Source organism: Magnolia sinica, chromosome 12, assembly GCF_029962835.1.
Source record: "Magnolia sinica isolate HGM2019 chromosome 12, MsV1, whole genome shotgun sequence".
In the NCBI taxonomy this organism is placed as follows: domain Eukaryota; kingdom Viridiplantae; phylum Streptophyta; class Magnoliopsida; order Magnoliales; family Magnoliaceae; genus Magnolia; species Magnolia sinica.
Window position 1 is genome coordinate 73441926 of NC_080584.1, and position 72089 is coordinate 73514014.

The window sequence follows — 72089 nt, forward strand, 5'->3', positions numbered from 1 at the left end:
ATGTCTCAAATCTGGATAGAGTCTGTTTCAACACTAAGGTCATTGGCTCGAGTGCCCATATCAGGTGTGTGAAAAAAAAAAAAAAGTGGTTTGAACAACAGTTTAGGCACGTGCCCCCACATAGTTCAGAAATCATGATATCAGCTAGCATCTTCATTTAAATGTTGGGCATCCTAGATCAACAGCCTGGATGATAAGGGAAGCCTGGCCCACTTGCACGAGTCTAAAAGCATACAAACTTGGGAGTTTGAATCAGATGTCCGTAGAAGTTTCCTCAGGCAACTAAATATCCAATGAACTTGTGGCTTAAAGTACACCTTGCATGACCATGATGTTTGCTTATCAGCTAGGGTAAAGGGGATCCATCCCCATCAAAAAACTTTTATGGACGACTGCTTCCCTACTGATGCTGCCACAATGCTCAGTGGGCCCCACTATGAAGTATGAGTTTTATTAACACTGTCTACCCAGTTTTCAAGATCATTTCAGGGCTTGATCTAAAAAAATTAATGAGGTAGATCAAAATCTAAGGTGGACCACACCACAAGAAAACATTAATGATTGAATATCCACCGTTAAAAACTTCCTGGGGCCGACTCTTATGTTTATTTGACATCCAATCATCTCGATCAAAAACTTTTGTGGCCCCAAGAAAGTTTTAATAGTGGACGTTCCGATCAACAATGTTTCTTGTGATGTGTTCCAGTTGATAGTTGGATCTAACTTTTGTTTGGCCTCATATTATAAAATGATCTAGAAAAATGTATGGACAGCATGGATGAAACACATGCAACGTAGTAGAGCCCATGGAAAACCGACCACTAGCCATTTGTCGGTGGCAATGTGACTCGCCAATCAGAATCAACTTTGAACGCGCGGAACTTTTTTGGACCCATATAATTTATGATTTACATCCACACACCATCCATTAATTTTTACAGATCATTCTATAGCATAAGCTCAAGAACGCGGCACATCCAAAACTCAAGTGGACCACTTCACATAAGTGAGGACTAAATGATCGACCACTGTTGAAATCTTCTTAAAATCCACTGTGAGGTTTATTTGTTATTTAACCTTCATAATATCACGCAAGCCACTTGGATGAAGGGAAAACACAAATATCAGCTTGATTAGATCCACCGTGGCCCTAAGAAGTTTTCAACAGTAACCATCTAATTCTCATTGTTTCCTTTAGTGTTGCTCGCTTGAGCCTTATATCAGCCTCATTTTTATTTTTATTTTTTATCATGACCTAAAATGATATAGAAAAATGAATGGGCCTCACACATAGGAGCTTAAAGCTTGGAAGACTCGAGATGGCTTAAAGTTCACGTTGCATGACCGTGATGTTTCCACCGTGCGCTCATCAGTGAGGGTAAAGGAGGAGCCTTCGGTATCCAAACTCTTTTATTATTATTTCGTAAAAGAAAAGGTGTCTACCAACGTGAAACAAACCAGTCTGTGTTGAAGGGACGGAAAAATTCAATGTCATTACTTCTCATTTGTCCACATCCTCTTCGGTGACACCATATCACAAAAATATATATACATATATATAAAATGCCATTTTGTCTCTCGCGAATAGGTTGTGTGCTTCCTAACCAAATTTTTATTGACATGGTTTGGCTAGCAACCCGGCCATGGTGCTCAGTGGGGCCCACAATGAAGTCTAAGTTTTATCAACACTGTCCATCCATTTTGCAAATCATTTTAGGGATTAATCCCAAAAATGAGGTAGATCTAAATCTCATGTGGACACACCATAGGAAAAGAGTAATGATTGACTATACATGATTAAAAACTTCACAGGGCCCAGCGTAATGTTTATATGACATCCAATCTATTGATTAGGTGTTTGGTCATACAGACCTTGGTGAAGGTTAAAAACAAATATCAGTTTTATTGCAAAGATTTGTATTCTCCAATTCAAAGCATATCAGCAAAGTATAAGGATATGTCAGATGATGATTGAAAGAAATTGAACCGAAAGGCGATGAGGTTTATTAGACAATAGTTGAACGATTACGTATTCCATCATGTGTCTACGGAGGCCTTAGCCGCTAGCTTATGGCTGAAATTGCAAGGGTTGTATAAGAGGAAGACAACCGTTAATAAGTTTTTTCTAATAAAATGATTTGTGAATCTTAAGTTCAAAGATGGTAGTTCTGTGGCTAAGCACATAAATGAGGTTAGCAATATATTGAACCAGCTCTCCGCTATGAAGATGGTCCTAGACGATGAATTATAAGCTTTGCTATTGCATAGCTTATTGCCTGATAATTGGAAGACATTGGTGGTGTCTCTGAGTAACTCTACAGTAGACGGAAAGGTGTCCATGGAACAGGTAACTAGTTGTTTTTTCAATAAGGAGACAAGGAGAAAGTCTCAGGGGTCTACTCAGCAAGAGTCCCTTGTGACACAAGATCAGGGGAGAGAAAAGAACAAAAAGGACAAGAAGGCCTGAGATAAATCAAGAAGTAAGTCGAGTACTAGGAAAGATATTGAATGTTGGAATTATGGCAAGAAAGGTCACTACAAGCATAAATGTCATAAGAAGAAGAATGACAAGAAAGGAAAAGAAAATGAGAAAGAAGATGAATCAGATTCCATTGTGGTCGCTTCAGATGACGACGTTGTAGTTATTCTTTTAGCAGATCATGATGTTTGTCTCATGGCTATGAGTGAGGACACCGACTGTGTGATAGACTCGGGAGCCTCATTTCATGCGACTGCACGCAAGGATTTCTTCACAAGCTACAAGTCAGGTGACTTTGGGACCGTGAAGATGGAAAATTCTGACATATCAAAGATTATAGGGGTCGGTGATATTTGTGTGAAGATCGATATGGGCTGCACATTGGTTCTCAGGGATGTAAGGCACATTCCAGACCTTCGCCTCAACTTGATGTCGACGGGAAGGTTGGATGATAATGATTATGAAAGCTAATTGTTGGTGGGCGCTGGAAGCTCATCAAGGGTTCATTGATCATAACCAAAGAAAAGAAGTGATGTACCCTTTATAAGGTAAATGTCAGTGTGTGCAAGGGTAGGTTGAATGCAGTGGAAGATTCAGCTACTGACATATGACATAGTCGTCTAGGCCACATGAGTGAAAAATGGCTTCGGCTTCTAGCAAAGAAGTGGCTCCTTTCAGACATGACAAATATACCTTTCAAAACCTGTATTGATTGTTTATTAAGGAAACAGCATAGAGTTTCATTTGTTAAATCTGTTTTTCATGTTAATAAAATGTATGCATTAGATTTGGTTTATTTTGATGTTTGTGGTCCTATGAGGATAAAAACCTTAGGTGGGGCATTGTATTTTGTCACTTTTATATATGATGCATCTAGGAGAGTTTGGGTATATACTTTGAAATCCAAAGACGAAGGCTTTAGTGTGTTTAAAATGTTTCATGCTATGGTCGAAAGAGATACAGGTAGATCATTAAAGTGCATCCGCACTGACAATGGTGGTGAATATATTGGTGACTTCCATGAGTATTATAAGTCCCTGAGTATACGACATGAATAGACGATTTGCAAGACCCCTCAACATAATGATGTGGCTGAGCGAATGAATCGCACCATTATAGAGAGAATCAGATGCATATTATCCCATGCGAAGTTGCCCAAGATATTCTGGGGAGAAGCAATGCACACGACAGTATATTTCATAGACAGGTCTCTATCAGTCCCGTTGAATGAAGAAGTACCTGAGAAGGTGTTGACTGAACAAGATCTATTGTACAGTCATCTCAGGGTGTTTGAATGCAGGGCATCTATTCACGTACCAAAGGATGAGAGGTCCAAGCTCGATATGAAGATCAGGCAAGGTGTGTTCTTGGGGTACGGTGATGAAAAGTTTAACTACAGATTATGGGATTCAACTGAAAAGAAGCTCGTCGGGAGAAGAGATGTGATTTTCTTTGAAGATCAGTGTATATAAGACATTTGTAAGCCAGAGAAGTTACAACCTAGTTCAAGTGAGCTAGAAGACATGGATCTGATTATTCCTCTTGTGGTGCCTGATGAAGGGGGAGTACAGAAAGGTGCAGAGGATGACGGAGTTCTTACAGAAGATGGACCCGGGGAGCAGCCCCCACTTGATCCACCTATTAAGCCACAGGTGAGGAGGTCATCTAGGGACAAACATCCGTCCAAGAGGTACTCGCCGCATAAGTACATTATGCTCAGTGATGGGGTAGAGTCAGAAGACTATTCTGAGGTTCTAGCTGACGAGCATAAGGGGGAGTGGTTGAAAGTTATGCAAGAGGAGATGGAATCCTTTCATAAGAACCACACCTACGATATGATGAAATTGCCTAAGAGTAAGAAAGCTTTGAGCAACAAGTGGGTGTTCAGAAAGAAGGTTGAGCAGAAGAATTCATAAACGAGGTTCATACCCAGACTTATGGTAAAAGGGTTTGGTCAGAGGAAAGATATAGACTTCGAGAAGATATTTTCACCAGTGGTGAAGATGACATCCATGCAGGTGTTGCTTGGGTTAGTGGCTGGCATGGATTTAGAGATAGAGTAGTTAGATGTCAAAACTGCATTTCTCCATGATGACCAAGGCATTGCTCAAGGGTAAGTTTGAGGTTTGTAGAAACCTGACTGGCTTAAAAATGTCGGATTTCTCCTGAGTCGGAAATGAGGAGATTTGATGAGATTTCCTTCTCATGGCTCGACCTGGCTCGACCGGTCTAAGGTGGTGGTCGACCAGTCGAGGCCTGGCTCGACTCGAAGTCCAGCAACTAATTGTGTTAATTCTTTCATGCTGCTCGACCAGTCGAGGGCCCAACCCGACTAGTCAAGGGTTACACAGATTCAGTCCGGATTTGGTGCGCACTGCATAAATTTGAGGCGATTTCGCAAGAGGTACAAAAGGGAGTTACCTAAACTATAAATAAGGGTCTTAGGATTATTTTAAGGTAATGCAAGAGAGTTTATTAAAGTTTTACAAGGGTTTGCTAAAGGGTTTAGGGCTATCAAAGGGTGAGAGAATGAGAAAAAGAGAGAGAGAAAGCTTGTGGAAGGGAGATTCTGCTCGTAGAGGTAATCTACCTCGTAGTCGACGTCTCAACACTTTTACGTCCTCGTAATTAGTGAGATTTCTCTGTTTTCTTTATTCTCTTATTATTTATCCACTCCTGCGGGAGTGAAGAAGGTTTGATCTATGCGGTATGTGCTTGTGATCGGTTGTAATATTCTACTTCATAGTGAATTATTGTTCTGAACGAGGTCCCATAGTTTTTACCTCTTTAAGGGTTTTCCATGTAAAAATTTCTTGTGTCGTGTGATTTGGGCTTTGATTTATTTCATTGTATTATTATCTCATAATTCTGGTGCATTCAGGAGGCTAGATCCTAAGGTTTTGTGCAACGACCCCCATTATATAGTTAAAAAAGAAAATTCCATATACAAACACTTGGAGAGACAAAATTAACGCTTTTAAAAAGTGCAGTTATTTTTACGGGTATCATTGATATAATAAGACCATCCTACCAATGAGAAGTGTAATTTTACTAGTACCTTTTTTCATTGCAGTAATTCAATTAAAACATGGCACAGATACACGTGTTCACCCCCAATTTTTTTTATTTTTTATTTTTTATTTTATTATTTAAATAAAAAAAAAAAAAACCACATATTCGTGCATACATGTGGATACTCGTGGAGCTTGAGTGGTATAAGATCTTTTCTTTTCTTTTTTCCATGGGCTTCCTTAGAGATGCACTTTTTCTTTAAGCAATGAATTAATGTGTCCTCCAAGAGTTGGTGGCCGTTGATTTTGGTCATAACTGTACATAATTTTCACCATACGTGCACTGTTGAGTGAGGCTTCCTTGAAAGATGGAGAGAATGAGCTTGAGGAGATGAATTCCTTGTTGAGCTTCTTCCATTCCATGGAAATCATTAGCATGACATGTTCTCGCGCAATAGATGGAGATGTGATGCCATGCTCTTTTATGATGCATTCCACGTACGAGCCATTTTTTCCTTCTTGATTCTCATCCTATGGAGAGAGAGAGAGAGAGAGAGAGAGACGAATGGGTAAAAAATGGGTACGAGAGACTTATAAGGACATGTACTACACTCATTTCCCACCAATGATGTTCAATTCATCCATCATGTGCGTCCAAAAAACCCATTCAAAACAGTTGTATGGGATGTCCACTGTTGAAAACCTTATACATTTGGTGGGGATACTATTTAATATGCCATCTAATCCAGTCGTAAGTCACCCCATCAGGCTGAATTGACACCTAAAAATTTTTAATCGTTTCAAAAGTTAGGGCCACGCCACATGATTTCGGATAGTGTGACCCGCCAGAATTTTGGTTGACTTGGGTTTTTTACAGCCAAGAAGAATAAGAGGGGGAGCACATCATGGACATATTGTAATCTTACAAAAACATCAAGGTGGGACCCACACGCTAAGCTTATACCTGCACATGGAATCAGATGGTACATCTACAATGTTTGTGCAGTAAGCTTATTCTACATATGATGTATGCATGACATCTACTTCATGTATCATGTAAGCCCTCTTATCTTGTCTAGGGAGGAAAAAAATCTTACCCAAAATTTAGGTGGGGCACAGCAATTAAATCATGAAAAATTCAGTAGAAGGGACACACTCCGAAATGTTACGGTGGGCGGCTCCTCACCAATGGTGTGACCCACCTGTGTTTTGGATCGACCTGATGTGGGGACACGGCATGAAATTTAAAGGCACACCTTCTGACTGTGAGCCCTGAATCACGCCGGGCCACTGGCTTTCAGTAGTAGTAGAATAAGCTTATTCTGCAAGCATACAGAGGAACATGCCTCTGGAGAACTACAGTGGCCTTTATGTCACAAAAGCCAATATAGCAGCATGCGTTAGATCCTGTCCACTCATCAAGTAGCAGGCACCGCAACCATGCCCTGGTCCAAAAACCGGGTCAGAGAACTTACTGTCAGATGTCCAGGCATGCACAAGGAAAATAGACGGTTAAAATTTATGTCTAATAAGCCAACTATCCATATTCAACGAACGTGCACGGCCCATCTGATGAATCAACCAAAACCATTTTGCATGCCTTACAGTCAATGACCTGGATCTCACTGATGCACTACCATATGCCTAGGTGTCACAAAGCACATATGTAGATTTAAAATCTATGAAATGACAGCCACTGATGTTTGTAACTTGGCACTACCCAAATCGTCCCAGAGCCTTAGAATTGCTGCTGGAATGGATATGAGAATACCATCCACGCGTTCTTTACTCTCCTTTGTGATCCCATGGCCCAGGAGAAAAAATGCGTGGACCAAGACAATATGTACTCCTGTGCTAATCACTCCATTTCTCAAGTACTCATCGGCCTTTGGCATCTGTCCTGAGGCGAACCATTTTGCTTCTACCGGGAATGCCTTGCACAAGTCAGCCCACTGCATTCTGACGGATAGATGAAAGTTTCCAGGGCCTAGAAAACTTTGTATTTGTAAAAGAATAAGGAATAGAGATGGGCTAACACAGGCTACCCTACAAGTGTGGGCCCCACATCATTGATATTGGACTAAATCAATGACTAAAGCCTTCTTAATATATAATCAATATAAAATGATCATTTCCATAGTCCTTGATTGGAAGGTTGTCCAAAGGCGACTTAGATGGATGGCCATAAGATATGACAGCTTATATAATTTTGGCACCTTCATAAAAGTTGAAAATGGAAGGTGAACAGCAACAAGTAAACAATTATAAGGAGGGATAATCTCATCTCTTCCAATATCCCTTCCTTATCTTATTGAATTTGAAATTTAAAATTCATTTTTAAATTCAAATTTTAATTTGTGTAAAAATAATAATAATAATTAATGCCAAACTATACTTCCAAAAATTAATGGGGTAAAGGATTTTGGGGGAAACTTGTGTGCTCCCATCCACTAGTGATTGTCCAAAGGTGAACATCATGGGCCCTTTTCTAACATAAGATCATCCAATCAAAGTGACTTAGGCAATCAAAGGTGATCCTCGGCATGGTCCAAATCACCTTCACTCTTATAATAAATAAGGACCACCCATTTTCTTAGCCACCAATTGGAACATTGGTATTATTCTATCAAAGTACTTGCAATCAATACCCATATAAGTTTAAATGGAAGGTGAACAAACCTCTAGATTCCTGGTCACTGATGGGATGGGTAGGGTACACAAAGAACAAGTGCTAGTGAAAATATCAGTATGTTATATTCAATCTTGTTTGCCCCCACACTCATAGTAGAAAAAATAAATGGTTAGCAGCACATTTGGAACATCCGTGGGGTGGCCAATACGGCCACGATCTGTTTAGCAAGATGATTTATCCACGCCTATAAGCCGTCTATCTTCACAATTTTGGAGCCTATGGTGAGAGATAGTAGAAGGGTAGGCATTGGCCTAAAGCTAGGCTTCCACTCCTCCCTCTCGAATGCCGATGAGTGGGGGAAAGATATGGATCTTTCACCGTAATGACATTTCGATTTCTGTTATTGAGGTTACTAACCAAATGATCACAGTAGATATTTCTGTTGCTAATTAGGTGATTTCCCCTCGGATTTCATTTGTTTATGGTAAATGCTCACGTGGTAACAGGCGGCCGCTATGGAATTCCTTGGCTGCCCTCGCTTCAGCCTCTACTGGCCCGTAGATAGTGGGAGGAGACTTCAATGTAGTCCTTAACTCCTCGGAAAGGATCGGTTACAGGAACCCGGACCCAGAAAGCTCTCGGGAATTCAGGGCAGCTATCAATATTGTGGGGCTGATTGACGCTGGTTTTATAGGCAACTCTTACACCTGGTGTAATAACCATGCTAGTGCTTCTCAAGCCTGGGCCAGGCTCGATAGAGTCCTCTGTAATGACATCTAGCTACAATCTTTCCCAGGCTTCTTCGTCAAGCACCTCCCCAGAGTCAACTCAGATCATGCCCCTTTTCTTATGTCAACTCCTAGAGCTGCTCCGTCTGTCCCCAAACCTTTTCGCTTCCAACGGATGTGGCTGCTTTGTAACTCTTTCCCTAAAGTCGTTGAAGATGCTTGGGCTGGGGTTCTGTCTCCGCTTCCAATTGAGAATCTTTTGCTTAAGCTAAAAAGGGTGAGATGTCAGCTGAAAGTCTGGAATAGAGATGTCTATGGTAATGTCTTTCAAAATGTTGTTAAAGCGGAGCAAGAGCTTTGTAGGTTGGAATCTATCGCCCAAGGAGATTTGTCGGTCTTAGCGGTAGACATTGTCAAGGCTAAGCTCAAGCTATCTAACATGGAGCTGGCGGAAGAAATATTTTGGAAGCAGAAGTTCAGAATCTCCTGGCTTGAGGAGGGGGATAGAAACACAAAGTTTTTTCACCTTTCGGCTACGAAGAAGACGCGCAGACTAGGCATGCAGGAGATCCTTTTGACTGATGGTAGATCATTTCCGATCAGCCCGCCATTCAGCGTGAGGCCATGAGATTTCTGGAAGAGCTTCTGATGGCTGAAGGGTCTTCTTCGTCCCCTCGGAGCTTCTAACTCTCATCCCTTCCCTGGTGTCGGAAGACGATAACTCGATGCTTCTTCGTAGCCCCTCTCTGGAGGAAGTTAGAGCAGCAGTCCTCAAGATGCCTAAAGATGGTGTCCCTGGCCCGGATGGGCTATCTGCGGCTTTTTCCATGGGGTGTTGGTCCATCATCGGGAACGACGTCCACGCAGTGATAGTAGAATTTTTTGGAGGGGGGGCCTTACCTAGGGCCTTCACTTCCACGCTTGTTTGTCTTGTGCCCAAGAAGCCGGGGGCCAAATCCTTCACAGACTATAGATTGATAAACTTATGTAATGTTATTTATAAGATTTTTGCTAATGTCTTAGCTTCTAGGCTGTCATCCCTCTTGCCCAAGTTGATCTCCTTGGAGCAAGGGGCCTTTGTCAGAGGCTGCTATATTGCTGAGAATATAGCGATGGCCCAAGAGATTTTTCGAGACATCGAGAGAAAGGTCAGGGGAGGTAATATTGTTGTTAAACTTGACATGAAAAAAGCATATGACCGGGTTGAGTGGCATTTTCTGAAGCTTGTCCTTTTTAAGTTTGGTTTCAACTCAGGCTGGGTTCAACTGATGGAGACCTGTTGGTGCAACACTTGGTTTTCGATTTTGGTTAATGGGGTGAGTTGTGGGTTCTTCAAATCTACTCGTGGGCTCCGCCAGGGCGACCCCTTATCCCCAGCCTTTTCATCATTTCCTCCGTGGTGTTCAGCAAGGGTCTCGCCTACCTCTCTTCCTCGGGCCTATGCACCCCATTTAAGGTCAAAAGAGATTGCCAGTAGGTATCTCATCTTCTATACGCTGATGACACGATCCTTTTTCTCAATGGGGCCAAGAAATCTCTACTTGAAGTCAAGAGCTTCCTCTCCACATATTAGTCCACGTCAGGCCAAAAAATAAATTTGAGAAAGAGCTCTTTCTATTACTCAGCCAAGTTGTCCCAGTCCAGAGTCAGAAGTATCTCTGCCATCCTGGGGATTTCAAGAGCCGCTTCTACTCCAACTTATCTGGGGGGGTCCCAATTATCAAAGGAAAAGTCAAATGTAGCGCCTTCTTCCCTCTAATCGACAAGTGAACAGCGAGAATCAATGGCTGGAAAGCCCGCATCCTCTCCCAAGCTGAGTATCTCGCCTTAATATCCCATGTCCTTAGCGGGATCCCGATTCACACGTTGGCAGCTTCGCCAATTCCAAAAAAAGTTCTTTCTGTGGTTGAGAAGATGTTTGCTAATTTTTTTTTGGAGTTGCAAAGACAGGAGGCAGATGCTTCATTGGAAGAAATGGAGAGTTATCACCAGGACCAAGTCGGAGGGTGGCCTCGGCATCAGGAGATTAAGTGAGGTGATGCGCTCCCTTCACCTCAAGCTGGCTTGGGGCATCAAATACGAGTGGAAGGACAGCCTTTGGGGCTGCTTTATTTGCTCCAAATACATGTTGGATTCCTCTGTCGTTCCCTCTCCCTGCAGGTTTGCTCACGGCTCCCCCTCTAGAGGATTTTGCTGCGGCTATTCCCCATTTTGGATAATCATGTTTAGGTGTCAATTGGCAGCGGCTCCAGCAGTATGTGGAACAGTAACTGGACTGGCCTAGGTCCTTTGAGCTCCCTGCCCTCCATGACTACTTCAAGCCCTTTGAACAGATCCATTGTTGATTTCCTAGACTCCAACGGGCTGAAACGTGACACCCTAAACCCACTCCCTACCTGGTTGTGTGAATTCATAGTGCAAGGAGGTTTCTGCATTACTGATGGTGAAGATAGATCGGTTTGGCCGTTGGACCCCTCTTGAAAATTTTCGGTTAAAACTGCTTGGATCGTCACTTGTGACAGAGCCCCTTCTCTCCCCTGGCCAAAATTCATTTGGCACCATCTCATTCCGCCTAAGCTCTCCCTTCTGGTGTGGAAGCTTCTCAATCGCTCCTTGCCCATCGACGACCTCATCCAGAAGAAAGGGGTCTGCCTAGCCTCTAAATGTTCTTGCTGCCCGGACGGTGATCCGAACAGCCCCAACTCTGAGTCCTCTTCTTACCTCTTCATGGACGGTGCACTGGCTTCTCAACTTTGGTCTCAAGTGGCAGCCCTATTCGGGATTCCCATGTTTAGCCAATCTTCCATCCAAGACCGTCTTAATTGGTGGTGGCTCAAGCCTCTGCTGCGCTCCATCAGCTCTTTGTGCTTTTGGCTAGCCCTTGTCTTCTTGCTTTGCGAGATCTGGAAAGCCAGAAATGAAGCACGCTACGACAGCAGGCAGACCTCCTCTTCTGTCCTACTCTCCAGAGTGAAATGGTGGCTCTACATGCTATTTTCGAAGTTTGCAAATCCGTTGTCTCCAGCCGCTCAGGGCAGTACAACTGCCTCTCTCCCGATCCGATCTCCTCATCCCACTAGCGGTGCGTCAGTTATCAGATGGTCCAGGCCTAGCGACAGTTTCCTAAAGTTAAACATAGATGGCTCTGCCTTGTCTAATAAGGGTCCGGCTAGTGGGGGTGGGATCTATCATGATTAACAGGGGAATGTGGTCTTTGCCTTTGCTAACGGATATGGCAGTGCTTCCAACAACCTGGCAGAATTAAGGGTTGTCCATGACGGAGTCTCTATCTGCATCGAGAAGGGGTTGCACAACATTATTCTCGAATCGGACTATTTCTGGGTCGTGAATTAATGTCTTCAGGCAAGATACTCCCCGTCTTGGAAGTGGGCGTATTGGCTATCCAGGATTTTTTCCCTCCTCCTCAGAGGCTCCTTTCATATCGTCCACGCTTTCCAGGAAGCGAATCGTCCTGCCGACAGTTTGGCCAAGTAGTAGTAGCTCTCAAACCAACAAGTTCTTTCCTTCCCTCGCCTCCTTGCCTCGTGTCACGAGGGGCCTCATTCTCCTTGACAAGGTAGGCTTCGGGACCATCAGAGCGCATTCCTAGCAGCAGCTTGCCTCGCCCCAGGTCTTTTTTGGCTGCCTTCTGGTCCTTTTGGAGCCTCTTTCTTTGTCTTAGTTCTCATCTTTCTTTATAACACGATAGGAGCAGTCCGGAATCTTTTTGTTGGGACCCTCCAGAAATCTTGTATATTTCTCATATCAATGGAAATTGAGTTGGTTAAAAAAAAAAAAACAAACAAACAAACAAAAAACAAAAAAAAACAAAAAACAAAAAAAAAAACAAAAACAAAAAAAAAAAAAAAAAAAAAAAAGAGAAAAAGAAAGGTAAATTATTAGCACATAAGTGGGATCTTCATGAAAGTCGTTGTATATGGTAATTTACCGTTTTTCTCAATGAATGAATGGGATTCCAACCATGTTCCTTGAGTACCAGAAAACTGATATCATTGGTGATGTTGTAGAGGGCCATGAAGCATATCTGCATGTACCTTGGAAGCCGATCTACAGCTTAGACTTCCCACCTGTAAAAATGGTTAAACATAATTAAGATTACAAGGAAAAAAAAACTATATAAAAATACCAAAATACACAATTTAATTTGTTACGAGGAAGAAGAAATAGAATGTTCAGCACCTATCGATTGCCTCAGTGAAGAGGGTGAGTTCATCGAGCGTCCCATAAATATCGTAAATGTCATCGATTATATAGATAAGTGAAATGGGTTTTGTGAGCTCGATCCTATACTTTGAGAAATGAGGATTTTAGAGGATCGCCAAGGGCCACATGTACCATTTCATCGGTTAGTCCTCGCGAAACTTAGCTTTTGTGCCAGGCCTAGGTCTCTCCACCACCTAAAATGGCAAAGGAAAGCATCAGATTAGATTGTATAGCTCATAATAAAAAATACACAATTGATTCGATAAATGTAGCTTAATGGCTTACTTCGAAACCTCTCTGAACTCCCTTTGGTGCAATGATTGGACAGCATTGAAATCCAACTTTGCAAGTTCGTGTAAGAATCCAGTGGACCCATTCTCTCTGTTGGGTTTGTATCCCAACTACTTGCCGATGTGTAGCTGCAGCCACCGTAGAATAAAAAACTGAAAAGAGAAAGATATGAACTGCTGTTGTATTTTCTTATGAATAGAAAACGAATTACATTGCTGCCTTTATAGGCTTTCTTATACTATGAAATTACTAATTTATCCCTGTCTAGATTCATCCTAGGGGCATCTAAAGAAAGAAAAAATCCAAAGGAAAAATCTACTGTTTATCTTCTCCAACTAATATTCTAAACTTAGAAAAATCTCACAGCTAAAAAAATCTTACAGCTAGCATGCACAGCTAGTACACGCACCCTTCACACGGTTTTAGATTTGCAAAATCCTCCACCATATCCAACACTCCCCTTCAAACCAAAACCGGCTTCATTCCGAGCATCATTCTTAGTCGTTTGAATGCATCTGTCGGCAATGCCTTTGTGAACTTATCCGCCACCTGTTCCGTAGTATGACAATACTCTAATTTCATCGTTTTCTGCTTCACATGATCTCTCAGAAAATGGTATCGGGTATCAATGTGTTTGCTTCTTCCATGCTGCACCGGATTTTTGGCTAGCTCGATTGCCGACTTGTTATCCACATATATGACTGTGGATTCTTCCTGCAGATGTTTCAGCTCCTTTAGCAGATTTCTCAACCAAATTCCTTCACAGACGGTGGACGATGCTGCCATGTACTCTGCTTCACATGTGGACAGGGTGACCACACTCTGCTTCTTCGAATTTCATGTGAATGCTGTCGACCCAAGATAGAAAACATAGCCTGTGGTGCTTTTTCTTTCATCTTGATCACCACCCCAATCACTATCAGAGTATCCATACAACATTGCATCATCATTGTACGGATAAAAAAGACCAAACTCAATAGTCCCTTTGATATACCTCAATACTCGTTTTGCAGCTAGCCAGTGTGACTCTTTTGGGGCTTCCATATACCGGCTTAGAAGCCCAACACTGTAGACTATATCTGGCCTAGTGATTGTGAGGTACCTTAAGCTTCCGATTAGCCTCTTGAATAGGGTTGAGTCGACATTTCTTCCTTCTCCATCTTTCGTGAGCTTCAGGCCTGTTGTAACAGGTGTATTTACGGCTTTATAGTCGACCATCTGAAACTTCTCAAGAAGTTCCTTTGTGTACTTCTTCTGGGATATGTGAATGCCGCCGACTTGTTGCTTCACCTCAATGCCCAAGAAGAAAGACACCAATCCACCATTAGTCATCTCGAACTCTTTGAACATAGCCTGCTTGAATTCTTCAAACATCGCCTGACTGCTCCCAGTGAACAGCAGATCATGAACATATAAACAAGCGATAAGCATATCACCACGGGCATTCTTCTTTGTGTAGACAGCATGCTCATATGGACATTTGACGAAACCATTTTCTTGAAGATAACTGTCAATCCGTGCATTCCAAGCACGAGGAGCTTGCTTCAACCCATATAGGGCTTTCTTCAGCCGATACACCTTGTGTTCCTCCCCTTGCATGACAAAGCCTTCAGGCTGGTCAACGTATACTTCTTCTTCAAGTACCCCATTTAAGAATGCAGATTTCACATCCAGTTGGTAAATCATCTAACTGTGATGAGCTGCAAGGGAGATTATCATTCTTACAGTGTCAAGGCGAGCAACTGGGGCGAAAACTTCTTCATAGTCTACGCCATATTTCTATTTGTAACCTTTTGCTACGAGCCTTGCTTTATATCGTTCGATCTTACCATCAGCATTCCGCTTGATTTTGTACACCCATTTGAGACCAATGGTCTTCTGGCTTTTGGGGAGTGAGGTCAACACCCATGTTCGATTCTTCTCGATGGCATGAATCTCTTCTTCCATAGCCTTTCTCCAACATTCTTCATTCACAGCCTCCTCGAATGTGAGAGGCTCATAGTCCGCATACAGGCAGAGTAAATTTACTTCCTCAGTTTCTGCATAGACGTCGTTGAGGATTCTCATTTTAATAGGAGCCAAGGGTGAAGAAGAATCGGATGAAGATGTGCTGGATGAATTCTTATTTGATGAAGTACTTCCAGGAGAGATGGAGCGTACTCCTGAACTTCGGCGATTCGAAGAGGGTGATGTCTACTCTTGAATCTCAGGTCTCTCTTCTTCGTATTCTTCGACCTCGACCTGCTTTTCTTTAGCCGAGTTTCCCTCATTCCATTTTCATGCTTCTTCCTCACAAAATACCACATCTCTACTCACCACCAGCTTATTGGTTAGTGGGTTGTAGAGCTTGTATGCCTTTGACTCTTCGCTGTAACCGATGAAGATGCATTTCTCGCCACGATCATCAAGTTTTTTCCTTCTCACTTCTGGAACTTGAGCGTAGGCGACACACCCAAAGATCTTAAGGTGCGCCATGCTCGGCTTGTATCCACTCTATGCTTCTTGCGGTGTCTTGAATCTAACACTTTTGGTCGGACACCTATTAAGCAGATAGGCAGTACATGCAACTGCCTCTGCCCAAAAATTCTTTGGCAGACTTTTCTCCTTTAGCATGGTCCTCGTCATGTCGAGGATGGTGCGGTTCTTCCGTTCTGCAATTCCATTTTGTTGTGGCGTGTATGCTGCAGTGTGTTGTTGCTTAATGCCATGTTCCCTGCAATATTCTCGAAAAACATTTGAGGTGTACTCCCCACCTCTGTCAGATCGGAGAGTTTTGATTTTAAGACCACTTTCTTTTTCAACAAGGGCCTTAAAATTTTTAAAAATAGTAAAAGCAGCAGACTTCTCTTTAATTACATACACCCACAATTTTCTACTGAAATCGTCAATGAAGGTAATAAAGTATTTATTACCTCCAAGAGAGATTGGCTCTAATGGTCCACAGATGTCAGTGTAAACCAACTGCAACGGTTCTCTTGCTCTTCGGGATACTCCACTCGGAAAGGAGTTTCTTTGTTGTTTCCCAAGTGTGCATGTCTCACACACATGTTCTGGAGCTTCAATGGTAGGCAGGCCATGCACCATGCTTGATGAGGACAGAAGTTTCAAGCCACTGAAGTTTAGATGGCCAAAGCGAAGATGCCACGTCCAGGAATTATTCTTTGCTTTCCCATAAAAACACTTCTCAAGCATTGTGTTTATATGGAGAGGAAACATACGATTCTTCGCCATCTGGACTTTTACAATCAAACGTCCATGGATATCTCTTATGGAAAGAGAAGAGTTCTCCATATGTATGACATACCCTTTTTCGAGGAGTTGTCTGAGACTCAGTATGTTACTTTTCATGTTGGGCACGTAGTACACATTAGAGATATAGTTTGGAACAATATTCTTCTGAAAGATTTTGATTTTGCCTTTACCTTTCACTGGCGTTTTTGATGTGTCTCCAAACGTTACATCGCCATGAACTCCTTCTGTGAGTTCCACAAAGAGTTTCTTGTCGCTGCACATGTGATTACTTGCACCCGTGTCGAGATACCATACATCCTGCTAATCACTACTTTTCTCTTGTGCAAGGAGAAGTGTGGAGCTTTCTTGTTCATGGCCTGATGCTTCAGCATAGTTGGATAACTCGTCTTGAGTTACCGGCTTGCTCCAGCAATCAGATGCATAGTGGCCAAGCTTGTTGCAATTATAGCATTGGATGTTCTTTGAACTTCCCCGTCCACGCATAGATCTACCTCTACCATTTTCTCTTCCACGGAAATTGGTATTCTTCTGTTGGTTTTGGCCATGACTTTGTTGGTATCCGCGCCCTCTGCCTCTTACGCGATTGTTAGTAAAACGTCCACCACGTTGTGAACTTCCATGTCCACCATTGTTATCATTCATAGTCAATCTTGACTCCAAAGCTTGTTCCATCGGCATGGAACTGGCATTCTTCTGCATTCGTTGCTCATGAACTTGCAATGATCCCATCAACTCCTCAATGGAGAGTTTCTCAATATCTTTTGATTCTTCAATTGCCACAACCACATGCTCAAACTTGGTTGTGAGGGATCGAAGTATCTTTTTAATAACTCGGACATCTTCAATCTTTTCACCATTTCTTTTCAAATTATTGACAGTTACAAGAAAACGCGAAAAATAATCAGTAACATTCTCACCTTCCTTCATGTGAGTCGCTTCAAACTCGGCTCTTAATGTTTGAAGGCAAACCCGCTTCACTCGATCTACACCCTTGAAGTTGGTGCCAAGGGTATCCCATGCTTGCTTGCTTGATGTTGCTTCGGCAATCTTTTCGAAGGTGGATTCATCCAACCCTTGATAGAGGAGAAATAAAGCCTTATTGTCTCTCTTCCTTTGATTTTTGAGCGCAGTCTTTTCTTCGTTGGTGAAGGCGGTTTCTTCTTCCATAGTAGGTTCTTCATACCCATCGGTGATGATCTCCCATAGTTCTTGCGACCCGAACAATGCATTCATTTGGATGCACCATTTTTCATAGTTGTCCTTTGACAACTTAGGAACTTGCGGCTAGATTGTGCTAGCCATCTTTTTCTATTTCTTTTTTTTTTAAAGGATGGACTAGAAGAAGAGATTTTGTTTTTTTTTTTTTTTTTTGTGCTGAAATCTGATTTTTTGAAATTTTTTTTTTCAATCTCTGATTTTTTTGAAACAGATTGTTTGCTGCAATCTGATTTTTGAAAAAACAGATTTTTCGAAATCTGATTTTTTTTTTAAAACAAATTTTTCTGCTCTGCTGCAATCTGATTTTTGAAAACAGATTTTTTTTGAAATCTGATTTTTTAAAAAACAGATTTGCAAACCTCCTTCTCACGGCTTTTGAAAAACAGGTGTTGAAAAAACAGCTTTAGGATCTGATTTTGAAAACAGATTTTTTTGAAAAACCAGGGAGTGCAACGGGCAGCAAGACCTCTTTCTCACGGCTGCAATTTGATTTTTGGAAACAGGGAGTACAGTAGGACCTGCCTTTTGCTGATGAGGGCCAATGATCGAATGCTGCTCTGATACCACTTTGTTGGGTTTGTATCCCAACTACTTGCCAATGTGTGGCTGCAGCCACCGTAGAATAAAAAACTGAAAAGAGAAAGATATGAACTGCTGCTGTATTTTCTTATGAATAGAAAACGAATTACATTGCTGCCTTTATAGGCTTTCTTATACTATGAAATTTCTAATTTATCCCTGTCTAGATTCATCCTAGGGGCATCTAAAGAAAGAAAAAATCCAAAGGAAAAATCTACTATTTATCTTCTCCAACTAATATTCTAAACTTAGAAAAATCTCACAGCTAAAAAAATCTTACAGCTAGCATGCACAGCTAGCACACGCACCCTTCACATGGTTTTGGATTTGCAAAATCCTCCACCGTATCCAACACTCTCCATGTCGATGATTGAGGTAATTTTTGGTATTGAACCTTGGCAAGCTCATGTGGATGGGATTCTGTAAGGTGTGGCCCACGACTCCCGCAAGACCTGGTTCCATTGAGGTCATCGCAGCCTTGAGCTGTTTGCTAGTGAAATCAGAAGCTTGGTCGAGGATGTTTTCTCCTTCCATTCCGAGACATGAAGCTTCATATAAACCCAACATTCCTCTTATATCTTTGCTTAATTGTGGTTTAAATCTCCCTTCACAATCTCTAAACTTGTTGAATATGTCTGTTCCATGCATGCATTAGGGTCAGCAAATTCTGTGTGGGGAGATTCTATTTGGATGTCTAATCAAATCGAATTGCAATTGTTCAAATAAATAAAGAGAAAATTACCAGAGTGGTGTTAGTCCATGCAACATTCACAATAAGGTGCATGCGTTTGTAGTGGAATTTGAAATTTACATTCATATTTCCACTATAATGAATTGAACAATTGCAATTTGGTTCAATTAAGCATCCAAACACATCGCAACATAAAAATGACAATATCAGAATGTGACTCACCTGGTGACACATAGTATCCATGTTGTCGCAACAAGCGGAAGCAAAGCGTAGTGTCATACAAGCCATTGTTGGCGTGACCAATACCGGCTCCACCAAGGTTCATATACAGGTGACTAAGAATTTCTTCAATTTCTTGTTGGAAGTGGTAATCGATGCCGAGGCATTGTAAGCCGTCGATCATCATCATACATTGTAATGGATCATATAGACCGTGGAGCATATGCCGGACTTCCTTGAGTTTCTCCATTCGTTCAAGGTGAAAGTAGTCCTACATAAGAAAAACATGGTAGAACATGAATGGTAAGTTATATTTTTCTTTGAAAAACAAAACAAAACCATTTGGAAGAGTAGTAATCTTCTTGCCATGTTAGCATCAAATGGTTTGGAACACGGCATGGAGACCAGGTTGTGCTCTTCGGCGATGATCGGATGGTGGCCAGCAGAGACATATGGTATCATGTTTTTCTTTGTTCTAAGCTCATGGCATTTGTGTTGAGTGATGGGAGCGATGGGGGATCCATGAGAGAAGGCCATGGAGATAGTTAAAATCCTACTTTATCAAGCACTTTTCTATAAAAGGAGGGAGATATTTGATTTTGTAGAAGCTGTAAGCTCCTTTATGTAGAGAAAATCAACCACAGATGGTGGGCCACAACCAATGGGTATGTGACGAATTTTGCCCGAAAAAACAAAGAAAAGAAAGGCATTCAGGTAGTCCGCGGACTATTAAAGTGTGGAAAAATAATCCTCTTTGTGGGTAATGTGAGTATGTATCCGGATTATCGGACGCATTCGAGAGATGGGTCCCACCGTAAATAGGCCATGGACAAAGTGAGAGTTGTCACACTGCATCCTAGCCCATGCGCGGATAGAAGGCTAGTGTTTTACATTTAAGTTTGTCTTTTTAAAGATTATGGTTATCTTTATCGGATGAAGAAATAGTAGTGTGCATGGCCAATCCATACTGGTTCCTACCTTTTGAAATTATTCTCCCATTAATCCACACAATCCAACTGGTGGACTAAGATTTTTGCTTTGCTAGTCCTGAGGACCACCAGAACTTTTTCCACAGTCTGGTATAACATAAGAGCAAGGAAGGAGACTTCCGGTCGAGTCAGACCGAGTTAGGACTGACCCAACTCTATCCGGCTTTGAAATAGACCCGGAGTCTTGCATGCCTGACCAGATCCGAATCCATGGTCTGGCCTTGCCTAGTCCGGACTGAGTCCGACCAGTAGCTGCTCAACATTTTTGGAGGCCTTAGGCAAGTCATAAAAATGAGGCTTAGAATTTAATTTTTTGAGAACTTAATTAGCAATAAAGCAGGTAGTTGTGGTCCTAGGTTTTAGAAGAAGAATTTATTGGGAAGGATGCTAATATTTTGAAAAGATATGATAGAGTTAGACTGCTATTATTGATAGTGCTAGTTTCTAGGATTTGTTTTTTATTTTCAATTTCCAATTTATAAACTAATTTTTAGATGTTTCTATTATGTAGGCCTTTTAATAAGTTTTATTTTAAAAATTTTAAGCTTTTTTTCTTCTTCTTAATTTTAATTTTGCTATAATATAGGATCTTCGTAATTAAGAAATTTTAATTTTGCTATAATATAGAACCTTCATAATTAGGGGGGCTTAGGCAATTGCCTCATCTACCTACCCCTTTGAGCTACCCCTGGGTCCGACCCGGTGAGAGGTAATGACTCTAGTTGAGTCAGCACTAAGTTAGGTTAGGGGCAGCATGGATCCAAGGGTATCAATCACAATATATATATATATATATATATATATATATATATATATAGTCATGCATACCTTTGCACACGTGTCATGGGCATCTAATCCGAATGGTCCATATGATGCAGAATCCCATGAAACATCAAGAGGTAAATTTTCACCCTGATATAAAATTCTGGTGGACCAGAGTAAAGAAAATACAAATCAAGGGAATAACTTGTTTACATCTTTCATGGTCCAACAAAGGTTTGGATCAAAGTAAAAGATTGGGCCTAGGGAGTCATATGGACCATTCAGATTTTAGAGTCACATCATATATATATATATATATATATATATATATATATATATATATATATATATATATATATATATATATATATATAACACATCGAGTCGAGTTTGAGCGAGTCGGACGTGTCGAGTCATCCCATGCCCAGTTCTAGAAGTACATATTTGGGGCTGGGCAGTTCCACACATGTGTTTAAGTTTGAACCAGTTGTACCAGTCAAGTCGTCCTATGCCCTGCTCTAGAAGAAGTATATATTTGTGGTCGGGCACTTCCGCACATGTGCGTAATCATCAGAACTAGGCATCCTGTGGGCCTAGTATTTGATTGGTCCCTGCACAATTTCACTATAATTGGATTATTTCATCCATCTAATAAATGAGCCTTTACAACTCTATTAATGGACTACCTGGGTACTTACACGTGTGTAGTTAATAAACTGATTTTTGTACCATGGCCCACTTGCCTGTCTATAGCTAGGAAAGAACAAGGACTTCGAGAGGCCACCATGATATATGGGTTTTATCCACACCCTTCATCCATCTTTGGCAAATCATTTTAGGATACAAACTCAAAAATTGAGTCAGTTCCAATGCACAAGTGGATCACACAGTGGGGATTAAAACCTACCAGTAGGCCCTAGGAAGGTTTCAATAGTGGTTGTAATTATCTATGCTATTTCCCGTGGTGTGGTCCACTACAGCAACGCTCCAGAATCAGCTAAAAGCAATCTAGCAGTTAGATGGTTACGATCTTCTAATCTCTGAATTCCTTATGCACGATTATCATTTACATGTTGGGCCTCCTGGATCAACGACCTGAACGAGGAAGCATGGCCCACACTCATGAGCCTAGAAGAATGAAAACCTGGGACGCGGATTAGCCACTCACGGCTTCGGTAGATATCTTGCTACTGAAGTTATGACGTAACTAAGTTCTATAAGCCCCGCTTGGATGTATGTGTTGTATCCGTACTATCCTTCCATACACCCAGATCCATAGCTTAAGTGGAAGACTGAGTGAAAGATACCTCACAAGATACCTCGCTTCAACAGTGAGGTCGTAGGGCTTGTTTGACTTTTATTGTTTCACCTGGAAAGGTAAATACCTTAAAAATGGATGATTATTACCGTTTCACCTGTTGCAATATTCAACGGAATTTCAGTCTTGGAAACCAGTTCAAAGAAAGTAGTTTAAATTTTTGGACCCCATTTTGATGTATATGATATATTTGTTTCGTCCATCCATTTTATCACAACGTTTTGAGATATGAGATAAAAATGAGGTAGATCCAACACTCAAATGGCCCATACCCAAAGAAGCAGTGGCCCCAAGAAGTTTTTAATGGTAAGTATTTGATTCACATTTTTCTATGGCGTGGTCCACTTGAGCTTTGGATATGTCATATTTTTTGGCTTATATCATAAATTCATCTGACATAATGGATGAACGGTGTAGATATATGATATGCATCATGGTGGGACCTACAAATATTTTACAGTATTTGTCGTTTTTACACCGAAAAAGTAGGCCGTCAAATCAATTATGGTGAAGAGTAGTGCGGCAATTACGGAGGAAAATATTTATTACCATTCATGGGGGCATTTCCCAAGGAATTGGAAAATCAAACACGCCCTTTCGCCCATGGTATTGGTATTGGTATTGGGAAGGATTAGGTGGGATGGGATTTAAAAAGTGTAATTATTACATATGTAATTGTTCTTGTTACCATCACTACAAGAAAAATGACCTTTACCGGCGGCCGAAACCGCCCCTAAAAGTCTAAAAACCCGCTGGTATAATAATTACCGGCGGTCGGGCACGTGCCACTAAAAAAAGGGCTATGCTGTATCTTTTACCGGCGGTCTCTAATTTTTAGCGGCGTTCTTAACAGCCGCCGCCATAGTCCAGTTTAGCGGCGTTTACTATACTTTAGCTGCCGCTAAAAGCTATAAAAGCGCCCATAAAAGCTATAAAAGCGCCGCTAAAAACTCCACAAAGCGTCGGTAAAAATTGTATAACCGCCGGTTAAAAGCGATAAAAAACGCCGCTAAAAACTATAAAAACACTGTTGAAGTGATAAGAAACGTATGTAAATTTTGTTAGAAACGCCACTAAAGGTACTAAAAATGCCAAAAAAAATGTAACAAGTGCTGCTATAAGATTAGAGAAATGCCGCTAAAAAAAACACCACTAAAGTACCGATAATAGATATTACTCTTGCTTCTTTACTAATCCTTTCACACAAATTCCTGTTGATTCTGACTAATCCTTTCCTATAATTGCTGTCCTTTCACACAAATTCCTGTTGATTCTAACTGATCCTCTCCTATAGTTGCTGTCCTACAATCAAATCTCCATCAATCTAACTATCAAATTTCTATCTGCATAACTATCAAAAACCTATGATTGAATGACGAGAATTTGAATTACCCAATAATCTAACATTCATGAAGACAACAATTAGCACAATATCAACAAAACAATTAATGGTCTATTTAAAGTTTTTAAAACAAACTATAAATGTCTTCCTTTCCTAGCCACATCTTCTGGCAAATGTCTACAACACCAACCTCACTGGCCATGATCACGTGTCCACTATGTGTGATGTAGGCCCTTTTCTTGCAATGAGCCTAAATTCCTCCCTGAGAAGTTTCCCTGCATTGGGCTGAGAAGCATATAGCTGATTCGGTAAGTGGCACAACATTGAGATTATACTGCTTGGAGCTGTAGAGTGCTGCAGAACCAAGCCCTCTATTTGTTGAAGACTTGAACCTTTATAAACAATCAAGGCCTATGATAAACAAGAAAATAAAAGGACAATCAGCTTCACAAGTCACCTCTATAGTTGGGAAAGTGTCACAGTAAAAAAAAAAAAATTGTCATTGTATCAATTGGAACTTTTCTTCTCTTTTCTTTCTTTTTTCATTTCCTTTTTTCTTAATGATTTGCTTTCAATCGGAACTTCAATCACATTAATAAATTGTCATTGTATCAAACTATATGGTGCTACAAGGCTTACAAGCACCACAATACAACCCCTACTCAATTGTTTGCTGGCAGGTATTGCATATCATAAGCAACAAAGGAAACAAAAATTAGCCTTGTAAAAGAAAACCAGTAAGAAAAGCACACCAAGTATGAAAAAGTTTAGAAAGAAAAAGCAAACAAAAGTCATCACCTGATATTCTTGAAGTGGATTTCGTTGCAAGTTAGGCATGTACAAGAAGCATCCAAAACCTGAAGAAATAAGAAAACTCAACAGTCAGAATGTAGATGATAAATATGATTGATTCAGTTCATTCATATTCGTAAGATTCCATTAATTTACCTTAGGGCCCGTTTGGCCGGTCGGATTGGAAGGGATTGGAAGTTAAATCCCGGGATTGGCCGAGCGTGCTAAACGGAGTCGGTAATCTGATCCCAATCCCATGGATCTTAAGACAATCCACTGACAACACCATCATTACCTTTAAATCCCATCAAATCCACCCTAATCCGTTCAAATTTGCCTGGGACATGTTCGGTTCGTGGGATTGGAAGGGATGGGAAGGTTTAATCCCCAGATTGGCTAGGCGTGCCAAATTGACTGGATATAGCAATCCAGGGATATAGCAATCCCATGGATCTCAAGACAATCCACTGACAACACCATCATTACCTAGAAATCCATATCATCCATCCTAATACCATTCAATCCCTTCCAATCCACCCGGCCAAACGGGCCCTTAGATACTCTAACAAGACCATGATAGAGGTGGTAATAATGGACAATATAGATTTTTCACTCACACAAGATAAGGTCCTAGATAGGAATTTTGGCAACCAAGAAAAAAAAGATCCTTGAAGCAGACCCTAAGAAGCTGGGACAAGATACTTCTCTTCTACCAAGTCTATCCAACAAAGAAAAATAAACAAGGAGCAACCCGTAGTTTCTAAATACTAAGTAAATTCCTAGCATTTCAATAGCAAAAGGGAACGAACCAAAATCGCAACTTGCTATGAGAAACTAATGAAAAACAAACAAAAAACAACAATAAGGCCACTGAATCCTAGCTTTTTGTAACATAAGATGCCTTAAAATGTAACTGAAAGGAAAACAAACACAATCTAATTCTCAGGCAATATCCGACCAAAACTTAGATATAACTAACTCTGCATGGTCCTGCAACCCCATTTAGAAAAAAAATAAAAAATCGCAAAGAGAGATGAAATGCCGACCTTCTGCTTATTGAGCCTTTCATTCTCTTCTTCCAGACGTGAAACCTTGTTCTCCAACTTGTTCATGTATGCCTGCCACAATGAGGAATAAATTCTCAGTCTTAAAAAAAACAGAAAATGGAAGTAACTGATGTGCAAAATGCAAAGTGCACTACATTTTTTAATGGGTGCATGGTTGTATGATGAAATCCATGTTTTTATGTGTGTATATGCATGCATGAATGGATGGAGTATGGATGGATGGATGTATGCTTGCACGGATAGATGGATGAGGTGTGTTTATGAATGTGTGTATGCACGCATCATGATGGATGGATGGATCCACGATTTTCTCCATGTTTCCCTGAGTCAACGATATGTGCTTTTAGGCCCCATTAAGGGAAAATTTATTATTCCTAAATATGCAAACATGCATCTTAATATTTAGTTAGAACAAAATCTAGGCTTGTTTTTTGAAAGGTCAAAAGATATTAGTACCTAGATGCATGGTGCAAAAACAATTGTCTCACTGGCACTCATTTGATTTGATGCACTAGGGCTGATGATATATTTTGACTACTCAAAATGGCTGGAAAAGATTAGGGCCAAATTACCTTGTTGGACCGTGCATGTGCAACAGAAAACTGAGATTGGTTGTTGATGACAGGGAATGAAGAATCGCCAATGCAATCCTTGTTCTAAGACAAATAAGAAACTTAAGTATCATGCAGTCCATGTAGATTCACAAACTGTTAAAAGAAAGCCAGTTATTGGCCAGTGTTAGGACTTACTCTTTCATACACATATAAGTTTCCATCGGCATGAGCAACGACAAAAGTGCCTTCACTTTCAAGAACCCATGCGATGTTGGTGCATCGACTGTGGAAAATAACATTTACAGCTTTAGGCTAACAAGCACATGAGATCTTCTATAGGAACAAACAAGCATCAAGTCATCTAAGAAATTGCATATAATAAACAGAACCAACAAGGGATATGACCATTAACATGTTGAAAGAAGTTATAACCTAATACAATATTATAATGCTTGCAATCTACTTTTCTTTGCCTGGCTATGTAAAGAAGACATTTTATCTTTTAAAAACCAAAGAAGATTCAGCTTTCATTAAAAATAAATAAAAATCTCTTCCTTTACTTTTCCTTTCTTTCTTTCTTTTTCCTTTTTTTTCCCCATCTTTTAAAGATAACCAAAGCTTTATAAAGAGAGAGAAAATGGTGAGAACAAAACAACATTAAGGGAGAGGCAACAAGGAATCCACGGTGAGTGACCTTCTCACTGCTTCCTCTTTCGCATGAGTATTAGCAACCTTTTTTGTATCCATTTGAAAATTATTTCTGCAACTACTCCTTGAATGCAGCAGCAACTCACAATAAGAATTAAGCATTGAGATGAAGATGCGCATTGCACACACACGCACATGTGAGCATCCACTGTCATCAAATTTCCCCTTCATAGAGAAGGGTTGTATTATTTTTGTGAGGACGTACACTTCAGATGTAAGCAGTTACTGTTCAAGCATGTCAATACTAATAATGTGAGCTTTTTCTAATGGAAAAACATGTTGAAGGGTCGATGAGAAAAAGTTTGCGCATTCTCCTAGTGCCTGTTGATGAAGCAGAGGTGTAGGTTCCACCCCCAACTATTGTCGATGAGAAAATGGTGGATTCCAACAAGCAATCCTTACACTTTTCTAGAATTTGGATTCTTGGCAGAAGAAACTAGGTGAGCATTGTGAGAGGAACATGAGATTTCCACTTATTCCCCAAACAAGAACTCAAAATTGGAATCCATCTTTCAATAATTCTCTTGAAAATCATCATTGGATGATTATTGTTTTTTTTTTTTCCCTTTCTTTCGCCTTGGATTTCACAAGTCCTTCGTGTAATCCATGGAGATGCAAAATCATGTAACCATTTAAAAGTTTGCACCAATGGGTTGGTTTAGCTAATGACCTGCTTCTTCTTTTTCAGCGACTCCTCTGCAGCAGCAATCTTATCTGCACACGCTTTTCAAGAACAGATAGCATGCTCTTTTCTCTCTTCCCTGAAAACCAATGCAGTCTCGCATATCAATTAACAGTACTTTTTGTGTAAAGTAAATTTCTAAAATTGTGATGATTCCTAGCATTCACAGTTGAAAAGTAGCCATCAGTCACATGGCAGCAACGTTGCTTTCCAGTTGAACTTGAAAGGAATATTGCTGTCATTTGGAGCTCAGGTCATGAATGATGAGGGAATTAAGATTTGGTTATTTCCAAATTATTAGACTAACAATTGCAGAGCTTTGCTAAGAAAACACGCATGTGCAATAAAGCTCATCTACATGCCACAAATGTGCCAACATGGCACATGGATGCAAAATCCAATCCATCCATTAGGTTGGTCCAACCCTGTACATGTTTTCCCAAAAAATACACTGGTCCACTAAATACATAGGCCGCAAGATATATTGGGGCCTATGCCAAGATTGGAAATAGGTGGATGTGTTAGAGAACCTCAGCTAAGATTTTCAGAGCTGTAGATTTGTTTGGATCTTGGATCTATCATGCCATGCTGACACATGACCTTTATTACAACAGAGACCAAGAACCACGCAGGTTAGGATGGGTGAGTTGGTACAAGTTGAAGGCTCTAAAAGGGCAAGAGGAAGGCTCAAAAGGAGGTGGATGGAGGTAGCAAGAAAAGTCTTGATGATCTACAGTCTAACTGAAGGACTAGCCCTTGAATGGAATGGTGGAACAAGATTCATGTAGTTGATCCCAATTACTTGGGGTAAGGCTTAGATGATGATAATGATAATTGCAGGAGTTACCGAAAAGGAACTCATGAGATATTTTTTGTTTCAAAATTACTGGTATGGCATTTCCATAAGTGGATTTGCATAAGGGCTGCATCATATTGAAAGATTAAGACCTCCATGGCAAGACTGCTCCTTGTCAAGGGACACATAGTTCCGTTTCCAAGGAGGGGCTCAAAGGCTTGATATAAGCAACAAACAATGAAAACAAGGAAAATGAGAAATGAATATGTGTTAAGGATTTGGAATAAAAGAGCAACGATCCCCACTTTCATAAATAAGGCAGATTTCTCTTGTTTTGAGATTGTTTTTTGAAGCCAAACTACAGTGTTTGATCTATTAATACTTTGTAAGTACTAGCTTCTTGAGTTTATTACTTTGATTATCAAGCACTGCAATCTCGTTCCAGCAGTGGCGGTAGTGCGGAATATGTAACAGTTAAATATCTCCATTAGCATTCTCTTGTAAGAAAAAACAAATAAATTTGTCTAAAGTTGGTTAAAACAGATGGAAGAATACCATGTGCAACTGATGGAAAAAAAATAATCCATCTAAAATTGTTGAAGAAAGAAGTTAAACATAATGATCAAGATGGAACTCTTAGATCAGCTTATAAAAACTTAAGCTCCCACTGCTGTGAGTGATGGTTTCCCAGTCTGGTTCAGTGTCAGCTTATAAAAATTTAAAAGCCTGCAAGTGTGCTTGCAACATTCAACCTTCAAGCATTGCACATGCAACTACGAAAAAGTGTACACACACCATAGCCTACATTTGTTACCATACATTTGGCATGTCACTAAAATTTCTACAAATACAAAACAAAACAAAACAAAACAAAAAAGCAGCAGTATATTTGTTGATTTTTGAATATGTTGCACCTGATAGCCATTTTATTCAGCCTTCAGCTGACCGACCTATCTCAATTTGAATAGTATTATGTAGATCAGAGAGCCATTTTATGTATAAAATATATACAAACTAAGTACGCATGTGCATAAATATTAATGGGCACTATTACCAAATTAATATAAAGTATAGAATATTGTCTGGTTGTACATGCATGTTATGTTATGTTATGAGTGAGTGAGAGAGAGAGAGAGAGAGAGAGAGAGAGAGAGAGAGAGAGACATAGATGCATGATATGCGCATGTAAAGAAAATAGCGTTCATCAATGAATATTGCATGGTATTTACTGGATGTGAGGTTTGGAGCATATCCTTTTGGACGTACTCCTAAAGTTGGAGATCCGATCTTCTGAAATCATTCATAAATTCTTGTGATGGGCGTTGATTGTGTAGTGTTAGTCAAGAAGAGCCAAAGGGATTTACGTTCCATGCACCCAACGTGTGAAGGCAAGTAACTAATTATGCCAGAGACCCAGCAATCAAACTATCAAAGTGCAGTCATCCCTCAAACGCATGACACCTTTGTTAGAAGGAATCCATTGCCCCTTGAATGATATCTTGTCTCTATCTTCTTATCACCTTTCTTTCTATCCTTTCTTATATCTTTTCATCTACATGTAATTAAAATCCAATGTTAAAATGAAAGTGGACCCCATGTAGTGGATGTCTCCTTCAAATCACAAATTGGCAGCAACACAGAATATTGTCCCATCTTCATGCACGACACAAACGATAGCTGGAAACCAAGTACTCTTGAAAGGGATGGAAATTAGAGGGTGATTCCATGCATCCAGAGGCTGGGCCTTTTCTGTGTCTCATTTTCATTCAGAACCCGCCACACACGTGGATGAGATCTAAACCATTCGTTTCATATTCCCAATAGTGAATGGGCCGTGGCCCCAAAAACTCAGTGTTTGAGCCAATCTAGCCCTTTAATTGGTGGCATATAAATCTAAACTAAGAGACCAAAATCACTAACAGCTCGTCAATCAAAAAGGCCCATTTTTTAGATGGTTAAGATAATCCTATCAAAGGTAAATTTGGTCAGTGGCTAATAATATGGATGATCCCATGTGATGCGAGGTTCAGATCATCATATGTATGTTTTAAGTGCGAGGTACACAATCTAGCTGCTCAAAAATGCAGTGTGCCACCATGGGCAGGGTAGGCCGATTTGATCATATCAGCATTCAACAGTGACTAGCTTTGTGTATCCCTGTGCAACCTTACCTTCAAGTTCGAGAGCTCATTTTCCACGTCACGTCATTCTTCCAAAAGGAACCAAACACATTCATTTCGCCAAGGTAATTCAGCAGCACGAGGCTTGTCTCAGTCAGCGATTACTACCATCTCGAATTAAACAGGTAATTTTAATTTGAGATCAATCGGCTTTAGCATTCATTTAATAAGCCTCATGATCAGAACCTAAGAATTACCTATTCCAAAACTTTAAGTGGGTCATGTGGCATGAATTGAGAGGTTTTTAGGGATAATTTTCCAGGGTGGCCACCTAAGTGTTGAACTAGTCTGATTTTTGAAGTCTTGTCTAAATAAAGGTGTACACTATTTCTAGTGAAAAAGAAGTAAGCAATAAATGTCTAGGTGCAGATGTTGATGATCTTTACGAGGAAAATGGAAACATGGAGTTTCGTCCTTCACCGGAGTGCAACTCAGCATCTGAAAAGCCAACGTTTGATGACTTTGCTGAGATTCAGTGCAACTTGGAGGATACGGAACTTGAGAATGGGAAAGCTAACATGTCATGCTGGGGACAAGCTGCAGCTGCAGAAGTGAAATCAAATGGTTGGGGTGGCTGGGATGTTGATAAACATCCCAATTCAAGCAAAAATGATATAACACCATCCAAAACAAGTGTTTGGTCTAGTTGGGATACTAATAAAATGGAAACACAGGCAACTCAACCTATCCAATCATCAGAGTTGCCTGGAACTAGTTCTTGGAATAGTATCGGAGATGCGAAAAAGAAGCACCTTACACAATCAGATCAGTCTAATGCCTGGGGTGGCTGGGGCGGTAATAGTGTGGGAGATGCGGAAAAGATGCACCAAACGCAAGTAGATCAGCCTAATGCTCACGGTGGCTAGGACAGTAACAGTATGGGAGATGCGAAAAAGCATCAGACACAGTCAGATCGGTCTAATGCATGGGGTGGTTGGAATAGTAATAAAAAGGAAACACAGGCAAGTGAATCTAAAAGACCAACAGCAGAGGAGTGTCCTGGATTTAATTCTTGGAATAGAACGGAAGTGCAAAAGAAGCAGCCCGTTCAATCTGATCAATCTACTCCCTGGGGAGGTTGGAAATCAAATGATGCAGAAAATTTTTTTTAAAAAAATAAAAAATCAGACTTTGTTACTAAAAATCCAACAACATACGAATTCAGCCAAACCCATCACAGAAACAGTACTCAAACTTTAAAATTAAAAAATAAAAATAAAAATAAAAAATCCCAAAAATAAAATCTTTTGAATTTCCAATCAGCTACACCAAAAATCAGTTTCAAATAGTAGTTGAGAAATAGCAGGTGTTTTTCCCTACAGGTTAGAGAAATGCTTTACACAGGTCCAGGTGAAACAATTTGAGAACAGGGCAATGTACAACATCATTATAGGTTCCTGAACACAGTAAATATCCTCGTGAGGCTAAACCTTTATAACAATACTACAAATGAAGCCAACTACTGCATTCATTAAAACAAAGAAAAATCATATTAAAAATTAAATGATTAAAGATGGACATCAAAAGGATTAATTTGTTGTTACCAGTCCTGTTGCATTTTGCAAAACCAAAAACCACTCCCAAGAGGACTTAGACCTTTTCGAAATGTCACTCTCTTTCCAATATGCCAGCTTCTCACAACCACTGAATTCCCACCTCAAGGAAAGAGATGATGAGTTTGCAAAAGCCCTTCCTAATGAGGTGGATCTATGTTGATTGTTCCCCTCCCATATATCAGGTTAGTCCACTTATAGATGGGCGAAAAAAGTATGAAAGAAACAGAGAGATTAAATGTACAACAGTGATACACGTTATTGGTTGGAGCATTTCTTCAAACAACTAACCGCGGATATGGCTGCCGCTGCTTGATAATCGAAAGGGGAAGAGAGAGAGAGAGAGAGAGAGAGAGAGAGAGAGAGAGAGAGAGAGAGAGAGAGAGAGATGAAGGGAGAGAGATCGAGAGAGAATACCTTCGATTTTCTCTTCTTTCAAGAGAGGCCGGAGTGGAGGGACGTTGGAGAGAGAGAGACTTTCGGGATTTGGGGATGGGGTGCACGATTTGGGGATGGGGCGATTTGGGAGATAAGAGGGTAGAAGGGTTTTTGGGAGAGAAGAGGGAAGAATGGTTTTTGGGAGAGAAATATTGGCGCCGGCGATTTGGAGATGGGGTGATTTGGGAGAGGAGGGAAAAATGGGTTTTTGGAGAGAAAGAAGGCAGGCGCGATTTGGGGATGAAATTCAGGAGGCAAAAGACCCTTTTTAAAAAAAACAAAAAAAAATCCAGCGGTGGTGGCTCATCCGTACACGGACGACCACGTAAAAACGCCGCACATTTTGTATCTACACGGGCATTTCGTCGGGGCCGCCAGTGAGAATCCGCCGCTGATTATGATATTTCTTGTAGTGCATGGGATAAGCTTAATTCCATGCCATGTTTGTAATATAGTGGTACAATGAATAGATATACCAATCATCATTTGAAACTATTGAGAATAACATATGTGTTATATCCAAACCGTTTATCTATTTCATAACCTTATTTTATGGCATGGGTCTAAAGATGAGGCATATCCAAAACTTACGTGGCCCTAAAGAAGTTTTCAATAGTAGGTATTTCACCTACTCACCGCTGCTTGCTGTGGTAGGGTCCACTTGAGCTTTCCCACACAACATGGTGAGACCTACGCAACTTGCTAACATTGAGTGGAATTGGCATGGGACTAAATGCAATTCCATCCAATCTAATTCCAAGCTTTTCCCTTCTTCTCATAAAGTGAGTTGGAATTGGCACAGGACCAAATGCAATTCCATCCCACCTAATCCCATCTAATATCATGCGAAACGCCCCCTAGAGGGGCGGTGAAGTGTGATTTGACAATGAGTGTACTAACAAGGTAAACAAAAAATAAAAAAACATACCCTCCTTCCATTGAGAGGGATCATTTAAGGCATGAACCACGATATGACAAGAGGCACAGGAAAATCCAGTACGGTCACTTCTCAAGTAGGTTGCGTACTGCCCAATCCAACTTTTAAGGACGGGTTTGCCCAACGCGGTTTGCCCAGTGATGCTGCCACAATGCTCGGTGGGCCCCACCATGAATTATGAGTTTTATCCGCATTGTCTATCCATTTTTGGAGATTATTTTAGAGCTTGATCAAAATATGAGGTAGCTCAAAATCTAAGGTGGACCACACCACAAGAAAACATTAATGATTGATATTTATTTGACATCCAACCTATTTATAAAGTCATACAGACTTGCAAGAAGGTTAAAAACGAATATCATCAAGATCAAAAACTTTTGTGGCCCAAGAAAGTTTTAATAGTGGACCTTCATTCAACGTTGTGGAGGTTCAATCAACATTATTTTTTATGATGTGGTCCACTTGGCAGTTGGATGTAAATCATGTTTGGCCTTGTACTATAAAATGATCTAGAAAAATGGATGGACAACATGGATGAAACACACGCATCATAGTGGGGCCCATGGAGCACCAACCACTAGCCATTCTAATTGGTGACTTGCCAATCTACCTTCACTTTTAACGTATGGAACTTCTTTGGACCCACTGTGATTTATGATTTAGATCCATATTATCCATTAAATTTTTACATATCATTCTATAGCATAAGTTCAAAAATGAGGTTCATCCAAAACTCAAGTGAGCCACTTCACATAAAGAAATGAGGATTAAACCATCGACGTAGCGTTGAAACCTTATTAAAATCCACTGTGAGGTTTATTTGCCTTCTAACCTTCATAATATCACACAAACCACCCGAATGAAGGGAAAACACAACTATAAGCTTGATCAGAGCCGTCTGTGGCCCTGAGGAGTTTTCAACTGTAACCATCTAATTCCCACTGTTTCCTTTAGTGTGGAACGCTTGAGCCGTGTATCAGCCTTAATATTTGTCTCATGCCCTGAAATATTATAGAAAAAAGGATGGACGACCACACCGACAGGAGCTTAAAGCATGGAAGACTTGAGATGTCTTAAAGGTCACTTTGCATGACCGTGATGTTCCCACCGTACTCTTCAGTGAGGGTAATGGGGTTCCACATCCAAACTCCATGATTTTGTAAAAGAAAAGGTATCTACCAACGTGAAACAAACGAGCGCCGATTGCCTTTATGGAAGGGACGGGAAAATTCAATGTGATCACTTCTCATTGGTCCACGTGTCCTTGAAGACACTAGATCACGGAAGCAGATTGGCTGGTGTACCACACACTAGCCGTATAGCTGGTGTATTGGCCTCAGCAAGTTCGGCGGGTCTCATCATGAGGTATGTGTTATCCAAACTATCCATTCATTTTAAGAGCTTATATTAAGGCTTGAGACTAAAAAATAAGACATATTTAAAGATCGAAGTAACCACACTGAAAAAAGCAGTGGGGGATTGAGCATCTACCATTGAAACCCTTTTGGGGTCATGGAAGTTTTGGATCAATATAAAGTTTGTTTTTCCTCTTCGTCTAGGTCTGTTTGACCTAATGAACAGATTGGATGGAAAATAAACGTTATGGTAGGTCTTACAAAATTTTTAACGGTGAAAATAATTATCTTAGCTGCTATCTGTGGTGTGGTCCATTTTATCTTTGGATGTTGTTCGGTTTTTTAGTAATGATTTAAAATGATCTCTAAAAATGGAGGAGCTGTGTGGATATAATAAATGTCATTTTGGGGCTATGTAACTTTAATCTCCACCGTTCGTACAACTCAAGCTCGAGGAGCATCGGTGCTCCTCTTCACCCCACACGTACCTGCACCAGCTATATAGCTGGTGTGGTACACCAGCCAATCCTTCCCAGATCACGGGCGCGGATTCCCTACAAAAGCCTTTTGCAGGAAGTTCCTGCGCAAGGACTCTAGGTGGGGCCATTGCGATGTTTGTGAGAAAGCAAACCCTTCCATCCTTTTTTCGACCTCATTTTAAGACATGCTATTAAAAATGAGGAGGCTCCAAAACTCAAGTGGGCCACCGGAGATGAAACAATCGAGAGAGGAATGCCTACAGTTGAAACCAAGTGGGCCACTGGATGAAGGGACCCCGGCACTATGGGCCCTCCCTTCAATAATTTATAACGTACATCAAGTGGGTCCCATTACATATGGGCCCACCGATCAAAATCAACGGTGGAGATCCTTTCTCCACCGAAATGTAAGGTCTAGATGACCCTATTCATGCAAGAAAAATAAACATCATGATGAGGTCCATGGATAATGGCCCCATCATGGAATGATCATGGGAATCAAGGTTGACCATTGGCCTCATTTAGGGTCCAAAGTGAGATCCATACTATCGATCAGTAGGCCTCACTTGGCCCATCATAAAAATATGAAATCTAGGCCTATAGAAACACCCACCGTTCGATCTTCTTGGTCCAATGGAACATCGAGCTCCTTGTGTCCCTCTTTGATGGAAGATGATGAGAAAGGAATGGCTAGGATGATGGATCTTGGGGTTGGAAGTGGGCCACACACATGCACTTTTCTCTCTTAGGAAAGCTTGGACGTCCACCACTTTGTTGCTTGGAATTTTGTGAAGAGAGAGAGAGAGAGAGAGAGAGAGAGAGAGAGAGAGCGAGGGTGGTTATAAGAGAGGTGATAGATGTGAGTGATGGATGTGAGGTGATAGTTGTACTTGACATGTATGGGTGTGTAAGAGAGAGTAAGGAAGAGAGTTGACTTTGGGATTACTCTTATACTTGACATGAGGTGATTAATTGATTGATTGATTGAGTGATTTATTGATGGGACATGTTGTAGAGATTCTCTTGGGATTGCAAACGCGCGGTGTTTTCCTCGAACTGAATACGGATCCACATCTCTTGACTAAGGTATCAAATCGATGTGCAAGACGTGGCATTGGAACCGCGACGACGGTGCGGTCGGAATGGTATATGTCTCGGGTCGAGCCAACTCTAAAATACGGGACACGACTCAGGGTTGTGAGCAAATGCAGTCTACGCATCGTGGGTAGCCAAAATTCGACTGGAAAGATTGCGGAAGCCTCCAGAATAGTAGGGGCTAGGATACGGGCCTTACAACCCTTCTATGGCTTCTAGCGCAGCTTGTGTATATGATGGCAAAGTTGATTAGCACCTGGAAGTTCTGCATACCCACTGCTAAAGAAATCGATTGGCTAGTCTTGTTAAGAAGTGAAACAATGAGGAGATTCCTATGAAATACTCAAATATTCCTTCCCTCTTCTCCATTAGAACAGGAGGTGTGGAAACCAAGCTTAAGGCCTATCCCCACTCTCTTATCCTCCCTAAGCATTGGTTCGAGTATCGCCATAATCCAAGGGTTAGGACAACTGATAAGCCTCTTAACTGTCCTGATGGTAGGCTAGTTTCCTATGCCTTGGACGTTCCACATAATGATTTTATCCATCAGTAACACAACCTAAATTCACAGCCCTTCTGTTTAGCCTTCGCAGCCTGGAGTTCCATCGGTAACATAGCCTGAATTCACAGCCCTTCTGTTTAGCCTTCGCAGCTTGAACAAACGAGGTTCTTCCTTTTGAGGTGCTTCTCCCCTATACTCCTAGGGTTTATTTCTAAGGGCTTCCTATTAAATCTCTAGAATTCTGAAGCTAAAGCCGGATCAATTCACTTGTCTCCCTTTGAATCTAGTTTGGAGGCACCTCAGTGTCTACTGTCTCTCGATGATCTAGAACATCGAGTTACAAGGTTGGACTACAGTCTTCTAGTTGCTCTATTCGGCCAGATGTTCGACGCTCCTCCTAATCCTCAATCCTACAGTCAGATTTCACTGTCTCTGGATGTTATGGAGAGTGTGGGGGATTTTTCTCCCCTAAGGTTGGGACTAAGGGGATGTTCCAGAGAGAAACTTCACCCTTGTCCTCATTACTCTCTTGCGAGCACATAAGGGAACACCTGACAAATCAGGACTGGATTTTTTGCCGAGCCCCAATATACCTGGCTTGGAGACTACCCTCTCCCTGGCTGGTCAGGTTATTGCATCTCTAACTAAAAGATATGAAGTGTAATTTATTTCCAGCGCCCTGGGAGGGGTGGGCTCCATAGGCATTAAGACTTGAAACCTAGGGGCCCAAGTTCTGATCTCCTAACATGCTTTTGAGAAGAGTCTCTTCAACTTGAGGAACCTATATGGGAGATGCCTCTAAGTGGAGTAGAATTGGATAGTCTGACCTGATTTCCAGTTTTTTGTCGATGATGTTATCTCTGGCGGGGGGTTGTCGGTCCAGTGGATCCTAACTTCAAGCCTTTTGTTGCATAATCATGAACATCTAGAGGGCATGGCTAACTTACCTTTGAGGCATTTCGACAAACATCTTCTAGGCAGCATTCATTAACAATTGTTCCTTGTTGGAACCTTTTCTCCACCCACTTTCTGGTGCTTTCTGAGCCTTCCCATGATCTACTGATATGTACTTGATCGGGGGGGGGGGAATGGTGGTGGAGTGCCCGTCTGAGGAGCAATTTTCCATCTTAGGATAGATTGGGAAGGCTTTATCTGCTACTAGTAGTTTCAGGACTCGCTTCATATCAACTCCCGGCCGAAGTTGGACCATGATTCGAGCATATGCCTGGAATAGCCCGTATTTTCTGTTTGAATCAAAGATTACTGCTTCTATCCAGGTGTGGGTTGGGATGCCAAATAGTCAGACCCAGGTCCCCTCACCTACTTGGCCCACCTCAGGGGACACTGTCTCTAAACCCATCAGTTTCTGTAAAGAGAAGTCTTCCATGAATTCCATGTATTCAGACTTGGTTTTAAGTTTTAATGAGGAAATAGATTGGGGATAATCTGCCCACATCTATTGTTGATAACGTAAATTTAGATGACCTGATAGCTTCGATCAATCTCATGATCGATATATTGGGGCATGTAGTTATTCCCACTAGTCCAAGGTGCAGTTCCTCCAGTTTTCTCACCACTGCTTTCAGGTCAGCTATTGTTGTAATCTTTTCTTCCAAGACGTCCTCGTACCGTTTTCCCTGTCTCCTGGAAGAGACCGCTGCCGCATATGAAAAACCTTTGATCTTGTTAGGTATTAGAGGTTCTACTACACCATGGTTGTCCTTGGAAGATGTGGGAACCCTTGGTTTTGCATTCCTGATTGAAATCACCATCCCATCAGTTCTTCGACTGTTTAGGACATCCATGGCTGCCTTCGCATCCTATTCACACAAAAATAGGACAAAAGCAAACCCTCGTGGTTGTTAAGAATCAGGGCAGGATGGGATGCACACATCCAGAAATTTTCCATATCTACTGAATATACCCAGTAGGTAAATTTGGGAGCAATCGCAAGGTAGGTTCCCCACGAAGAGGCTAAAGTCGCTTTTAAATTTGTGGCTCTCCAATGCCCTATAATTGCATATTCTCTTTAGTGATCGTTATATGTGATTCAAGCTATTGTTCGCGTGTTGCCTTGGGGGGGAGGAGGGGTCCCCTAGAAGGTGACCTATCCCTCCGGCATGTCATCTCTCAACCTCTCTTGTTTGCACCGTCTTCAGCCTCTAGATATTCTTCCTAACCTTGCACTTGCATTCCTTCTCCCCAACAGTGTCAACCATAGGACGGGTCCCATCTAACCTTCATATGATCACACAAACCTTGACAGTACAAAAAAGAAAAAAAAAAAAAAAAAAAAAAAAAAAAAAAACCAAAGCCAACGATCGTATGGTGGTTTCTCCAACGGCTTTTAGCTATCGATGTCACCAATGGCTTTTTTTCATCGCCGAAGCACACAAAGCTGTCGGCAAAAACAAAGAGTAATTAAACCCTTTATTATAGGTGTTACCTTAACTTTGGGGCCTACCTTGGTGATTTGATATATATCCACATTGTCCATCCATTTTTCCAGCCCAATTTAAGTTGTGGTTCAAAAAATTAGAGAGATCCAAATCTTAGGTGGACTATGCCATAAGAAACCGTGGGGATTGAATGCTTACCATTTAAAACTTCAAGGCCCACCGTAATGCCCACAGTAATGTTTATTTGCCATCCAACCCGTTGATAAGGTCCACTAGACAGTAATGTCCATATTAATGTTTATTTGCCATCCACCATTAATAGAAAACTTCTTGTGGCCCTTAAAAGATTTTTAATGGTCATTCACCACTGTTTCAAGTGGTGGGGTCCACCTGAGATTTGAATCTACTTAATTTTTGGGGTTAAGTTCGATAATGAGCTGAAAAAATGGATGAACCGTGTGGATATAGGAAAAAGTGATAGAGGTGGGCCCCACATAGTAAGTGTAACACCCAATAAAATATTAGCCAGTTAACACCTAAGATTCTAATAAAATGTTAGCCAATAAGATTCCAATTCAATTTCCATGTCTTGAGAGAGGGAAACCGAAAACCCCTCTCCCGCCTCTGAAACCCTCATCTCTCTCTCATTCCCTCGATCTATCTTCGACACCCTAACCCTAATCCCCTCTCTCTCTCTCTCTCTCTCTCTCTCTCTCTCTCTCTCTCTCTCTCTCTCTCTCTCTCTCCTCTATACCTTGGCTCCATATTACATCCTTTCCATGCACAGTTGTTGTCACTTTCTTGCGATCGAATCCAGGACCATAATAAAATTTGAAGAATCTTCTTCCCCTCCTAAGAGAGAAGAATCATAAAAACATTCTTAAGAAAAATAGAAAAAATAATAATAAATATATATTTTTTGAACACAATTTTTTATTCTTTTCTTCTTCAAAAAAATTAGAAAAAAAAAATCTGAAGAAAAAAAAAAATCCATCTTCTTCTAAAATAACAAAGAAGGCATTTTAAAATGCCATCCACTTTTTGTCCTAATTAGATTGAACTGCTCAAAATAATAAACTTTAGGGATGGACAACCACTTTCATGGGTTTGACTAGCTTTCATTCGTTTGCACTTACGCATCAGTCATCATATTTTACTAAATGACAAAACTACTCATAGTTGGCTATAACTATTCTATTTTCCTAATATCATCCGATGGGGTTTTCCTCCTCAGTTCAGAGAAGAGGTAGTGCATCCGGTTGTAAAATGGATATCTTTCACCATGCTACTCGACTGGTCAAAGGGAGCTGCTCGACCAGTCGAGGCTCGCTCGACTCAAAGTCCATCAAGCTGTATTTTTTGGGCTTGACCAGTTGAGGGACAGGCTCGACCAGTCGAAGGGATCCTTTGACCAATTGAGGACCCGGCCCGACTAGTCGAGAGTTATGCAGATTCTGCGCGGATTTTGTACGAACTGTGTAAATTCGATGCGATTTCATAGAGGTACGGAAGGGGAGTTGCCTAAACTATAAATAGGGGTCCCTAGGGCTATTCTATGGTATGTTAAGGCTTTCAAAAGCTATTGTGCTAAGGCATTTACATGGCCAAGGTGAGAGAGAGAGAGGAAAAAAAGAGGAAGCTTGTGAAAGGGAGGATTCTGCTCGTAAAGGTGATCTACTACGCAGTTGGCGCTTTTACATCCTCGTGATCAGTGAGATCTCTCTGTTTTTCATTATTCTCTTATTGTTCATCCACTCTTGCGTGAGTGAAGAAGGTTTGATCCAAGCAATGTGTGCTTGTGATCGGTTGTAACGTTCTACTTTATAGTGAATTGTTGCTGTGAACTAGGTCCCGTGGTTTTTACCTCTTCAAGGGTTTTCCATGTAAAATCTCTTGTGTCATGTGGTTTGTGCTTTGATTTATTTCATTGCTTTATTATATTCCATAATTCTAGTGTTTTTGGGAGGTGAGATCTTAAAGTTTTTGTGCAACGCTGCCAACACATCCGACTCATGTTGATAGTGGAAAAGAGACATGATATAAAGGATCTTACCATTCAAGGAGCGCAATTTGGGTGAGACTGGGGAACTAATGGCGTGGGTGGAACCCTAACCATAGGGCCCGCTTTGTTGTATGCATTGTATATCCATGTCATACATCTCTTTTTCCAAGATCATTTTAGTATACAGTCCAAAAAATAAAGCTAATACAAGTTTCAGGAAGACCACATCACAAAGCACAGTGGTCATTGAATCTCCACCATTAAAAGCTTCCTGACGTCCACCATAATATTTATTGACCATCTAAGATATTGATAAGGTCATACAGATCTGGTTTAAAGGGAAAGGAAAATATCAGCTTGATCTAAAACTTTTGTGGCTCACAAGAGGTTTTCAATGGTCATTAACCACTTTTTCCTGCAGCGTGGTACACCTAAAACTTTTATCTTCTTCATTTTTGGCACCATGGCCTAAAATAAGCTGGAAAAACAGATGAATGGTGTGAATATATAATTCATATATAGATGGTAGGCAACCTAATTACCAAATCATATCTCTCAAATGCACCTTCCCATTTGGTTTTTGACTAACCAGCAGTACCCATGGCAAGAATCATCCAATAGTTTGGACAAAAGAAAGCCAACGAATCAAAGGCTATGATCATTCCATTAACGTGATTTTTGTACTATGACAACCACTGTGACATCTAGTTGTGTGTGTTCTTTTACATAATTTGACGAATGCCTGTGTATCATGCGCCATCTGGGCCCCATCAATTTGAAGCCATGCAGGACACTGATTTTCTGTCAAAGGCTTTCTAAGAAGTTCCTGTGCTGGGAAGTTAGGTGGGGCAGGACACTGATTTCCTGTCAAAGGCTTTCTAAGAAGTTCCTGTGCTGGGAAGTTAGGTGGGGCCATCCTGATGTTTGTGAGAAAATTACTCATCCATCCGTTTTATGAGCTCATTTTAGGAAAAGTGACCAAAAATGAGCAGGATGCAAGGCTCGAGTGGGCTACATGGGATGGAAAACTGGAAAAGAAATGCCTACCATTGAAATCTTTCTGGGCTCCGCTTTAATGTTTATATGCTATCTAAACCATTTATAAGGTCACTCCCACAGGGATGAACTGAAAACACAAAAATATTAGCCTATACAGAACTTTTGTGGCTATGCCAGTGTATCAATGGTGGACCACTATTTCCCCTTATGTGTCCAACTCGAGTCTTTGGATTCAGCTCATTTTTTATTGCTTGCTCTAAAATGGGTTAGTCCAGAAACTATCAGGGAACGGCTTTCGCACAGAATCGGCGTCCACTTTGCAGACTGAAAACTCGGTCTACTTGCGTGAAGAAAATGAATCATGCCTAACTCAGCAGTCATCAGGTGACAGATTCTACTTTGCAAACTGAAAATTCGGTCAACTCACGTGAAGAAAATGAGTACGACTGACTCAGTAGTCCTTGGGTGACAGATTCTTTTTTCTATGATTCTATCGTCTTTTTGCATACCTAAATGTCTGTGAAGCCCAGCTCTTTATTTCTATTCTGTTTTTTTTTTTTTTTTCCTGAAAGATGGTGTTTCTTGGGAATCCCATGATACCAAAGTGTATATAGTTGAACAAAAAAATCCATATACAAACAGTTGGAGAGACAAAACGAGTAAAAAAAAAAAGTGCAGTTATTTTTAGCCTAATCATTGATATAATAAGATCATCCCACCAACGAGAAGTGTAATTTTACAAGTACCCTTTTTTTTTTTTTTGCAGTAATTCAATCAAAACATGGCACAGATACACGTGTTCACCCCCAAGAAAAAAAAAAAAAACCCACATATTCGTGCATACATGTGGATACTCGTGGAGCTTGAGTGGGATAAGATATTTTCTTTTCTTCTTTGCATGGGCTTCCTTAGAGATGCATTTTTTCTTTAAGCAATGAATTAATGTGTCCTTCAAGACTTGGTAGCTGTTGATTTTGGTCATAACTGTACATAATTTGCACCATACGTGCACTGTTGAGTGAGGCTTCCTTGAAAGATGGAGAGAATGAGCTTGAGGAGATGAATTCCTTATTGAGTTTCTTCCATTCCATGGAAATCATTTGCATGACATGTTCTCGCGCAATAGATGGAGATGTGATGCCATGCTCTTTTATGATGCATTCCACGTACGAGCCATCTTTTCCTTCTTGATTCTCATCCTATAGAGAGAGAGAGAGAGAGAGAGAGAGAGAGAGAGAGAGAGAGAGGAATGGGTAAAAATTTGGTACGAGAGGCTTATAAGGACATGTATTACACTCATTTCCCACCAATGGTGTTCAATTCATCCATCATGTGCGTCCAAAAAACCCATTCAAAACAGTTGTATGGGATGTCCACTGTTGAAAACCTTATACATTTTGTGGGGACACTATTTAATATGCCATCTAATCCAGTCGTAAGTCATCCCATCAGGCTGAATTAACACCTAAAAATTTTCAATCGGTTTCAAAAGTTTGGTAGGCCACGCCACATGATTTTGGATAGTGTGACCCACCAGAATTTTGGTTGACCCGTGTTTTTTAGAGCCAAGGAGAATAAGAGGGGGAGCATATCATGGACATATTGTAATCTTACAAAAACATCAAGGTGGGACCCACACGCTAAGCTTATACCTGCACTTGGAATCAGCTGGTTCATCTACAATGTTTGTGCAGTAAGCTTATTCTACATATGATGTATGCATGACATCTACTTCATGTATCATGTAAGCCCTCTTATCTTTTCTAGGGAGGAAAAAAATCTTATCCAAAACTTAGGTGGGGCACAGCATTTAAATCATGAAAAATTCAGTAGACCAGACACTCCGAAATGTTACGGTGGGCGGCTCCTCACCAATGGTTCTCAATGGTGTGACCCACCTGTGTTTTGGATCGACCTGATGTGGGGACACGGCATGAAATTTAAAGGCACTCCTTCTGACTGTGAGCCCTAAATCACACCGGGCCACTGGCTCTCAGTAGTAGTAGAATAAGCTTATTCTGCTAGCATACAGAGGAACATGCCTCCGGAGAACTACAGTGGCCTTTATGTCACAAAAGCCAATATAGCAGCATGCGTTAGATCCTGTCCACTCATCACGTAGCAGGCACTGCAACCATGCCCTGGTCCAAAAACCGGGTCGGAGAACTTACTGTCAGATGTCCAGGCATGCACAAGGAAAATAGACAGTTAAAATTTATGTCTAATCAGCCAACTATCCATGGTCAACATACGTGCATGGCCCATCTGATGAATCAACCAAAACCATTTTGCATGCCTTATAGTCAAAGACCTAGATCTCACCGATGCACTACCATATGCCTATGTGTCACAAAGCACCTATGTAGATTTAAAATCTATGAAATGACAGCCACTAATGCTTGTACCTTGGCACTACCCAAATCGTCCCAGAGCCTTAGAATTGCTGCTGGACTGGTTATGAGTCCTGGAATACTATCCACACGTTCTGTACTCTCCTTTGTGATCCCATGGCCCAAAAGAAAAAATGCGTGGACCAAGACAATATGTACTCCTGTGCTAATCACTCCATTTCTCAAGTACTCATCGGCCTTTGGCATCTGTCCTGAGGCGAACCATTTTGCTTCTACCAGGAATGCCTTGCACAAGTCAGCCCACTGCATTGTGACGGATAGATGAAAGTTAGTTTCCAAGGCCTAGAAAACTTTGCATTTGTAAAAGAATACAGAATAGGGATGGGCTTACACAGGCTACCCTACAAGTTTGGGCCCTGCATCATTGATATTGGACTGCATCAATGACTAAAGCCTTCTTAATATATAATCAATATAAAATGCTCATTTTCATAGTCCCTGATTGGAAGGTTAGGTCCAAAGGCGACTTGGATGAATGACCATAAGATATGACAGCTTATATAATTTTAACACCTTCATAAAAGTTGAAAATGGAAGGTGAACAGCAACAAGTTAACAATTACAAGGAGGGATAAGTTTATCTCTTCCAATATCCCTTCCTTATCTTATTGAATTTGAAATTTAAAATTCATTTTTAAATTCAAATTTTAATTTGTGTAAAAATAATAATAATAAATCCCAAACGATAATTCCAAAAATTAATGGGGTAATGGATTTTGGGGGAAACTTGTGTGGTCCCATCCACTAGTGATTGTCCATAGGTGAACATCATGGGCCCGTATCTAACATAAGATCATCCAATCAAAGCAACTTAGGCAATCAAAGGTGATCCTTGGGATGGTCCAAATCACCTTCACTCTTATAATAAATATAGACCACCCATTTTCTTAGCCACCAATTGGAACATTGGTATTATTCTATCAAAGTACTTGTAATCAATATGGACCACCCATAAAAGTTGAAATGGAAAGTGACCAAACCTCCGGATTCCTAGTCACTGATGGGATGGGTAGTGTACACAAAGAACAAGTGCTAGTGAAAATATCAGTATGTTATATTCAATCACGTTTGCCCCCACACTCATAGCAGAAAAAATAAATAGTTAGAAGAATGGTAAACTATCAGCACATAAGTGGCACCTTCATGAAAGTCGTGGTATATGGTAATTTACCGTTTTTCTCAATGAATGAATGGGATTCCAACCATGTTCCTTGAGTACCAGAAAACTGATCTCATTGGTGATGTTGTAGAGGGCCATGAAGCATATCTGCATGTACCTTGGAAGCCGATCTACAGCTGAGAATTCCCACCTGTAAAAATGGTTGAATCTAATTAAGATTACAAGGAGAAAAGAAAGAAAAAAAAAAAAGCTATATAAAAAAACGAAAATACACAATTTAATTTGTTACAAGGAAGAAGAAATAGAATGTTCAGCACCTATCGATTGCCTCAGTGAAGAGGGTGAGTTCATCGAGCGTCCCATAAATATCGTAAATGTCGTCGATTATATAGATAAGTGAAATAGGTTTTGTGAGCTCGATCCTATACTTTGAGAAATGAGGATTTGAGAGGATCGCCAAGGGCCACATGTACCATTTCATCGGTTGGTCCCTCGCGAAACTTAGCTCTTGTGCCAGGCCCAGGTCTCTCCACCACCTAAAATGGTAAAGCATCAGATTAGATGGTATAGCTCATAATACAAAATACACAATTGATTCAATAAATGTTGCTTAACAGCTTACTTCGAAACCTCTCTAAGCTCCATTTGGTGCAATGATTGGACAGCGTTGAAATCCAACTTAGCAAGTTCATGTATGAATCTGGTGGACCCATTGTCTCCATGTCGATGATTGAGGTAATTTTTGGTATTGAACCTTGGCAAGCTCATGTGGATGGGATTCTGTAAGGTGTGGCCCACGAGTCCCGCAAGACCTGGTTCCATTGAGGTCATCGCAGCCTTGAGCTGTTTGCTAGTGAAATCAGAAGCTTGGTCGAGGATGTCCTCTCCTTCCATTCCGAGACATGAAGCTTCATATAAACCCAACATTCCACTTATATCTTTGCTTAACTGTGGTTTAAATCTCCCTTCACAATCTCTAAACTTGTTGAATATGTCTGTTCCATGCATGCATTAGGGTCAGCAAATTCTGTGTGGGGAGATTCTATTTGGATGTCTAATCAAATCGAATTGCAATTGTTCAAATAAATAAAGAGAAAATTACCAAAGTGGTGTTAGTCCAAGCAACATTCATAATAAGGTGCACGCGTTTGTAGCGGAATTTGAAATTTACTTTCGTATTTCCACTATAATAAATTGAACAATTGCAATTTGGTTCAATTAAGCAGTCAAACACATCGCAACATAAAAATGACAATATCAGAATGTGACCCACCTGGTGACACATAGTAACCATGTTGTCGCAACAAGCGGAAGCTAAGCGTAGTGTCATACAAGCCATTTTTGGCGTTACCAATATTGGCTCCACCAAGGTTCTTATACAGGCGACTAAGAATTTCTTCAATTTCTTGCTGGAAGTGGTAATCGATGCTGAGGCATTGTAAGACGTCGATCATCATCATACATTCTAATGGATCATATAGACCGTGGAGAATATGCCGGACTTCCTTGAGTTTCTCCATTCGTTTGACGTGAAAGTAGTCCTACATGAGTAAAACATGGTAGAACATGAATGCTAAGTTATATTTTTCTTTGAAAAAACAAGAAATTAATAATAATAATAACAACAACAACAACAACAACAAAAACAAAACAAAATCATTTGGAAGAGTAGTAAGTTTCTTGCCATGTTAGCGTCAAATGGTTTGGAAGACGGCATGGAGACCAGGTTGTGCTCCTCGGTGATGATCGGACGGTCGCCAGCGGAGACATATGGTATCATGGTTTTCTTTGTTCTAAACTCATGGCATTTGGGTTGAGTGATGGGAGCGAGGGGGGAATGGGGATATGAAAAAACTCGATGAGAGAAGGCCATGGAAATCGTTAAAAACCCTACTTTCTCAAGGACTTTTCTATAAATGGACGGAGATACTTGATTGTGTAGAGCCCTAAGCTCCTTTATATAGGGAAAATCAACCAAACGAGTGGTCCATAACAAATGGACTACTTTTTAAAAATGAATGGTGAGGAATTCTGCCTGAAAAGCATATAAAAGAAAGGCATGTCAGGTAGTCCGCGGACTATGTTAAAGTGTGGAATAATAAATATTAAGGTGGGCTCTGTGACGTTTAAGCAGTAAACATCACTATCCCACTGCTTTTTGTTTGGATTTGCTTCGCTTTAGGCTTACGTCCTAAACTAATCTAGCCAGAGGGATGAACGGTGTGGATACAACACATACATCATAGTGGTCCCACAGAACTTAGTGACGTTGCTTTAGTAGCCAAATAGCTACTGAAGCTCTCAGGAGTTAATCCCCTTCTACAAACTTAGATTTTGACTTGAGATGTCCTGAGAAGTTCCCAGGGCAATTAAATATCCAATGTACGTGTGTCTTAAATTTCACGTTGCATGACCGTGATGTTTCCACCGTGGGCCCATCAATAATAGCAAAAGGGAAATCATAAAGAAGAAAGGTTCCACCCACGTGATGAAAATGGACTGTGCCTGAAATCAAAAGTCAATGACTGGCAGATTTTCCTTTTTCTCGTGCTTCATGTGTGTGCAGAAATCGGCTCTTACCAGGGAGCACACGTGCCAATATGACCCCTTGTGTGAGTTTCATCCCTGGGGCCTTATTTGAGGACGCGGATTGGCTACTGACAGGTTGAGTAGCGAGACTGCTACTGAAGTGACGTCATCAAGTTCTGTAGGTCCCTCCATGATGTATGTTTTGTATCCACGCCGTCCATCGATCTGGATAGATCATTTTAGGTATGTTCCAGAGAATGAGTCACATCCAAGACTCCAGTGGACCACACCACAGAAAACAATGGGGAGAGTGGGGCCACCGTTAAAAATTTCTAAAGGCCACAAAAGTTTTCGATCAAGCTGATATTTGTGTTTTCCCTTCTTTAACGTCTTTGTTAACTTTTGAACAGGTTTGATTTCGAAAAAACATCACGGTGGGCCTTAGGAAGGTTTCAACGGTGGGCATAAATCTTCCTGCTGTTTTCTGTGGTGGGGTCCGCTAAACCTTTGGATCTGCCTCGTTCTTTGGCTCATGCTTTAAAATGATATCTCTAGGTGGATGGACGGCATGGATACAACACATACATCATGGTCAGGTCCACAGAACTTGGTGACGTCACTTCAGTGGCGAGGCAACCTGTCAGTATCTAATCCGCGTCCCTTATTTGATATTTTGGTTGGGTACGGTGCTAATAGGTCTCGGCTACGACTAGAGGTGGGCATGTTGGACCCAATCAGGTGGGTCCGACCCGACTCGGTATTGTTCCAAACAGAACCGACGGCCTTGATCGACCTGATCGAGTCTGTAAATCTATATCTGATCTTTTTTCAGGTCGGGCTCGAATAGTAGTGTATCCGAACAGAACCGATCCGAAAATTGGGACCGAAAGAGTCCGAACCAACTCGACCCGAGATGTAAACATCTCCTTATTTTCACAAAATTCTCTTTCCTCTGTTAAGATTTACCGCCCACTCATATTTTCAAAAAATAAAAGTTTTACCGCCTGGCCTTTTCATTCGGCACCAAAGAACCCAACTCTCTCTTTATATCTTTTTATTTATCTATATATACGTCTCTCCCTTTCTGTTGAAGGAGAAAGCAAGCTGAATGTCTTCTGGTAGATTAAATCCCTCATTTTCTACTGTTGGGTTCAGAAGCTTCATGTGATTTATTGTTGGAGGGAGGTATATATATTGAGAAATGGTGTATAGCTGTGTACGGATGAGAGAGTCGTAGCAACGTTGATTGAAGAAGGTAAGCGGATAGTGTACTGTGTAACTCAGTACCCGTAGTGTACTGAGTAAATTCTGTGGGGTCCACCGTGATTTATGTATTTTATCCACACCATTCATCTATTTTACCAGATAATTTTAAGGCTTGAGCAAAACAATGAAGTATATATGAACCTCAAATGGACCACACCACAGGAAACAGTGTGAATTGAATATCTACCGCTGAAAATTTCTTAGGGGCCACGAAAGTGTTGGATCAATCTTGTATTTTTTCCCCTTCATCCGTGTCCGTGTGATTGTATGAACAGGTTTGACGAGAAATAAATATCATTGTGGGCCCTAAAAAGGTTTCAACGGTGGAAATCATTATTCCAACTTTTTCCTTTGGTGTGGTCCATTTGATCTTTGGGTATGATTAAATTTTGGTCTCAACCGTTAAAATAAGATGGAAAAACGGATGGACGGCGTGGATAGATCATATACATTCACGGTGGGCCCAACAGAGTTTACTTAGTACGCAATCTGTAACGTTGAAGGATGGTTGGCGGAAGCAGGTGAGGCTGTCGTCTTGTCAGTCAGACCCAAACTGACAGAAGCGGATTGGGTGGTGTATGAAGCAGATTAGCTGGTGCAACGTCAGTGAGATTTGTGGGTCTGATCATGAGGTATGTGTTATATCCAAACCGTCCATCCATTTGGCAATATCTTATTAAGACTTGAGGAAAAAAAGAAAGATAGATATAATATTAAGTGGACCACACTACGGACGGCAGTGGGGATTAAATGTCCACCATTGAAACTCTTTTTGGGCTAACAGAAGTTTTGGATCAATATAAAATTTGTTTTTCCTCTTCATTCAGGTCTTTGTGACCTTATGAACAGATTGGATGGAACAGTTTGGATGAAAAAGAAACGTTACGTGGATCTACAAATTGTTTAATGGTGAAAATCATTATCTCCGTTGCTATGTAATGGTGGGGTCCAGATGATTTTTGGACATAATTCTGCTTTTGGATAATACTCTAAAATGATCTCTAAAAATAGATGAACGGTGTAGATATAAAAAATACATCACTGTGGGGCCCATAAAACTTTGATCTCTTTTGAACGTTCGTACAACTCGGAGCTCGAGGAGCGTCAGTGCTCGTCTTCGCACGACACATACCTAGAGTAGGTAGGTATAGCAGGGGTTAGCTACATAGCTTAGGCAGTAGTTCTTGATTGCGCACTGAGTTACTAAGCTCTCATCGCACTGAGTAAACTTAGTTGGGCCCACCGCGAATGCATGTAGTTCATCCACGCCGTCCATTCATTTTGCCAGATCATTTTATGGGTTCAACCCAAAATTGATGCATATACAAAACTTACGTGGACTATACCACTGAAAAAGGTGGAAGTATTGATTTCAACCATTGAAAATTTTCTAAGGCCCTCAATGATGTTTATTTGTCATACAACCTTTTTCATAAGATCAGAAAGACATGGATGAAGGGAAAACACAAATATCAGCCTGATCTAAACCCTCTGTTGTCACCAAGAATTTTTCAACGGTAGATGTTCAAATCACACTGTTTTCGGTGGTGTGGTCCATCTGAGGTTTGGATATACTCCATTTTTGGGATAATGCCCTAAAATTATATTTGGAAAGAGATGGACGGAGTGGATAAAATGCATGAATGCCACTGGGGACCACGGAGTTTACTCAGTACGCTTACCGTACTGAGTTACTCAGTATGCAATCCACTACCCTTCGTACGGAGCTTCTTCGAGAAGCTGATTTCGCGGTGAGATATTTTATCCATTGCGTAAACTATGTAGGGCCATCTTAATTTATTTTTTTTTTATCCACACCGTCCATTAGTTTTTTCAAATCATTTGAGGGATTGATGCTAAATTTTAAGTACTTCTAATAATCAAGTAGATCTCATCATAAGAAACAGTGAGAATAATGATTTCTACACCGTTGGCAAAAATGGACGATCTGAACCTTGCCCAACCCGATCCGACTCGGTTTTCCTGATCGAGTCGAACTCGGATCAGTCCAGGTCAGCAAGGTTTAGGATCGGATTGGGTCAGAGGACCTGGACTCGGTCCCGGATCTGACCGAGTTCGGGTCAAGCCATGCAGAATTCGGACCTGGTCGAGTTGGGCCAAATCCGATTCGACTCGGTCCGATGCCCAGCTCTAGCTACGACCACTGTTTGATCTCGGAGTTTGGATTGACTCAAGACTCGGTTGGTTGATAAGGGGGTAAAACCATATTTTCTGTGTGTGAGTTTGGATTGACTCAGGACACGGTTGGTTGTTAAGGGGGAACTTCCCATGAGGTCGAGCTACGTGGGCCCCACTATGATTCCTGTTGAAAATCTACCCCATTAATCAGATGCATCATTCTATGGTGGACCTAGAGCTTAAAAATCAAGTCAATCTGTGACTTTTGTGGGTCACACCACATACAAAAGTTGAGAGGGGTTACCCTTCATTAAAACATTCATAATCATTTGTTCAGCCCACTGAGAACTGTTTCATAAATCCAGACCATCCATATGTGTGTCCCACTTGGATGAGGGGTCAGACCAAGTTTCAAATGTATCCAAATTTCAGGCGAGCCCCACCAAGTGCTTTTATATGTTTTAGCCATGTCTTCACATGATTTTAGATGGTATAGCCCACCTGAGTTCCAGATGGTTTTTGAGATATCCCATAGTTTAAAGGGGACCCTTCAAATGCACAGTGTTGATGTTTGACACATGACATCACGATGGAGCCCACCCAGCTCCACCTCATGGGAACTTCCCATGAGGTCGAACCGCATAGAACCTTTTCCCATATATATATATATATATATATATATATATAAGAAAAAAAATCTGAAAAATACATAAAAGAAAAATTCAACTCTTTCTCTTTAAAGAAAAATTAATAAGAATGAATTTTAATAAAAAGCCATTCACAACCATTTAAAATAATAAACTTTAAATATCGGCAACTGCATTTACAAGTTTGAATTATTTATCTGCTTTCATAATTTTCAAAATGACAAAACTATCCATGGTACACCATTGACATCCCCGTCATGATGTGTCGAGGTCGGCAAGTTTTGTGGTGCTCACCATGATGTATGTGTTATATCCACACCATTCATCCATTTTATTTTATTTTTTTGTATCATTTAAGGGCATAGGCTGAAAAAAACACATATCCCAACCTCCAGCAAGCCCCACCACAAAAAGTAGACGGGATTAAATGTCTGCCATTGAAAATTTCTTGGGAGCCACAAAAGTTTTAGATTAAACTTATATTTATGTTTTTTCCTTCATCCAGCCAATGTGACTTATAACCAAGTTGGAGGGAAATAATATTATGGTGGGCCCTAGAAAGTTTCAACTGTGGGCATCATTGTCCTTGTTACATTCTATGGTGTCGTCCACTTGAACTTTGGATCTATTTCATTTTTCGGCCCATGCCCTAAGATGATCTCACAAATGGATGTACAGTATGGATAGAATATATATATATATATATATATATATATATATGGGAAAAGGTACTATGCGCTCCACCTCACGGGTCCGTCCCATGAGGTCGAGCTGTGTGGGCCCCACCATGATGCGTTTCGAACATCTACCTCATCGGTCAGATGCATCATTCCATCGTGGGCCTAGGTCTCAAAAATCAAGTCAATTCGTGACTTGTGTGGGCCACACCATATACAGAAGTGGGGAGGGGCTGTGCACCATTAAAACATTCATAATCATTTTTTGGGCCCAGTGAGATGTGGTTTGCAAATCCAGCCCATCCATTATGTGTGTGCCACTTGTATGAGGGTTCAGACCAAGTTTCAGCAGCATTCAAAACTCAGGTGGGCCTCACCAAGTGCTTTTATATGTTTTAACGGTGTCTTCACATGATTTTAGATGGTATGGCCCACCTGAGTTCCGTATACGGCTGATTTTTGGGATATCCCATAATTTAGAGGGGACCCATCAAATGCACGGTGTTAAATGCACGGTGTTGATGGTCGACACGCATCACGGTGGGGCCCACACAGCTCGACCTCACGGGAGCTTATCGTGAGGTCGAGCGCATAGTACCTTTCCCTCTATATATATATATATATATATATATATATATATATATATATATATATATATATATATATATATATATATAATGGTGGGTCTGTATAACCCAATGACATTACACACCATGGAGACCCAACCAATCTACTTCCCATGGTGGAAATAGACATGGCTATATGACGGTTTGAATTCAAATCAAGCAGTGTAACCTAACACGGTTTGAATTTTTGGGCAGGCACAAGCAGTGTCTTTTCCAGTCATGAGTTATGTCGTTTATGTCATTCTTTAACCCAGAGAAAAGATTTGTAATATACTATCCTCATGCACTTAAAATCGCATGCGTATATGACATCACACACCATGGAGTTCCAATCAGTCTACTTCCCATGAGTGGAAACTAGGCATGTTAAACCATAGGACGGTTTGAATTCAAATCAAGCAGTGTAACCTAAGGTGGTTTGAATTTTTGGGCAGGCACAAGCAGGTTCTTTTCCAGTCATGAGTTATGTCGCTCAGGTCGTTCTTCATCCCAAAGAAAAGCTTTGTAATACATGATCCTCGTGCACTCAAAATCCCATGCATAAATGACATCACACACCATGGAGGTCTAACCAGTCTACATCCCATGAGTGGAAAATAGACATGTTAAATCATAGGACGGTTTGAATTCAAATCAAGCAGTGTAACCTAACACGGTTTGAATTTTTGGGCCGGCACAAGCATTGCCTTTTCCATTCATGAGTTATATCATTTATCTCGTTCTTCACCCCAGAGGCTCAAAGGTAGACGTACAGAATGCGTTTCAACACTAAGGTCATATGCTCGAGTGCCCATGTCACATGTCAGGTGTGTGAAAAAGTACATATGATTTGAACAACAGTTTAGACACGTGCCCCACATGGTTCAGAAATCATGATATGGCTACATCCTCACTTAAATGGTGGGCATCCTAGATCAAGCAGGTCAAAACATAAATTCTGTTATTTTTATTATGAAATATATATATATATATATATATATATATATATATATATATATATATATATATATATATATATATATATATATATAAACCATGATATGGCTACATCCTCATTTAAATGGTCGGCATCCTAGATCAAGCAGGTCAAAACATAAATTCTGTTATTTTTATTATGAAATATATATATATATATATATATAATACCACAAAAACATGATTTTTTTTTCTATTTTCTTCTTCTCTTTTAAGTTGTTCTCTTCTTATTTTAGAGAGAGAGAGAGAGAGAGAGAGAGAGAGAGAGTAATTAAAAATAAGTTTTAAAATAGAAAAAAATAAATTTCTTCTAAAAGAAAAAAAGTTAAAGAATCTTCTTTTATCTCTTCTCCTCCTAAAATAGAGAAGAATCATAAAAACAACCTTAAGAAAAAGAAAAAAAAATTTATTGAAAAAAAAAAATCTCTATTCTTTTCTTATTCAAAAAATCACAAAGACATAATATATATATATATATATATATATATATATATATATATATATATATAAAATAATTTTTTTTTAAAAAAAAAAAGAAAGAAAGAAAGAAGAAGAAGAAGAAGAAATCTTTCCTCTTCTTTAAATAAATAAGGGATTTTATTAAAAAGCCATCCACTTTTTGGCCCTATTAGATTGAAACCACTCGAAATAATAAACTTTAGAGATTGGCCACCACATTTATTGATTTCATGACTTATTTACTGGCTTCCATCAGTTTGCACTCAGGTGGTGTTGGGGGACCGTGGAAGCACATGGAGATGAATCAAGTGAAGTAATCTAATCGCACCAATCAAGCACAATGCAAATACACAGATTTTAACACGGGAAAAACCACGGTACAAAGTGACAAATAATCACTATGAAAGCATAAATTACAAGAGTTTAGGGAATACCCAATTTGAACAAGCCTTGAATCACCCCAAGCTACACCCTTGGAACCCTGGGAACGAATTGGAAAATCTCTGAGATACCCCCAATCCCGATTACACCCCTATATATATCCTTAGGAAGAATCACAATCAAAATCGGGAACAAATCCCGTAAATGCGTAACTCTATGTAACTCTATGCAATCCATTCGATGGCACTTCGATGGGACTTCAATGGCATCGACAGAATGTCGATGGTATCAAACCCACTTTGATGGCATCGAACTAACACAAAAAAAGTCCAGTTACAAAACATGGAAATTGGATTTTCTCGATTGTACTTCGATGGGTCTCAATGGCATTGAACTTAAGTTTCGATGGCATCAAGACTAATCTCAATGGCATCAAACAAATACCTAAATAATCTAGCAACCAACTAGAGAAATTCTTAATTTCTTCGATGGCATTGAAAAGTACTCGATGACATCAACTAGTCTATCGATGGCATCAACACACCATGTTGTTGAATTGATTTAAGAAATCCAACAACAATCTCCACCATGTCTTCAATTTTCAATCATGACGCTTCTTATCCTCTTCTCTTGTCCCTGCCTTACATCATAACTCTATCATTGCTTCTTGTGCACACTCCGTCCTTCTTTTATGCATTTGCTAAGCCCAGAGAAGGTGCACAGAACTCAAATTTTTCTTTGCCAGAACCACCTTCTTGAGCATGTCTGCTAGATTCACGCTGGTGTGAATCTTCTCTAGAATCACGCCTCCATCCTCAACCACCTGTCGGATAAAATGGTGATGAATATCAATGTGTTTAGTACGTGAGTGATAAATAGAGTTTCCAGCCAAATTAATGGCGCTCTTGCTATCATAATTAACAGGAATGGTCTCCTCTGAAGTCTCAATTGATTTATCACCCCCCTCAACCGAATACCTTCCTTGAATGCCTCTTTCACTGCCATATACTCAGCTTCAGTTGTGGAAAGAGTCACCAAATACTCAAGCTTCGACATTCAACTGATCGCTCCACCCGTTAGCATAAACGAGTACCCTAAAGTCAACTTTCTAAAATCCACACTACTCACATAATCTGAATCCACATACCTAACTAACTTAGCTCAAAAGATAAGATGTAGTCCTACGTACCTCGAATGTATCGAAATAGTCATGCCATTGCTTCCTAATATTGCATTTCAAGGTTAGACATATACATGCTAACAACACCAACTGCATGTGAAATATTCGGTCTAGTGCAGACCATGGTATACATCAAACTTCCCACCGTATTTAAATAAGGCATACGAGACATATCCTACTTTTCTTCATCTGTTTTAGGATATTATTCTGAGGAAAGCTTGAAACGAGCCGTGTGGGAAATGCTAACCGGCTTTGCCTTGTCTATCACATAATTAATCAACACCTTTTCAGGGTAATCCTTCTGAGATAACCAAATTCTGCTCCTTTTCTTGTCTTTGTATATATCAATGCTGAGAACCTTCTTTGCAGCCCCCAGATCTTTCATCTCGAATGTCCATGATAACTGAGTCTTCAATACATTGATTTCAGAGATATTATGATTGGCGATCAACATGTCATCAACATACAATACTAGGATAAAATAAACGCAATGATCATATTTACTTCCAGTAAACTTTTGACTCAACATGAAAGAATCAAACTTTTTATACCACTCCTTAAGCGACTGTTTCAGGCTGTACAACGACCTTTTTAACCTGTAAACATTTTCTCTGCATCTTTTACTTTGAAGCCTTTTGGCTGCTTCACATGAATCTTTTCTTCCAATTCCACACGCAAAAATGCAGTTTTCACATCCATTTGTTCCAGATCGATATCGCATTGGGCAACCAATGCCAGCATGAATCTAATAGATACTTACTTCACAACAATGTGAATATCTCGGTGAAGTTGATGCCTTCTCATTGAGTATATCACTTCACTACCAACCTTCTCTTTTACCTATCATATTTCATCTTGAAAATCCACATACACCCTATCGTTTTGCGGCTAACAGAAAGCTCCACCAGCTTCCATGTCTCGTTCTTGTACAATGAGTCCATCTCATCATCCATCATTACTTTTCATTTTTCTGCATCAGGCTCTTCAAGAGCCTCTTGAAGAGGAGATGGATCCCCCTCATCCGTAATGAGGTTATATGTGATATTAGAGTCATCCCTGTATCTCGCTAGTAACCTGTGATCTCGCGATGAATTCCTTCTCACATATGACTGCTCTGCCTACTCCCATACCTCTGCCTGTGTGTCTGTCTTAGCTTGAGTATCACCCGTGTCAACCTGAACGTCCAAAACCAACTTTTCGCGTTCATCTTCCTCATCCTTACAGAATAAGGATCTTTCGTCGAATTTGATGTCATGACTAATGATGATTTTTCATGTGACCCAATCGTACAACTTGTACACTTTTACACCACCACCATAGTCATCCATGTATCTCAACAATAACCTGTGATATATACTACCTTCGAACCCATCGACCTAACCCTCTATAACCTTCAAAAAGCCACATCCATGAGCTCCATTGGGTAAGTCTTAACCACCCAAAAGAAACGCTTTGAAGAAACGTGCCTCGGAGTAGGATCTGTTATTTCCTCTTGCATTATCTTCCTCGTTTGAAGCTGCACCAAGTCATCCTAGTCTGGAAGTGTCTAGCTAATTCGTCTCAGCCTAGGGATCGTTGTCTTCTACTGTACTGAGTTGCGACTCAGTCTTTCTGAGTTTAGGTCCCACCTAGTCATGAGGAAGCAATAGAAGAAGGGAGAAAAGAGAGGAAGGCAAAGGAAGAAAGAAAAATAAAATGAGAGAGAGAGAGGAAGTTGTCCTCTTTTTATCTACTCTCACACTAAGGCACTGTCGAGTCTGGACTGAATCTGGACTAAGCTGGGAGCAATCCGATCAAGGCCGGACACCGTCTGGTTTAGCTGGGGTTCCAGCGAAGAGAGAGAGAGAGAGAGAGAGAGAGAGAGAGAGAGAGAGAGAGGGAGGGAGGGAGGGAGATAAGAAGAAGAAAGGAAAGAGAGAAAGATAGAGAGAGAGAGAGATAAGAAGAAGAAAGGAAAGAGAGGAAGATGGAGAGAGAGAGAGAGATAAGAAGAAGAAAGGAAAGAGAGGAAGAGAGAGGAGAGACGGTGCAGTTGGTTTCTGCACCAACCCAACTCATTGAGTCAAGCGCAATGCAGGCGCTAGTCTGGTCCAGGAGCTGTTGGATGGTGCAAAATAAAAAAAAGTAAGAAGAGAGAGAGAGAGAGAGCGAGAGAGAGAGATTGAGAGAAAGAAAAGAGAAAGAAGGAGAGGAAGAAGGAAAAGGATGCCGAATCGACTCGACTAAAATCGAGTCCAGCCGAGTCAAGTTGGGTTTGGGTCTAGTCTAGACATCGTTGGACATTCTAGCAAAAATAGAAGAAAAGCAGAAGAAAAGAAACAAAGAATGAAAGGAGAAGAGAAGGAGAGAGAGAGAGAGAGAGAGAGAGAGAGAGAGAGGGAGCTGGGCTCGGGGTTGCTGTCGAGACGAGATTGAGTCGACTCATTGTCTGAACTAGCCCCTTTTATTTCGGCAAGTCACAGTTGAATCTACGCCTTGCTAGTTAACCCAACTCTGAGTTACCAAGCTAAGCTACCAAGTCAAGGTAAATCGAGACCCATTTTAGTCATTTTGTTACTTAATTAACTCAATGGGTTTTCACTAAGTCCATTGTTTATAGATAGCTGATTGTTAGTGATTTCCTTAGCATTTTGATCAGGTCACAAATGCACGTGTAACAAGTAGGTTTGACTCTATCGGGTTGCATTAGTGCTACTTAGCGGGCCACACTCAACTAGGTTGTTTGACAGAGGTGAGGACTCACCCTTTGAGCTTCCCACTTAAATTCATCAATTTGGACATAGATGATGCTTTGATTTCTCTCATTAAGTTACTTACATCATTATTGAATATGCTAATTTGTTACGTAATTATTTCATGTGTTAGATGATTGACATCTCTCTTTAATTATAGCAAGCATAAATGATTTGATGATAACATGCTATCTTTATTTGTACATTTGTTAATTAACTGTATGTTTGCCACTTGAGATTAAGTGATGGAATGAATGGAACCTCTCATGGACTCACTATCTTGTAGTCCCTATTTATATGCGGCCTTCATTGCATCTTTGCCTTACACGACTTGGACCGCACATTTACCCTTCATGGCTTGGATCACTTATTTGCCCTTTGTGGCTTTAATGGATTATTAGCACATTTAGTGGCATTGTTGGTTATATTTGCACATCTTGTTGATTTCCAAGTCACTATGCGGAGTTCATTATGATTTACGAGTGGAGCTGAAGTTTGTTTATTGATTTTCCAACTATCTTTCGAAGTTCATACGATTTTCAAATGACATCGGAGTTCCTATGTTGATCCTCTCTTCATCTTACAGTGTTCGGTCATATAGTGATTTCCAGGTGGAGCTGAAGTTCACTTATCGATTTTATAGCCATCTTGTGGAGTTCACACACGATATGATTTTCGAACGAAGCTGAAGTTTAAATGTTGATTTTCGTTATGCAGAATTCGTTATTATTTTCAGGTGAAGGTGAAGTTTACTTATCGATTTTCTAGCCATCTTGCAGAGTTTATACAAATTTCGGATAATGTTGGAATGCCTCTGCTGATTCTCTCTTCATCTTGCGGAGTTTAGTCATACCATGATTTTCGAGTAAAGTTGAAGTTCATTTATCGAATTTTCTATTCACCTAGCAGAGTTCATGTATGATATGATTTCCGGATGAAGTAAAGGTTTAAAGCTTGATTTTCTATTCACCTTGCGAAGTTCACTTGTATTGTGATTTCTGGATGGAGTGGGAGTTTACTTATCAATTTTCTAGCCATTTTGCAAAGTTCATATACAATGTGATTTTCGGGAACAATAGAAAGATGTATACTTGATTATTTGGGTATTTGAACACATTCACTAGCATTGCAATTATTATTACATTCCCTTTATGTTGAAATTATATTAACTAGCTTACTCCTAAATCTATTATCATGGCTTTAAATTATGTTGTTTAATATGTGTGTGTGTGTGTGTGTGTGTTCTCATGTCTTATGATCTATACTTGATTATGAATGATGAGTGTGTAATCTTAAAGAGTACTCCTCACTGCAATAGCCATTAACGATATCAAACCATTTCAGTTGATATGGGTGTAGAGGGAGTCGATGATGTTAACTAGGTTGCTAGATCAGATCGACTAACTGAGGAGCTTGACAGGGCCCCTGCGACCCATATTAAGTTCCAGCACTAGATGATAGATCTCCGTTTTTATTTAATGAACTTTGTTATTTAGAATTGTATAAGTTCTGTATCGGCGTTACATTTGAATTTTTATAGTGATTGTATTTTTATATAATGCATGGTTTACTCTACTTACGTTTGCTACTAACTCTGATTAATGATAAGATTGTTTTAATTTAGACTGAATTTTAAAGGCTAACACTCATTTTTTAGAAAATGAGTAGTATACTCAGGTTTCAAAAATTAGGGCGTTACAGAAGGGACATGGGCTCTCTTGGTGGAACGAGGGAGATCAGCCATTCCTGCACAGCAATAACGACCGATCAAAAATAAAGAAAAGATAGCATTAAACTACCGAAGAAGTTAATCTACGAATTATTACATGAGACAGGCAGAGCGAGGCCAAACTAATGAAGGAGCTCGGGAATGATCAACAGCTTATAAGATCTCTTAGAAGCATCTACTAACCTCGCGCAAGCGATCTGATTGCGCTCCGACTCAATTACCACAGCAAGCTTCCTGGGCAGAATTGTAAAAAACTACAGTTAGAAGTAAAACGAAATACACACACACACACACACACACACACACACACACACACACAAATGTCAGTATACCCGACCTATACCCGACCTGGGTTGGCAAAGTGAGTCAGAACCCAAGGTCGTATCCTAGCAGCCATCGGAGCTTCCCTATCTCCAGATGTTCAAAACCACTGATCCTTCCAATTTTTGTTGGAAGACATGTTATTTGTAATGAGGGCCTTACCCTTCTCCGGCCAGGCCGCGAAGTAATATCAACCCGTGTCTTTAGGGTTGGACTTCATTTGGTAGAGATGGAGGAACTTATCAAACTATTCTATCAAGGTGATTTTTAAGCTATGATTAAATCTGGACTATGATTATATGACACCTAGTTTTATAAGTTTGCCAGTTAAAATTGAATTACAAACATTGGCTTTCACAATATAACTTTATTCTGATCTAGGAAAAGAAAACAAACTAGGCCTGTAATCAACAATCCTTTGGTGACAGATTCTCCTTTTATGACTCTCTCATTATCATTTCTCTCTCTCTCTCACTCGTGTTTCATGCATGCTTGGAGTTCAGCTTTTTTACGTGGAAGCACACCGCCTTTAACTTTATTGATGATAGAAAAAGCATGTCATGTTCTAAAATAGCACCTTGTGTGAGTTTCATCCTTTGGGACTAATATTCCCACGGGTAATAGTCTTGATCTAAGGCATAAATCGCCAATAAGTTCCTGCTCCAAACTCGTTTTGATCACCGAGTCGGGATTCGGAGCATTGATCAGGCAGGTCAAAACATATTTTCTGTTATTTTTATTATGAAATAGATGAATAAAAGCATAGAAGATATATACAATATAATATATAAAATAACTAAAGATTTGAAAATTATAACAAAAACTCTCCCTTGACTCTCCTTTCTCTTCCTTTTTGGTTGTGCTCTTCTTACTCTTCAGTTAAAAAGAAATGAGAATAATTAAAGGAAAAGTCTTAAAATAAAAAGAAAAAAAAATCCTTCTACTTCTAAAAGAAAAAAATTAAAGAATTATCATCTTTCTCTCCTCCTAAAAAACAAAGATGAATAAAAAGTAAAAATAAAAAACCTTAAGAAAATGAAATAATAAAAACTATTGATATATATATCACTACAAGAAATTGGCTTTTTACCGACGAACTTATTTCCGACAAAATCAATTTCATCGGTAAACATGACTTTTCCCGACGAAATATGATTTCGTCGGCAAAAGATTCCCACCACGACCGAATATGCTCCCACCACCATTTACAACGATGACCTAGAAACTTTTCCTGACAAAATTATTTATCATCGGTGAAAACTATTTTCTTGACGATTATTTCATCTGTAAATGTAATTTTTCCTGACGAACCAAATAATTCGTCGGCAAAAGATCTGAGAAACTATTTTTTCCGACGTTATATAATATCGTCGATAAATGAACCTTTTATTGACGAAAACAATCGTCGATAAAGGAGTTTTTTACCGATGAAATACATACATCGTCGGCAAAAATCGGCATTTTGAATTTTTTAATAAAAATTAAATAAAATTCGATAAAATTTTTAAGGAACTTTTTACCGATGAAAACAATCATCGGTAAAGGAGTTTTTTACTGACGAAATACATAAATCGTCGGCGAAAATTGACATTTTGAATTTTTTAATAAAAATAAAATAAAATTTGATAAAAATTTTAAGATTTTAACAACAAAAATTTAGAATTTTCATTTTATTTTTATTTTTTTAAAATATTTGATAATAAATATGATATTTTGTTAAAAGTTTTGAAAGAAAAATTAAGAGTAAAAAAATATACATTTTGAAAAAAAATGTGATTTTTAAATGGAAATTGAGATTTATCTGTGAAAAAAATAACATTTTTTACTTAATTATTAGGCACATCTACTAATTGAACCTTTAACCATTTTTTGACAATTCTAATCAGTTCAAATTGAAGAGTAAATAACTTCAAATGTTTAAATCAATTTTCACTTAAATTGTTGATCAATCTTGTATGCCTAATATCTTTCTCATATGTAGCTTGATCAGGGCGAGTAACTAGTCAAATTGAGGGTATTGATCAGTAAAATAGAGTGAATGGACCAGACATGTAAAATGGGCCAAATATTTTGGTCAAAATTATGACCCAACCTATTAACCTCGTGAGAACCTAAGAATTGATGTTAGTAAGTTTTGTAGGCCCTATCATAATGTGTGTCGAACATCAACACCGTGCATTTGATGTGTCTCCTTTAGGTTATGAGATATCTCAAAACTCATTCATATATAAAACTTAGGTGGGCCATACCATTTAAAACTATGTGAAGACATCCTAAAAAATATAAAAGCACTTGGTGAGGCCCACATGACTTTTAGATGCGGTTAAAACTTAGTCTAATCCCTCATCCAAGTGAGACACACATAATGAGTGGGTTGGATATGTGAATCACATCTAGGCAGGCACAATATATGATTATGAATGTTTTAAGGAAACCCATCTCCACTACATTTAGGTGAGATACTCATTACTCTTAGCATACTGAGCAAATTCAATGGGGGTGCACCATTATTTATTTATTTTATCCACTCTGTTCATCCATGTTAATAGATAATTTGAGGTCTAAAGAACAAAAAGGAAGCATATCCAAAGCTCAAGTGGACCACACCACAGGAAATAGTGTGATTGAACCTCTACCATTGAAAATTTCTTGGAGGCCATAGAAGTTTTGGATCAAGCTGATGTTTGTGTTTTCTCTTCATTCATATCTTTTTGATATTATGAACAACCTTTAACCATTTTTGGACAATCTGATCAGTTTAGATTGAAGAGTAAATAACTTCAGATGTTTAAATCAAAATTCACTCAAATTGTTGATCAATCTTGTATGCCCAATATCTTTCTTATATGTAGCATGATCGGGGCAGTAACTAGTCAAATTGAGGGTAATGATCAGTAAAATAGAGTGAATGGACCAAACATGTAAAATGGGCCAAATATTCTAGTTAAAATTATGACCCAACTTATTGACCCCCTGAGAACCTAAGAATTAATTTTGGTAAGTTTTGTGGGGCCCATTATGATGTGTGTCGAACATCAACACTGTGCATTTGATGTGTCCCCTTTAGGTTATAAGATATCTCGAAAAGCATCCGTATATGAAACTCAAGTGGGCCATACCATCTAAAACTATATGAAGACATACTAAAATATATAAAAGCACTAGGTGGGGCCCACATAAGTTTTGGATGTGGCTGAAACTTGGCCTGAGCCCTCATCCAAGTGGGACACACATAATGAATGGTCTGGATATATGAATCACATCTAGGTGGGCCCATATATGATTATGAATGAGACAGGTCCAAGGTTGTACTGGAGCACAAAGTGGGGATTGAATGTCCACCATAAAAAACTTCTTAGGAGTTGGAGAAGTTTCAAATCAAGCTGATATATGTGTTTTCACTTCATGCATGTCTACATGACATTATGAATAGGTTGGATGGTAAAAAAACATCACGGTGTCCCTTGGAAAGGTTTCAATGGTGGGTGTTATTATCACTACAACATCCTTTGGTGTGGTCCAAGGAGCTGTGAACCTGCTTCATTTTTAGGAGCATACCTTAAAATGATCTAAGAAAAGTGATGAACGGAGTGGATAAAATAGTTACATCATGGTGGGCCCCACAGAGCCCTGCTCGGACGAATTGATTTTCGACGAACTTATTTCCGACGAAATTGATTTCGTCAATAAATATTACTTTTCTCGACGAAATTATATTTCGTCAGAAAAATATTCCCGCCACGACCAAACATGTTCTCACCGAGAGGCTATTTTTACCGACATTATACCATATCGTCGGTAAAGGAGATTTTTATCAATGAAAAAAACGTCGGTAAAGGCGTACAAAATGAACAGTGGACATATTATTTCACTTTGTGTGGTTGATCATAAATGTTGATTTATAATTTTAGTTTTTGGTGTAGCCAATAAGTATATTTAAAAACATATGAACGGAGTGGATGGGGCTGATGAGCATGGGTGGGCCCAAATATTTTTACAGCCTTTTACCGACGAATGGTGACAAGTATTACCGACGAAAATTTTCGTCGGCAATAAGGTTATGTTTTAAGCCGAAATGACTCCAGTGCCCATCCATCCATCTCTCTCTCTCTCTCTCTCTCTGAAGCTCGGTTGAGGTATTTCTCTCTCTCTCTCTCTCTCTCTCTCTCTCTCAATCTCAATGATGATTTAGGGATTTGGTGATTTTAGGGTGGATTGTCTAGAATAGGAATTTAGGAATTTTTTTGGTGGATTTGTCAATGCACATGGTAGGGCCGACCATCACGTATCTATTTCATCCACGCCATCCATCCATTTTTTTCAGATCATTTTATGTTGTAAGACCAAAAAAAAGAAGAGATAGATCTAAATCTCAAGTGGACCCATCACAGAAAACTGTGTTAGTTGAACGACCCACATTGTGTTGTAGTAAACATCCATTGTCACTTGAAAATTCTGTAAATTTTGTGGTCATGTCTACTATAACTGGATGGAAATGGTTAGACATGTTCAAGTTAATGAATTTTGTAAATTACTATCTGCAGTGATGATCATCCAGAAAGTGTTCTTACATCAATGTAAATTGCTCTTTGATTCAATCTAACCATCCATTTCCATGGTATACTTATGGCCCACTTAGTGAGCAGTCCAGCCTAATTTCTGGGCTAGGGTAAGTTTAGGGGCTGTTTGATTTTTAAGCTACCCAGTAAATACGTGTAAAAAAAGTATTTCTTACATCTCGAGCTTGGCCAAAACTCATATTTTTGCTGATTTAAACTTGTGGGACCCATCGTGATGTATGTTACTTATCCACACCATCCATCCTTTGTAATGGCACATTTTATGGTATAAGTCCAAAAATGAGGAAAATCTCAAGTTCGAATGGGCCACACCTTAATAAATATTAATTGTAAAGATGTGAATCATTGAAAGCTATTTTCTCCCTAGGGTCCACATTGATGTTTATTTGTCATCCAACCTGTTCATAAGGTCACATAGTCATAGATAAAGGGAAAACAAAAATATCAGTTTGATCCAAAACTTCTAGGGCTTCAAAAAGCTTTCAATGGTAGGATCTCAATTCCCATTATATCCTATGGTGTGGTCTACTTGAGCTTTAAATCTGCCTCAATTTTTGGCTCATGCCTTAAAATGAGCTGACTAAAGGGATGAATGGTGTGGATAATAAACTTAAATCATGGCCGGCCCCACAAAAGTAACGTGTTTTAGTATCGGGTAATGTGAGGTGCTATAAATGAAGGCGGCTATCAACATCACCTCAAAAATGCAATGGTAAATACAAGGGTAAATAATTATTACTCATTTACGGTGAATTACGATTGTCATTGGAAAATCAAACAGCCCCTTAGGGTAGGTCGCCCGACAAACGGCCCAGATTCTGCATGCGTCTGTAACTATAAGCATGCGTGGGCTTAAAAAACCTCAGCCAAAGCTTATTCTATCGCCTAAAATTTCCACAACACAGTTCTCCATGTCTATGCATTATGAATTTATTTATTTTTACAATACTCTATAGTTCTGTTGTGTTTTTATATAGCTACTAGCATGCTACTAAAACTTTAATAGGCTTCTTTCACACACACACACACACACAAAACTTTAGTAGGCTTCTAATCATATCAATTATCTTTTCTTGTGAAATTACAGCATATTAACCACACTCTTGATTAGTAATCATAGTTGGGTAACCGGATTACTAGTCTAGTCTTTGTTATTAATTAGGTTAATTGAGCTAGTATTGTGTTAGAGTATAGGATAAATATGTAGAGCTGTTTATTCCTATCATTCTCAATGAAATACACAACGGATCCCTGTAGCAGTACAACTTAGTGATGCTTTCACTTTGTTTTGAGATTTCAAGAAACTATTATACTTTGCAGATTGTGGGAGTTGTATTTGATCTTTTCTCATTATTTCAAGAAACTATTATACTTTCACTTAGTGATGCTTAATATGTATTACATTTTTTTCTTAAATTATTATTGTGACTTGTTAGTTTATAGTTGTGATTTATGATTGTGATTTGTAAGTTAGATAATTAGTTACCCGTTTGAGGATTTCTATGTGATCAAACATAGATATGGTGTGTTTTTGGTAGCATAGAAATCGCTTAAATTGTCCCATTTTGAATAGTTTAAGGTTAGATGGATAGTATGCTTTCATATAATCTATTTAAATGTTCATGCCTGATACGCGGTCCATCTCCTCATTTCTCTCTAGATATGTTTATTCTATTCCGTATCAAATGCTAAATATCTTTACATTGCTTTAGATATTTAGCATCAGAATGTAATGTGAGATCAACTCATCTAGAGAGGCATGGGGAGATGCTGCTAGATTTTTGGTATGGATGTTTAATGGGAAATGAAAGTATTACAATTTATCCAACCTTAGATGGGTAACTAATTTAAGATTTAATTGAGCAACAGTCCCTAGAAGATGGGAACCCTGTTATGACCATGACGAAACTGTCTATTTCTTATAGACAGCTATATGGGTAGCCTGCCCATTTAGATAAGTCCGTGTTTATGTATTAGCTTGAAATTGATAAAGCAGACTCGGATATACATTGGAGCTATCCGGATGTTGAGTGGGAGTCCAGAAAATGTGAGAACCACTGTTATGACTATGATAAAGGTTTTCATTTCTTATAAACAACAATATGAGTGGGATAACTATTTGTATAGGCTTGTGTTTATGTATTAACCCAAAATTAATAGAGTAGACCCGGATGTGTGGCAGATCTATCCGGATGTTGAGAAGGGTCCTTGTAAGGTGGGAGCCGCTGATATTTAAACTTATAACCTACACCTAAACCTAAACCTATAACCTAAACCTAAATCTAAACCTTTAACCTATAACCTAAACCTATAACCTATAACATATAACCTAAACCTAAACCTAAACCTATAACTTATATCCTTAACTTAAAACCAAACCTAAACTTAATTCACTTAACTTAAACATATACCTAAACCCAAACCTATAACGCTAACCCCAACCCGAACCCGAATTCCTAAACCTTAACCTAAACCTAAACCTAAACCTATAACCTATAACATAAACCTATAACCTAAAACTAATAACTTAAACATATAACCAATAATCTACACCTAAACTTAAACCAAAACCTATAACCTATAACCTACACCTAAACCTAAACCTATAACTTATAACCTACAACTAAACCTATAACCTAAACTTAAAACCTATAACATATAACCTTAACCTAAGCCTAAATCTATAACCTAAACTTATAACCTACGCCTATAACCTAAACCTAAACCTAAACCTATAACGTATAACCTAAATGTAAACCTAAAACTATAACCTATAACCTAAACCTATAACGTACAACCTATAACCTATAACCTCTAACCTATAACCTATAGCCTTAACTTATAACCTAAACCTAAAACCTACAACAACACCTAAACCTAAACCTATAACCTATAACCTAAACCTGAACCTATAACCTATAACCTTAACCTAAACCTAAACATAAATCTAAACCTATAACCTACAACCTAAACGTATAACCCACACTTAAAACTATAACCTATAACTTAAACTTAAACCTAAACCTATAAGATAAAACCTAAACCTAAACCTATAACCTAAACTTATAACTTATAACCTATAACCTATGAGATACACCTAAACCTAAACCTATAACCTAATACCTATAAGCTAAACCTAAAACCTAAAACCTAAACCTAAACCTATAACCTATAACCTTAACCAAAACCTAAACCTATAACCTATAACATGTAACATAAACCTAAACCTAAACCTATAACCTATAACCTAAACCTAAACCTATAACCGAAACCTATAACCTGAACCTAAACCTAAACCTAAACCTATAACCTAAACCTAAACCTCAACCTACAACCTGCACCTAAACCTAAACCTAAATCTATAACCTGTAACCCAAACCTAAACCTAAACCTAAACCGATAACCTATAACCTAAACCTAAACCTAAACCTATAACTTATAACCTATAACCTATAAACTACACTTAAACCTAAACCTATAACCTATAACCCATAATCTAAACCTATAACCTATAACCTTAACCTCAACCTAAACTTATAACCTAAACCTAAACCTATAACTTACACCTATAATCTAAACCTATAACCTATAACCTATAACCTAAACCTATTACCTAAACCTATAACCTACACCTAAACCTAAACCTATAACCTATAACCTGTAACTTAAACCTATAACCTAAATCTAAACCTATAACATATAACCTTAATCTAAACTTAAACCTATAACCTATAACCTATAATCTTAACCTAAACCTAAACCTATAACATAAACCTAAACCTAAAACCTATACCTATAACCTAAACCTAAACCTATTACATATAACCTTAACCTATAACATAAACCTATAACCTAAACCTTAACTTATAACCTATAACCTATAACCTACACTTATAACCTATAACCTATAATTATAACCTAAACTTAAACCTATAACATATAACCTACACCTAAACCTAAACCTATAACCTAAAGCTATAACCTCTAACATATAACCTAAACTTATGACCTAAACCCATAATCTAAACCTATGACCTATAACCTAAACCTAAACCTAAACCTAAACCTATAACCTAAACTTATAACCTATAACCTATAACCTACACCTAAACCTAAATCTATAACCTAAATCTAAACCTATAACCTAAACCTATTACTTATAACCTATAACCTACACCAAAACCTAAACCTAAACTTATAACCTATAACCTTAACCTAAACCTAAACATATTCTTAATTCCCAAAACCTAAACCTACACCTAATCCTAAAGCTATAACCCTAACCTAATCTTAAACCTATTTCTGTAAACTGACTCTAATCTTTTCATTATAGAGATGGATAAGAGTTGGATGTAATAACAGGTTTGGCCCAGAGTATAAACAAGGGATTTAAGAGTTCATAAAATTTCTGCGAAATCGGGTAGATTCAGGCAATAGAACTAGGTGTTCATATCGAAAATATAAGAACATAATTCATAAGACTTTAGACAAAGTAGAAGATGATTTGTTCATAATTGGGATTGACCAGGGTTACACTTGGTGGATCCATCATGGTGAAGAGTTCCATTAAAGAGTTAAGATCACTAAAGTCCTTGCTGACCCAATTGTGCCGGAAGATGATTTGTTCATAGTTGAGATTGACTAGGGTTACACTTGGTGGATCCATCATGGTGAAAAATTCCACTAAAGAGTTAAGGCCACTGAAGTCCTTGCTAACCCAATTGTGTCGGATGACGAGGATGAAGACGTTGACGAAATACAAGATATCATAAGGGATGTGTTTAAGAGAATAATTGTGTATATTGATTTTACAGCGACAAATAGTAGCCAAGATATTCCACCTATGGGTGATGTTGAATCAGAAAAGTTTTATAGGTTGTTGAGGGATGCGCAACGTCCACTTTATTAGGGGTGTGAGAACTTCTCCAAGTTAAATTTTCTTACAAGGTTACTTCATTTGAAGACAATAAATCGCTGGAGTAACAAATCGTTCGACATATTGTTTGACTTGTTAAAAGGAGCATTACCGGATGGTGAGAGATTGCCTAAGTCTCATTACGAGGTAAAATCTTTGATGCGAAACTTGGGCCTTGGTTACATCCTCATACATGTATATATAAATGATTGTGTATTGTATTAGAAAGAGCATGAAAATATTGAAGAGTGTCCAGAATATATAGAGTGTAGGTAAAAGTATGACAAAGCCAAGCGTAAGAAAATCTCACAAAAGGTGTTAAAGTACTTTCCATTGAAACCGAGATTGTAAAGATTGTTTACGTCTCGCAAGATAGCTAGAGATATAAAGTGGCATAAGGAGAAACGCGTTGATGATGATAGTACACTGAGGCACCCTGTGGACTCTGAAGCCTGGTAAAATTTTAACAAGCAATATGACTGGTTTGCAGAGGATTCTAGCAATGTTCGACTAGGTTTTGCAAGTGATGGTTTTAATCCATTTGGTAATATGAGTAGCTCGTATAGTATGTGGCCAGTGGTACTTATACCCTACAATTTACCTCCTTGGTTGTGCATGAAGGAGTCATTTTTCATGATGTCATTGCTTATTCTTGGACTCAGGTCACCCGGGAATAACATTGATGTGTATTTGCAACCGTTAGTAGATGAGTTATACGAGTTGTGGAGTCAAGGTGTACAGACGTATGACACATTTTCAGGATAGACATTTCGATTGCATATAGCGGTCTTGTGGACAATAAATGACTTCCCTGCGTATGGGAATTTGTCTAGGTAGAGCACAAAGAAAATTTTAGCTTGTCCTACATGTAGTATTGAGACTTGTTCATTGTCATTAAAGCATGGTAAAAAAATGTGTTTTATGGGCCATCGTCGTTTCCTTCCGAGCGATCATAGTTGGCACAGGAAGACGATGATATTTGATGGCAAACAAGATCATAGGCCACCACTGAAAGAGGTATTTAGAGAAGATGTGATACAACAACTGAATAACATTAGAGAAGTTAAATTTGGTAAGGCACCGCACTTGAAGAAGAGGAAATATACAGTATTTGAGTATAACCAAAGAA

The 72089-nt window shown here is 39.5% G+C and overlaps 1 protein-coding gene, 1 long non-coding RNA gene and 1 pseudogene across 2 annotated transcripts; all 3 read right to left on the minus strand.

Annotated features, from left to right (window-relative positions):
- Nucleotides 1–5637: 5637 nt before the first annotated feature.
- On the minus strand, nucleotides 5638–19599 carry LOC131220245 ((3S,6E)-nerolidol synthase 1, chloroplastic-like; annotated as a pseudogene).
- A 5785-nt stretch (nucleotides 19600–25384) lies between these two features.
- LOC131220641 (uncharacterized) lies at nucleotides 25385–26354 on the minus strand. The gene is made up of 2 exons (XR_009158749.1): nucleotides 26167–26354; nucleotides 25385–25645 (listed from the first exon to the last, which is right to left on the minus strand). It is a non-coding gene; the product is annotated as an uncharacterized LOC131220641 (long non-coding RNA).
- A 16812-nt stretch (nucleotides 26355–43166) lies between these two features.
- LOC131221702 ((3S,6E)-nerolidol synthase 1-like) lies at nucleotides 43167–47741 on the minus strand. The gene is made up of 7 exons (XM_058216998.1): nucleotides 47489–47741; nucleotides 47078–47345; nucleotides 46427–46799; nucleotides 46122–46340; nucleotides 45856–45994; nucleotides 44679–44927; nucleotides 43167–43472 (listed from the first exon to the last, which is right to left on the minus strand). Exons 1-7 carry the CDS (start codon nucleotides 47675–47677, stop codon nucleotides 43182–43184), a joined length of 1728 nt encoding a protein of 575 aa, XP_058072981.1. The 5' UTR covers nucleotides 47678–47741; the 3' UTR covers nucleotides 43167–43181.
- Nucleotides 47742–72089: the final 24348 nt, after the last annotated feature.

Excerpts from the sequence above, each read along its gene's own strand:
- LOC131221702 (XM_058216998.1), bottom strand. The coding sequence starts at position 47,677 with ATGGCCTTCTCTCATCGAGTTTTTTCATATCCCCATTCCCCCCTCGCT. Across the intron at positions 45,995-46,121 it reads TTCACTGAGGCAATCGATAG|GTGGGAATTCTCAGCTGTAG; the intron begins GTGCTGAACATT and ends CCATTTTTACAG. Across the intron at positions 43,473-44,678 it reads ACGATTTGGGTAGTGCCAAG|GATGAGAATCAAGAAGGAAA; the intron begins GTACAAGCATTA and ends CTCTCTCTATAG.